Source organism: Triticum dicoccoides, chromosome 6A, assembly GCF_002162155.2.
Source record: "Triticum dicoccoides isolate Atlit2015 ecotype Zavitan chromosome 6A, WEW_v2.0, whole genome shotgun sequence".
NCBI classification, from domain to species: Eukaryota; Viridiplantae; Streptophyta; class Magnoliopsida; order Poales; family Poaceae; genus Triticum; species Triticum dicoccoides.
Window position 1 is genome coordinate 171,716,107 of NC_041390.1, and position 71,524 is coordinate 171,787,630.

The following is a 71,524-nucleotide window of genomic DNA, read 5'->3' on the forward strand; positions in this document are numbered from 1 at the left end:
TAGTATACCTCTACTTGACTAGCTCGTTAATCAAAGATGGTTATGTTTCCTAACCATGAACAATGAGTTGTTATTTGATTAACGAGGTCACATCATTAGTTGAATGATCTGATTGACATGACCCATTCCATTAGCTTAGCACCCGATCGTTTAGTATATTGCTATTGCTTTCTTCATGACTTATACATGTTCCTATGACTATAAGATTATGCAACTCCCGTTTGCCGGAGGAACACTTTGGGTGCTACCAAACGTCACAACGTAACTGGGTGATTATAAAGGAGCATTACAGGTGTCTCCAAAGGTAGATGTTGCGTTGGCGTATTTTGAGATTAGGATTTGTCACTCCGATTGTCGGAGAGGTATCTCTGGGCCCTCTCGGTAATACACATCACATAAGCCTTGCAAGCATTACGACTAATATGTTAGTTATGAGATGTTGTATTACGGAACGAGTAAAGAGACTTGCCGGTAACGAGATTGAACTAGGTATTGGATACCGACGATCGAATCTCGGGCAAGTAACATACCGATGACAAAGGGAACAACGTATGTTGTTATGCGGTCTGACCGATAAAGATCTTCGTAGAATATGTAGGAGCCAATATGGGCATCCAGGTCCGCTATTGGTTATTGACCGGAGACGTGTCTCGGTCATGTCTACATTGTTCTCGAACCCGTAGGGTCCGCACGCTTAAGGTTACGATGACAGATATATTATGAGTTTATGCATTTTGATGTACCGAAGGTTGTTCGGAGTCCCGGATGTGATCACGGACATGACGAGGAGTCTCGAAATGGTCGAGACGTAAAGATTGATATATTGGAAGCCTATGTTTGGATATCGAAAGTGTTCCGGGTGAAATCGGGATTTTACCGGGTTACCAGGAGGTTACCGGAACCCCCCGGGAGCCATATGGGCCTTCACGGGCCTTAGTGGAAAGGATAAAGGGGCAGCCCAAGGTGGCTGCGCACCTCCCCCCTCCCCTAGTCCTATTAGGACTAGGAGAGGTGGCCGGCCCCCCTCTCCCTCCTTTCCCCCTTGGGAATCCTAGTTGGAATAGGATTGGGGGGACCTGCGCCCTCCTCCTGGCCGGCGCCCCCCTCCCCCCTTGGCTCCTTTATATACTGAGGCAGAGGCACCCCAGAAACACACAAGTTGATCATTGAGATCTATTCCTTAGCCGTGTGCGGTGCCCCCTGCCACCATATTCCTCGATAATACTGTAGCGGAGTTTAGGCGAAGCCCTGCTGCTGTAGTTCATCAAGATCGTCACCATGCCGTCATGCTGACGGAACTCTTCCCCGACACTTTGCTGGATCGGAGTCCGGGGATCGTCATCGAGCTGAACGTGTGCTCGAACTCAGAGGTGCCGTAGTTTCGGTGCTTGATCGGTTGGATCGTGAAGAAGTACGACTACTTCCTCTACGTCGTGTCAGCGCTTCCGCAGTCGGTCTGCGTTGGGTACGTAGACAACACTCTCCCCTCTCGTTGCTATGCATCACATGATCTTGCGTGTGCGTAGGAAATTTTTTGAAATTACTATGAAACCCAACAGTGGCATCCGAGCCTAGGTTTTATGTGTTGAGTTATATGCACGAGTAGAACACAAGTGAGTTGTGGACGATACAAGTCATACTGCCTACCAGCATGTCATACTTTGGTTCGGCGGTATTGTTGGACGAGACGACCCGGACCAACCTTATGCGTACGCTTACGCGAGACCGGTTCCCTCGACGTGCTTTGCACATAGATGGCTTGCGGGCGACTGTCTCTCCAACTTTAGTTGAACCAAGTATGGCTACGCCCGGTCCTTGCGAAGGTTAAAACGGAGTCTATTTGACAAACTATCGTTGTGGTTTTGATGCGTAGGTGAGATTGGTTCTTACTTAAGCCCGTAGCAGCCACGTAAAACTTGCAACAACAAAGTAGAGGACGTCTAACTTGTTTTTGCAGGGCATGTTGTGATGTGCTATGGTCAAGGCATGATGCTGAATTTTATTGTATGAGATGATCATGTTTTGTAACCGAGTTATCGGCAACTGGCAGGAGCCATATGGTTGTCGCTTTATTGTATGCAATGCAATCGCGATGTAATGCTTTACTTTATTACTAAACGGTAGTGATAGTCGTGGAAGCATAAGATTGGCGAGACGACAACGATGCTACGATGGAGATCAAGGTGTCGCGCCGGTGATGATGGTGATCATGACGGTGCTTCGGAGATGGAGATCACAAGCACAAGATGATGATGGACATATCATATCACTTAAATTGATTGCATGTGATGTTTATCTTTTTATGCATCTTATCTTGCTTTGATTGACGGTAGCATTATAAGATGATCTCTCACTAAATTATCAAGAAGTGTTCTCCCTGAGTATGCACCGTTGCCAAAGTTCGTCGTGCCCAGACACCACGTGATGATCGGGTGTGATAAGCTCTACGTCCATCTACAACGGGTGCAAGCCAGTTTTTGCACAAGCTGAATACTCAGGTTAAACTTGATGAGCCAAGCATATGCAGATATGGCCTCGGAACACGGAGACCGAAAGGTCGAGCGTGAATCATATAATAGATATGATCAACATAAATGATGTTCACCATTGAAAACTACTCCATCTCACGTGATGATCGGTTATGGTTTAGTTGATTTGGATCACGTAATCACTTAGAAGATTAGAGGGATATCTATCTAAGTGGGAGTTCTTTAGTAATATGATTAATTGAACTTAAATTTATCATGAACTTAGTCCCTGATAGTATCTTGCTTGTTTATGTTGATTGTAGATAGATGGCTCGTGCTGTTGTTCCGTTGAATTTTAATGCGTTCCTTGAGAAAGCAAAGTTGAAAGATGATGGTAGCAATTACACAGACTGGGTCCGTAACTTGAGGATTATCCTCATTGCTGCACAGAAGAATTACGTCCTGGAAGCACCGCTGGGTGCCAGGCCTGCTGCTGGAGCAACACCAGATGTTATGAACGTTTGGCAGAGCAAAGCTGATGACTACTCGATAGTTCAGTGTGCCATGCTTTACGGCTTAGAATCGGGACTTCAACGACGTTTTGAACGTCATGGAGCATATGAGATGTTCCGGGAGTTGAAGTTAATATTTCAAGCAAATGCCCGAATTGAGAGATATGAAGTCTCCAATAAGTTCTATAGCTGCAAGATGGAGGAGAACAGTTCTGTCAGTGAGCATATACTCAAAATGTCTGGGTATAATAATCACTTGATTCAATTGGGAGTTAATCTTCCATATGATTGCGTCATTGACAGAATTCTCCAATCACTGCCACCAAGCTACAAGAGCTTCGTGATGAACTATAATATGCAAGGGATGAACAAGACTATTCCCAAGCTCTTTGCAATGCTGAAAGCTGCGGAGGTAGAAATCAAGAAGGAGCATCAAGTGTTGATGGTTAACAAGACCACTAGTTTCAAGAAAAAGGGCAAAGGGAAGAAGAAGGGGAACTTCAAGAAGAACGGCAAGCAAGTTGCTACTCAGGAGAAGAAACCCAAGTATGGACCTAAGCCTGAAACTGAGTGCTTCTATTGCAAGCAGACTGGTCACTGGAAGCGGAACTGCCCCAAGTATTTGGCGGATAAGAAGGATGGCAAGGTGAACAAAGGTATATGTGATATACATGTTATTGATGTGTACCTTACTAGAGCTCGCAGTAGCACCTACGTATTTGATACTGGTTCTGTTGCTAATATTTGCAACTCGAAACAGGGACTACGGAATAAGCGGGCACTAGCGAAGGACGAGGTGATGATGCGCGTGGGAAACGGTTCCAAAGTCGATGTGATCGCGGTCGGCACGCTACCTCTACATCTACCTTCGGGATTAATATTAGACCTAAATAATTGTTATTTGGTGCCAGCGTTGAGCATGAACATTATATCTGGATCTTGTTTAATGCGAGACGGTTATTCATTTAAATCAGAGAATAATGGTTGTTCTATTTATATGAGTAATATCTTTTATGGTCATGCACCCTTGAAGAGTGGTCTATTTTTATTGAATCTCAATAGTAGTAATACACATATTCATAATGTTGAAGCCAAAAGATGCAGAGTTGATAATGAAAGTGCAACTTATTTGTGGCACTGTCGTTTAGGTCATATCGGTGTAAAGCGCATGAAGAAACTCCATACTGATGGACTTTTGGAACCACTTGATTATGAATCACTTGGTACTTGCGAACCGTGCCTCATGGTCAAGATGACTAAAACACCATTCTCCGGTACTATGGAGAGAGCAACAGATTTGTTGGAAATCATACATACCGATGTATGTGGTCCGATGAATATTGAGGCTCGTGGCGGATATCGTTATTTTCTCACCTTCACAGATGATTTAAGCAGATATGGATATATCTACTTAATGAAACATAAGTCTGAAACATTTGAAAAGTTCAAAGAATTTCAGAGTGAAGTTGAAAATCATCGTAACAAGAAAATAAAGTTTCTACGATCTGATCGTGGAGGAGAATATTTGAGTTACGAGTTTGGTGTACATTTGAAAAGCTGTGGAATAGTTTCGCAACTCACGCCACCCGGAACACCACAGCGTAATGGTGTGTCCGAACGTCGTAATCGTACTTTACTAGATATGGTGCGATCTATGATGTCTCTTACTGATTTACCGCTATCGTTTTGGGGTTATGCTCTAGAGACGGCTGCATTCACGTTAAATAGGGCACCATCAAAATCCGTTGAGACGACGCCTTATGAACTGTGGTTTGGCAAGAAACCAAAGTTGTCGTTTCTTAAAGTTTGGAGCTGCGATGCTTATGTGAAAAAGCTTCAACCTGATAAGCTCGAACCCAAATCGGAGAAATGTGTCTTCATAGGATACCCAAAGGAAACTGTTGGGTACACCTTCTATCACAGATCCGAAGGCAAGACATTCGTTGCTAAGAATGGATCCTTTCTAGAGAAGGAGTTTCTCTCAAAAGAAGTGAATGGGAGGAAAGTAGAACTTGACGAGGTAACTGTACCTGCTCCCTTACTGGAAAGTAGTTCATCACAGAAAACTGTTTCAGTGACACCTACACCAGTTAGTGAGGAAGCCAATGATAATGATCATGAAACTTCTGATCAAGATACTACTGAACCTTGTAGATCAACCAGAGTAAGATCTGCACCAGAGTGGTACGGTAATCCTGTTCTGGAAGTCATGCTACTAGATCATGATGAACCTACAAACTATGAAGAAGCGATGGTGAGCCCAGATTCCGCAAAGTGGCTTGAAGCCATGAAATCTGAGATGGGATCCATGTATGAGAACAAAGTATGGACTTTGGTTGACTTGCCCGACGATCGGCAAGCAATTGAGAATAAATGGATCTTTAAGAAGAAGACTGACGTTGATGGTAATGTTACTGTCTACAAAGCTCGACTTGTCGCAAAAGGTTTTCGGCAAGTTCAAGGGATTGACTACGATGAGACCTTCTCACCCGTAGTGATGCTTAAGTCCGTCCGAATCATGTTAGCAATTTCCGCATTTTATGATTATGAAATTTGGCAGATGGATGTCTGCATTCCTGAATGGATTTCTGGAAGAAGAGTTGTATATGATGCAACCGGAAGGTTTTGTCGATCCAAAGGGAGCTAACAAAGTGTGCAAGCTCCAGCGATCCATTTATGGACTGGTGCAAGCCTCTCGGAGTTGGAATAAACGTTTTAATAGTGTGATCAAAGCATTTGGTTTTATACAGACTTTTGGAGAAGCCTGTATTTACAAGAAAGTGAGTGGGAGCTCTGTAGCATTTCTAATATTATATGTGGATGACATATTGTTGATTGGAAATGATATAGAATTTCTGGATAGCATAAAGGGATACTTGAATAAGAGTTTTTCTATGAAAGACCTCGGTGAAGCTGCTTACATATTAGGCATTAAGATCTATAGAGATAGATCAAGACGCTTAATTGGACTTTCACAAAGCACATACCTTGACAAAATTTTGAAGAAGTTCAAAATGGATCAAGCAAAGAAAGGGTTCTTGCCTGTGTTACAAGGTGTGAAGTTGAGTAAGACTCAATGCCCGACCACTGCAGAAGATAGAGAGAATATGAAAGATGTTCCCTATGCATCAGCCATAGGATCTATCATGTATGCAATGCTGTGTACCAGACCTGATGTGTGCCTTGCTATAAGTTTAGCAGGGAGGTACCAAAGTAATCCAGGAGTGGATCACTGGACAGCGGTCAAGAACATCCTGAAATACCTGAAAAGGACTAAGGATATGTTTCTCGTATATGGAGGTGACAAAGAGCTCACCGTAAAAGGTTACGTTGATGCAAACTTTGACACTGATCCGGACGATTCTAAATCGCAAACCGGATACGTGTTTACATTAAACGGTGGAGCTGTCAGTTGGTGCAGTTCTAAACAAAGCGTCGTAGCGGGATCTACATGTGAAGCGGAGTACATAGCTGCTTCGGAAGCAGCGAACGAAGGAGTCTGGATGAAGGAGTTCATATTCGATCTAGGTGTCATACCTAATGCATCGGGTCCAATGAAAATCTTTTGTGACAATACTGGTGCAATTGCCTTGGCAAAGGAATCCAGATTTCACAAAAGGACCAAACACATCAAGAGACGCTTCAACTCCATCCGGGATCTAGTCCAGGTGGGAGACATAGAGATTTGCAAGATACATACGGATCTGAATGTTGCAGACCCGTTGACTAAGCCTCTTCCACGAGCAAAACATGATCAGCACCAAGGCTCCATGGGTGTTAGAATCATTACAGTGTGATCTAGATTATTGACTCTAGTGCAAGTGGGAGACTGAAGGAAATATGCCCTAGAGGCAATAATAAAGTTATTATTTATTTTCTTATAATCATGATAAATGTTTATTATTCATGCTAGAATTGTATTAACCGGAAACATAATACATGTGTGAATACATAGACAAACAAAGTGTCACTAGTATACCTCTACTTGACTAGCTCGTTAATCAAAGATGGTTATGTTTCCTAACCATGAACAATGAGTTGTTATTTGATTAACGAGGTCACATCATTAGTTGAATGATCTGATTGACATGACCCATTCCATTAGCTTAGCACCCGATCGTTTAGTATGTTGCTATTGCTTTCTTCATGACTTATACATGTTCCTATGACTATAAGATTATGCAACTCCCGTTTGCCGGAGGAACACTTTGGGTGCTACCAAACGTCACAACGTAACTGGGTGATTATAAAGGAGCATTACAGGTGTCTCCAAAGGTAGATGTTGGGTTGGCGTATTTCGAGATTAGGATTTGTCACTCCGATTGTCGGAGAGGTATCTCTGGGCCCTCTCGGTAATACACATCACATAGGCCTTGCAAGCATTACGACTAATATGTTAGTTGTGAGATGATGTATTACGGAACGAGTAAAGAGACTTGCCGGTAACGAGATTGAACTAGGTATTGGATACCGAGGATCGAATCTCGGGCAAGTAACATACCGATGACAAAGGGAACAACGTATGTTGTTATGCGGTCTGACCAATAAAGATCTTCGTAGAATATGTAGGAGCCAATATGGGCATCCAGGTCCGCTATTGGTTATTGACCGGAGACGTGTCTCGGTCATGTCTACATTGTTCTCGAACCCGTAGGGTCCGCACGCTTAAGGTTACGATGACAGATATATTATGAGTTTATGCATTTTGATGTACCGAAGGTTGTTCGGAGTCCCGGATGTGATCATGGACATGACGAGGAGTCTCGAAATGGTCGAGACGTAAAGATTGATATTTTGGAAGCCTATGTTTGGATATCGGAAGTGTTCCGGGTGAAATCCGGATTTTACCGGGTTACCGGGAGGTTACCGGAACCCCCCGGGAGCCATATGGGCCTTCATGGGCCTTAGTGGAAAGGAGAAAGGGGCAGCCCAAGGTGGCTGTGCACCTCCCCCCTCCCCTAGTCCTATTAGGACTAGGAGAGGTGGCCGGCCCCCCTCTCCCTCCTTTCCCCCTTGGGAATCCTAGTTGGAATAGGATTGGGGGGGAGTCCTACTCCCAGAAGGAGTAGGACTCCTCCTGCGCCCTCCTCCTGGACGGCGCCCCCTCCCCCTTGGCTCCTTTATATACTGAGGCAGAGGCACCCCAGAAACACACAAGTTGATCATTGAGATCTATTCCTTAGCCGTGTGCGGTGCCCCCTGCCACCATATTCCTCGATAATACTGTAGCGGAGTTTAGGCGAAGCCCTGCTGCTGTAGTTCATCAAGATCGTCACCACACCGTCGTGCTGACGGAACTCTTCCCCGACACTTTGCTGGATCGGAGTCCGGGGATCGTCATCGAGCTGAACGTGTGCTCTAACTCGGAGGTGCCGTAGTTTCGGTGCTTGATCGGTTGGATCGTGAAGACGTACGACTACTTCCTCTACGTCGTGTCAGCGCTTCCGCAGTCGGTCTGCGTTGGGTACGTAGACAACGCTCTCCCCTCTCGTTGCTATGCATCACATGATCTTGCGTGTGCGTAGGAAATTTTTTGAAATTACTACGAAACCCAACAGGGCCAACTCTATGGCCCATTTGGCCACTCGGCCTGAGGCGTCTCGGCTGCCTATGATCTCGGCAAGCGGAGCAGTGTAGACAACAGTGGTAGGGTGCTCTTGAAAATACGATTTCAATTTCTTGGCAGTAAAATGTACGCCATAGCACATCTTCTAGTAGTGGGGGTAGTTCTACTTGGAAGCCGACAGTACTTCACTTAAATAATACACCTATCTCTGGACCGGCAGAACCTTGCCGTCTTCCTTGCATTCAACAACCATGACCGTGCTGACCACCCGACTGGTGGCGGCAATGTAGAGGAGCATGGGCTCCTTATCAGTCGGCATGGCCAGGACAGGCGGCATGGTCAACATCTTCTTGAGCTGGAGGAAAGCATCATCCGCCTTGTTATTCCACTCGAAATGAGTGGTTTTCTTCAGGAGCTAGTACAGGGGAAGGGCCTTTTCATCCAGCCGACTGATGAAGCGGCTGATGGATGCCAGGCAGCCGGTGAATTTTTGGACATCTCGTAGTCGGGTGGGTACTTCCATCCTCTCGATGGCTTTGATCTTGGCCGGGTTGCACTCAATGCCGCGTTTTGAGACCAGCAAGCCGAGGAGCTGGCCGGCTGGTACTCCGAACACGCATTTTTCTGGGTTGAGCTCGATTTGAAACCGGCACAGATTTTCAAAGGTCTCCTTGAGATCTCCCAACAGGGTTCTGCGCTTCTCCATCTTCACCACAATATCGTCCACATAGACGTGGGCGTTTCTGCCAAGTTGCTTGAGGAGGCACTTTTGCATGCAACGCTGAAAGGTGGCGCCGGCATTTCTCAAGCCGAATGTCATCGTCAGGTAACATAAGGCTCCGAATGGTGTGATGAAGGCGGTCCTCAGGCGGTCTACCGGGTTCAGCTTAATTTGATGATAACCTGAGTAGGCATCCAAGAAACTCAACAGCTCGCATCCGGCTGTGGAGTCTATCACTTGATCAATCCGTGGTAAGGCAAACGGATCCTTGGGGCGGGCTTTGTTGAGACTGGTGTAATCGATACACATATGCCACTTGTTATTTTTCTTCAGCACAAGGACTGGATTGGCAAGCCATTCTAGGAAAAAACTTCCATGATGAAGTCGGCTGCCAACAGGCGGGCGATCTCTTCCCCAACAATTCTCCTCTTCTCCTCTGACAGTCAGTGGAGGGGCTGTCTGACTGGTTTGGCATCTGCTCTTACATGTAGCTTGTGCTCGGCGAAATCCGTCGGAGCACCCGGCATGTATTTAGGGGACCATGCAAAGATGTCCCAATTCTCACGGAGAAAATCGACGAGCTCGATTTCCTATTTGCTGTCAAGGTTTGCACCTATGACAGCGTACCTCTCTGGGTGCTCAGGGTCCAATGGGATCTTCTTGGTTTCTTTAGCCGGCTTGAAAGAGCCCTGGGTCTCCGACTCTTGGGCTTCTGGGGACATGTTCGGCTGCTTGCCGGCCATGGCCACCACCCGGTCCAGGAGCTTCTTCTCATCCACAATCACAAGGTACTCGGCCAGCCGTCTGCTGGCTACAGCGCAGGTGGCTGACTTCTCGTAGTCACCACTGATTGTGATAATGCCCTTAGTCCCTGGCATCTTCATTTTGAGGTAAGCATAATGCGGCACGGCCATGAATTTGGCTAAAGCCGGTCGGCCTAGGAGCACATGGTACGGGCTCTCTAGGTCAACCACCTTGAACCAAATGGCTTCGCGACGGAAATGATCCTTGTCTCCGAAGAGGACATCTATCTTGATCTTGCCGATTGGTGAGCAGGACAAGCCGGGCACAATGCCATGAAACACAGTCCGACTGGGCAGCAACTGCTTTTCTTTGATCTTCAGTTTCTCCATAGCATCCCGGTAAAGGATGTTGATGCTGCTGCCGCCATCTATTAGGATCCGGGAGAAACGAGCAGCTCACCTTTCTGTTGCAAGGGTGGCATCCAAAACCAGGGCATAGGAACCCGGGGAGGGCATTACTTCTAGATGGTCGGCCTGGCTCCAACTAATGGGCTTTTCAGACCAATGCATGAACTCCGGATTAGTGGAAACAACCGCATTTACTTCGCGGTGTTGCTGGCGCCGGCTGTGCTTATCGCCGGCCATATTGGTGAAGACGACATAAGCGCCATGCTCTTCAGGGTAATCATCTTGGACTTGGCCGACTGCTGGACGGGCGGCCAACTGCTGCGGAGGCGGAGCCGGCGGGCCAGCAGGCGGAGGAGGCAGTCCTTCTCCCTTGGCAATTTGGGCAAGCCAATGACACTTCAGGGTTGTGTGGTTGGATGGCTTCGCACCGCTGTTGAACTTGCAGGGGGGCATCGAGAGTCTGCTCGAAGGAGAAGATGGGCAACCAAGTCGACTTGCTGCCTTTCTGACGGTTGGGGGTGGCTGCCCTTCGGGTTGTTGATCTTCAACAGTTGCCACCTGCCGGCTGGTGGAAGCCGGCTGGGGGGCTTTGCGCTTGTTGTCGTTCGGCTGCTGGCGCCGACTATTGTCTCCAGCCGGTGTTTGAGGAGCCGGGGGCAGCACCTTTCCAGAAGTATCCACCCGGAGCTCCGACTTTTGGAGGAGTCGGCCGTGGCGTATTTATCTGCTATGATCAGCAGCTCGTCGAGGGTCGCCGGCTTGTCGCAGAGAAGTTGGTGCTTGAGTAAGGTGCCTTCTCGGCACCCAGCGGTGAAGTACTCGATAGCTTGGACCTCATGCACTCCCTCGCAGGAGTTGCGCAGTTCTGCCCACCGCATCAGGTAGTCGCGGGTGGACTCATTGGGGCCTTGGACACACGGGGAGAGTTGGCGAGGCTTGGGAGGCCGCTTGTAGGTGCTGGTGAAGTTCCGGATAAACACCTCGGTGAAGTCCACCCAACTGTTGACGTTGTAGGGCTTGAGGCTGTTCAGCCATGTCCGGGCCGTGCCCTGGAGCATGAGCTGGACGTACTTCACGGCAACACGCTTGTTGTCATTTGCTATGCTAACTGCCGTGGAATAATCCACCAGCCAATCCTCCGGCTTCACGAAGCCGTTGTACTTGGGCGTGTCCCTTGGGAGTGATAACCCCTTGGGAAAAGGCTCGTCACGGATGTGGGGGCCAAAACAAGACGGACCCATCACGTCTTCTTATTCTAGCGCTAAGGACTGAGCCAGCCGGTCGATTCGGTGGCGGGCATCGTTCTCACCGACTCCTTCTTGGCGGCCTAACCGGTCGCCAAGAGTCGGATGATCAATAGGCAGTGGGGAGGCACGCCTCTCCCTTCGAGGAGGAGGCGGTAACGGATCATCGTCCCATCGTTCGACCGCTCGAGGGCGGCCGTCTTGGTCGCGCTTGATGGTGATGCGAGTCCGGCTGCGACTGGCAGCCGGCTCCTTGTCTCATCTGTCGCGGGCGCCGCCAGTCGGCATCCGGGAGGTCGCGCCATGCTCTTGGCGAGGGGGTGGGTTTTCAACACGTTGGTGAAGCTCTTCAGCGCGACAGCCAGCTTCTTGTTGGGCAGCAGCCGCATCAATAAGTTGTTGAACGCGCTCTGTCATATAGCGATGCTCGTCGCCCTCCAGGTGGTCCAGCTCGTCTGTTGCCGCCTGGGCAGCACGTATGTTCTTCATGGGCGTGGCGTACACTGGGTGGTCCACTCCAAACATGCTGGCGATGGCTCCTCCTCACTGCTTGACCGTGCCAACTCGGCTAGGCCCAGCAGCAGTCGGAGTGCCATCGACAGCGCATTCCACTTCGCGCTGGAAGGCTTCGGAAAGGCGGTGCATGGTAGCCAATTTCTTCGCGTTCTCCATAAGCGAGACACGGCAGGCTTCCAGCGTCTCGGCGTCCGCGTCTGCGGCAATGGGTGTGGACAGATCCCCGCATTGCCGCCTGCAATGGGTCCTGACCGGCTCCTCCGGAGACCCCAGTGTGGCTGATGACAAGCACCTCCGTGACGGTGCTGCCACCGCTCTCCGCGCGCGGAAGCGGATCGTCGATGACCACCACATTGGTGGGAAAGGCGTCGAGGGAAGCCGTATCAGAATCGACAAGCATCGGATTGGTGGAGCCAATCGACTCCAGGTCGAAAGCCGGCTCGTTGGCGATGTGGAGCTAGTCGAGGAGGTTGACGAGGTGGCTCTCGAGGCCATCAGTGTCTGCGTCGGACACAGGCTCGTCGGAGAGGCGGACCTCGCCAATAAGGTCGGCGAGGCAGCTTGCAGCGCATGCAACCTCCATGCCGTGCAGTGCGTCGGGGCAAACGCCGTCTGGCGTGCCAGGCTGGCTACGCTCGCTGGAGAGGAAAAGGGTTCCCGTCCAGAATAGATCTTCGGACAACGGTGCACCTAGCCCTACGGTGGGCGCCAAATGTCGGGGGTGTCGTGCGACATATGCCAAAGGATGGCTTATCATGGAGGGGGCTAATAAGACGTTGCCGGTGCCAGGAAATGGGATGAGGCGAAGACATGCACGCCGGCGAATCTTACCCAGGTTCGGGGCTCTCCTAGGAGATAACACCCCTAGTCCTGCTCTGCGGGGTCTCCGCATGATCACTAGCTCAACAAGAGTGGCTTGAGCTGTTTCTCTAGAGGAGGAAGAAGAACAAGGCTAGCCCTAACTCCCTTTCTATGTGTGTGTTTCTCTAAGAATCTGAACCCTTTGCATGGGTGCCCTGGTGGGTTTATATAGGCCTGCCCCCAGGGGTACAATGGTGATCTGGCCGGGTGTGGGCCCAGGCCGTCAGTGTCTCTTATGGCCGGCTTCTCCGCTGGTAGCTGGGGCCCGCCGACTGTCTTGTACTTGGCCGACAGGCCGCGCCCGCCGCTTGCGGGCCTTGCTGATGGCTTATCACTATAGCTGTGCTTCTAATGACGCTTGCTTGGTCGGGGAGGGGGCGTGGCTACAGTCCCGCCGCCCGGCGGCCGTTCACTATAGCCACTCCCCATTTCTCCCGGCTGATGGTGCACAATCTCTTAGGAAGGGGAGGGCCGCCTGCTGGAAGCTGGCCTCTCCCTTGCCGGCTAGCTGAGCTTGCCGCCTTCTGGCTTTCCATGGGCTGGTAGGACCCGCTGCTTGTGGGTCGTACCGACAGCCTGTTATGGGAACTGGGTCCCTCTTGTCTTGGGTGATGTCATGGGCGGAGGGGCTACGGTGTCGCGCCGTGCGGGTGATCGCCAGCCGGTACGGCGCACTGTAGCCATGACTCGCCCTGGATTCGAGGGTGTCATGCTTCTCTGTAGCCACGCGTCGTCTAATCACATTCATGGTGGCTCAGACTTTGAGGGCGATTGGGGGCCGCCTGCTAGAAGTCGGCCCCTCTGGGAGACGCCTGCTAGGTGCCGGCCCCCCTCGCAGCCGGCCACAAGAAGGCGGCGGTCACTCTCTGATGCCTGAGGGGTGCAGTCGGCCCCGATGTCTTGAAATGCCATGGGGGGCAGATGAGGCTACCCATGGCCAATAACTCCGACAGTCTATGTATAGAGCGTTAATCCAGTCGGATATGCCAGTTGATAATAATAAGAAGATATGAAAGATGAAGATACCTCTTAAGAATAAAATGTTTGCATGGTATCTTCGTCGCTGAGTCATTCTTACTAAAGATAATAACCTTATTAAGAGGAATTGGCATGGAAGTCCGCAATGTGTCTTTTGTCACAATGATGAGACAATAAAACATTTATTCTTCCAATGCAAATTGACTCGTTCTATATGGCCAGCCATCCAAATAGATTCTGGCTTGTATTCTTCTTGTAGTGTTGCTAATGTATTTGGCAATTGGTTACATGTGATTGATCACATGTTTAGAACTTTCCTCAAGGTGGGAGGGCTTACCGTTATTTGGTCGCTTTGGCTATGTAGAAATGATAAGGTTTTTAACGATAAAAGTACTTCTCTGATGCAGGTTATCTACAGATGTACCGGGAATCTTCGTTTATGGTTCTCTCTACAACGTGTGGAGAATCGAGACCTGTTTACGAAGGTGTGTACACGATTGGAGGCTACGACGAGGGATACTTTTACCCAACATGGGTGGCAGCATGCTCTTAGGATTGGCCCCCTCCGCTTTAGGCGTTATATGGACTGTGAATGTTTTTGTATTTCACTTTTTTGTTTTTTATTTTGTGTGAGAAGACCTTATTTGGCTGTGTGCGTCTTATTTATGCAGAGGTCGGGTGTAATGCTTAAATCTTTTATGTAATAAAACGTTCTTTTTCGAAAAAATCCAACTGCGGTACTTTTGTTTATGTGCTGATGTAGGATGATGTCATGTTAAATGTGAGATATTATCTCACGTCTAGATGTGATATACTCCATCCTTTTCGGTTTATAGGGCTTATCTTAAAATTTTAGTTTTTTCATTTTATAAGACTTAATTTGGTTGTTCTCTATCACATTTTCAGATTTCAAGATGCATTAAATCATTGCATGCAAGTATTAAGAGGAAATTGACCTATTGCATGCAAGTATAAAGTGCATTGGTAAACATTTTTTTAAACAAGAGCATTAATTGAGTATTTTTCCAAATTATAAAAAGTATTCCACCACACATCATCTACCTTGGTTGATGAGATTTTTGAATTGAGCTCTATAAACCGAAAAGGAGGAAGTAGACAGACCCATTAAATTACGGAGATGGGCTAGAAATGTCCTCCATTCCGAACGGAAGTTTGGTTCATGCCTGGTCGGTTGGAAATTTGAGAAGAAAATCGCGGTGTGGATGCGGTCCTAGTTGCATCGTGTGCCGATCGATCTTAAGGGCATGTTTGATTTCAATAAGTCACCTGACTTATAAGTCAAGTGACTTAAAACTAGTGACTTATAAGTCACGCCTATTTGGTTGTCACCTGACCATACCTTCCCACCTTGTTTTTTAATGTAAAGGTGATGGGACCCACGTAAAAGGGGTGACTTATAAGTTTTAAGTTGGAGTGGAGCAACTTATGACTTATAAGTTGGGATGACTTATAAATTGAGTCTGTTTGGCAAAATAAGTCACTTTTTTATTTTTTGACTTATAAGTTGGTGATTTGTTTGGAACCAAAGCCTAACTGCAAGTGCAACCACCATACGAGCTAGTTCCGGCGAGCTGAGGTCATACACAAAGATGCTTAAATAGCTGTGTTCTACACGCTCTCCTGCATCTATAATGGTAAGCGAGCAGTGGAGTTAGCTCGGCAGGGTTCCTCCTTGCCTGCCTGCCACTCTGGTCTTGGCTCAGTCTGGAAATCCAAGAACAGAAATAGATGATGCTTCCTGGCGCGGCGCTGAGGTACATGGACGCGCCAACTGCCGCCGTCGCTGATCCAGACGGTGGTACTACTCCTAGATCACATCGTTTTCCAACGAACGCTCCGACGTGTAAGCAAGCGACGCTGCCGTCACCACTCACCCGGTCCATTCCCGTCCATGGTTGCGGCCCTTCGGGTGCAAGATTGCCTCCCCTCCACGCGCGTTTCTTGCGTCTCCTCCGCGCCGATCCGTCCCCGCGCACGCACCGCAGCAAACCAAAAAAGAGCCGCGATTTTTCTCAGAAAAGAATCCCCCTTCCTGTTCTTCGCCGGCCAAAATCACCACTCACCCACCTTCTGTCGTCTCCGAGCTCTCGGAGTGCGTTGTCGCTGTCGCGTCGCTTGTAAGCCTGTTGCTTAACCATCTCGCCTTGCTCCGGCTATGATTGGCGGTTCTTGGAGGCTTTCTTGTTCCTTCCCCTATATTTATTATGCGCCCGGGGTGCGGTGGCAGTCGGGCGTTGACGGCTAAGGAGTGACTGGTGAGTGAATTTTTAGGGGGAAGAGGAATGGCGCGAGGCGTGGCGGCGGCGGTGTCGGCGTTGGGGGTCGTGGCGGTGCTCTTGACCGCCGCCGCGGCGAAGGTCTGCACGAACGCGTTCCCGTCGTCGGATTCGGTGGCGACCCACGCGGAGCGCGCCGCGGGGCAGCTGCGGCTGCCTGCCGGGCTCGCCGGCCGTGGCCACGGTCACGGGCACGCCCACGAGCAGCACCTCACCCCGACCGACGAGTCCGCCTGGATGGAGCTCATGCCGCGGAGGCTCCTAGGCGGCGGCGGCGGCGGCACCCCGCCACGCGTGGCGTTCGACTGGCTGATGCTCTACCGCAAGCTCCGGGGCGGCGCTGCCGCCGTGGACGGCCCCGCGGGTCCGTTCCTCTGGGAGGCGTCGCTGCACGACGTGCGGCTCCAGCCGGGGACCCTGTACTGGCAGGCCCAGCAGACCAACCTGGAGTACCTGCTCCTCCTGGACACCGACAGCCTCGTCTGGAGCTTCCGCACGCAGGCCGGCCTGACGGCGACCGGGACGCCCTACGGCGGGTGGGAGGGGCCCAACGTCGAGCTCCGGGGACACTTCGTCGGTGCGCCGCCACAATCTTGCCCTGCTTATTCACACATACCAGTTACTCATCTGAACTGAACTTTTGTTGGCCTGACGCTCGTCTCTGCATTGCAGGGCACTACCTGAGCGCCACGGCCAAGATGTGGGCGAGCACTCACAATGACACCCTCCGTGCCAAGATGTCGTCCGTCGTCGACGTGCTAAACGATTGCCAGAAGAAGATGGGCACAGGGTACCTGTCAGCCTTCCCATCAGAGTTCTTCGACCGCACTGAAGCCCTCACTACTGTTTGGGCTCCTTACTACACAATCCACAAGGTATACAATCTTTTACTCCTCCTTCAACAACATGTGGATCATTATGTTGAGTTGTGATCTGGATTCCGTGATCCGTATCCCGTGTTCTATACTTCTATTTCGTGTGATTCTCTAACAAATTGTCTTGCTGCGTGTGCGATTTTTGGTTTGTAGATTATGCAAGGTCTTCTTGATCAGTATACAGTGGCTGGAAACTCCAAGGCCCTTGAGATGGTTGTGGGGATGGCTAACTACTTCAGTGACCGGGTGAAGAATGTCATTCAGAAATACAGCATCGAGAGGCACTGGGCATCGCTCAATGAGGAGACTGGTGGCATGAATGATGTGCTATACCAGCTCTACACAATAATGGTGCTTCACTGATTATGTGTAGTTTGTCATCTGCTTTGCTGTTTTAAAAGTATGTTTTGAATGGAGTTCAGAGTTGCTTATTTCTCTAACTTGGACAGGATGATCTGAAGCATTTGACACTGGCCCACCTCTTTGACAAACCGTGCTTTCTCGGTCTGCTTGCAGTTCAGGTGTACTCACTTGATTCCCTAGCCCTGGCTCCTATGATAATTCAGCATCATCACGTAATGCATGATAGTAGTTCATTATAATCCAGTGAATGAGACCTCTTGTCTGGTTAACACCTCATACTACTATGTCGTATATTTTATGAGTTTGTGTTCAGTTTAATTTATTCTTTTCTATATACCAAATACAATATAAATTATGTCACTACTACAATTGAATGTGCATTGTAATATGCACAATTATTAAACTCACAGCTTTACAATGCATACCTACAAGAACAGCATTCCTATCGCAGGAGTTCCTTGGGAGTAATTACTTTATGGTGTTTCCTTTTCAGGCTGATAGTATTTCAGGTTTCCATTCCAATACGCATATTCCAGTTGTCGTTGGTGCCCAAATGAGATATGAAGTCACCGGTGATGCTCTTTACAAGGTAAAGCAAATCATGCTTTCTGGAGAGTTGAACTACTCACTCATTGATGGAGAAAATTATATGAGGGGATATGAGTGCAAGCATAAAAGTTAGCAGGTCAGATTACCATATTGGCTACTCTTACAAACAGAAAACATTGGCATTAGTATTTCGCTTCTAGTGTAGGCTTTTCAGCAATATTGGTAAACATCCAAAGATATTTGGAAGTTGGTATAGCTTTGTCTGGGGCAAAGAAGACATTTAATGCAAAAACTGTGTTCTCTTGGTATCATTTTTTGGTGCGGAGAAAGGAATGCTAAACTAGGGTGCTCATTTTGTGGGAGTTATGCTGCTTTGTTTACTTCAGTTTTTCTTCTGACCTCCTCATGCCGAAGATTGTGATTGGTATTTTACTGAAGTTGTGTCGCTTCCTTCTTTTCTCATTTTGACTCCATGCAAGTGAAGCTGCATCAAAGCTGACCGTAATCCTAATTCCTGAAACAGCAAATTGCAACATCCTTTATGGACATGATAAATTCTTCTCATAGCTATGCAACTGGTGGGACATCTGCCGGCGAATTCTGGTAACATATATATATAACTCTGGATGCCTAATATCGATGATGAATGGCCATAGTTACCTTTCGGGTGGAAGCTTATACCCTCAATCTCTTTCCAGGGCCGATCCAAAGCGTTTAGCTGCGACTCTGAGTACTGAAAACGCGGAATCTTGCACTACCTACAATATGCTCAAGGTATACAATTATGAAACCATTTCTCTGAAACATTTATTTTCTCCTCCAGAATTGTGTCAAATGCAAGCGGTATGCAGGTTTCCCGCAACTTATTCAGATGGACAAAGGAAATAGCATATGCGGACTATTATGAAAGGGCACTGATAAATGGTGTGTTAAGCATCCAGAGAGGGACGGATCCCGGAGTGATGATTTACATGCTACCCCAGGCACCTGGACGGTCTAAAGCAGTAAGCTATCATGGTTGGGGAACCAAGTATGATTCGTTCTGGTGCTGTTATGGAACAGGTAATTTTTGAAGCCTGCTGAGTACTGTTTACTACTGTATATGGCATTGCCGCCTTCATATTAAAATCAAGCAACTGCAGCATTTTCCTTGAAATTCTTGCTTTCTGCTCTACGTTGTGAAGGTTGTAGTTCTAAATTAGAAAGTTATTGTGAATGTTCTGCTTTTGCATTTGCAGCCTTTTCGAAACTTGGCGATTCTATTTACTTTGAGGAGAAAGGAGACACACCAGCACTCAGCATCATTCAGTACATACCAAGCACTTTCAACTGGAAAACAGCTGGGGTTACTGTTACCCAACAACTGGAGCCCCTCAGCTCCTCGGATATGAACTTTCGAGTTTCACTCTCTGTTTCCGGGAAGGTAATTCTTCTTGAGTTTTTTTTTGGCATGAAATTCATATCAGAGCATGCAAAGTTAGCCTCCATATTTTTGCGCAGACAAATGGTCAGTCTGCTACATTGAATGTGAGAATACCAACATGGGCATCTGCCAGTGGCGCAAAAGCAACTTTAAATGACAAAGATTTGGGATCAGTAACTCCAGGTATAATCGTTTGAATGTATGGTACCATTTCAGCTATAGCCGTCAATTTTGTGGAAGCAAGTGTTTTATTTGATCTTATTGTGTGGCCAGGCTCTTTACTCTCAGTCACCAAACAGTGGAGCTCAAACGATCACCTATCACTGCAATTCCCAGTTGCCCTAAGGACCGAAGCAATCAAAGGTAAACAATTTTGGAAATTTCAACTGCTGCCGAAATATATGCATTGATATATCTAAGCTTGAAGTAGCACATAGCCAATTTGTTGAGTTCACAATTCAGACACAATAATTTGTGATGCCAGCCATGATTAGATTAAAAAATAAGCAAGTTAATAGTGGACATGATTTTTTGCTGCCTTACTAATCCTAAATACTGTTATTCTAGCTAGAATGTCAACTAAGCTATTAATTCATAACTATGCCTCAGATGACCGGCCGGAGTATGCATCTCTTCAAGCAATTCTATTCGGGCCATTCGTTCTTGCGGGTCTCTCCTCCGGTGATTGGGATGCAAAAACCGGCAGTGCAGTTTCGGACTGGATCACTGCAGTACCTTCATCACACAACTCACAGCTGATGACCTTCACACAAGAATCAAGTGGGAAGACATTCGTCCTGTCAAGCTCAAACGGCTCCCTGACAATGCAAGAACGGCCTGCAGTCGATGGTACAGACACCGCCGTCCACGCGACATTCAGGGTGCATCCTCAGGACGCAGCAAGGCTGCACGGCACCTACGGCGCAGCCCTGAAAGACACCTCTGTGCAGATCGAGCCATTCGACATGCCAGGAACGGTGATCACCAATGACCTCACCTTGTCCGCACAAAAGAGCGCCGGTTCCTTCTTCAACATAGTACCCGGGCTCGACGGGAAGCCAAACTCGGTTTCGCTCGAGCTCGGGACCAAACCAGGGTGCTTCTTGGTGTCTGGGGCAGATTACTCTGCCGGGACAAAGATCCAGGTCAGCTGCAAGAGTTCTGTCCAGAGCATCGGCGAGATACTCGAGCAGGCGGCAAGCTTTGCACAGGCCGCTCCGCTGAGGCAGTACCACCCAATAAGCTTCGTCGCCAGGGGGGTAAAGAGGAACTTCCTCCTGGAGCCGTTGTACAGCCTGAGGGACGAATTCTACACGGTTTACTTCAACCTTGGGGCCTGACGCCGCAAGATCACTTGCGCCTTGGCACAAACAAACCCAGAATAATACACGCCCCTTTTTTTCTCATGTATACTGTAGTTTACAACAGGCAATAGAAGAGGAAATGAGTTTGTTTCTTCTGGAATACTATGAAATTACAGCTAAATGCGATAGTATGGTTTCTTTGCTGAGTAAAGTTACTTCTGGTTGTGTTAATTTTATTGTTTTCAGATGAACAAACCATGATGTGCATATATATGTTGAAAATGCTTCTAAAAGGTTAACTGCATCCTTCAGCATATATGCTGCTGTTTATCCTGGTAATGGATAAGTAGTCAGGGCAAGTAACAGCACCTAATCTTCCGAATTAAGATACATCTCCAGCTACTGGGAGGAGGGCAAAGCCTGGGATCATATCCACTCTCATAAACAAATGAGGGAGGAATCAGTGCCTGCATTTGTTTAACACATCGCTGCTCAACACCCGGCAAAAGAGTTGATCAATGTGCACATCATATGTCTAGAGGGGCCTGACCACAAATTAAGCAAAAGAAAATCCTATCTCCTGGAAAGGATAGTTTGGCACAACCAATTGGCTTCTTTCCAAGAGACAATCATGCCAAAACAGCTCATACAGATTTCAACCCATGTGTTGTAATTGTTCCCCTTGGATCAGAATGCGCAAGCTAAATGAATACAGCAACAAGGCAGAGCCAGTCCGCATTCCCAATCATACGCTGAATCCTGATTTAAACTTCAGCTTTTCTAAGGCATAGTTTTTAACTGGTGATAAACCACAAGGCCTCCATTCTTTTCATCCTGGATTGCTTCATCATAATCCACATATCATCAGATTAGAGCAATGACATATAAGAAGAACTGTAACCATGTTTGCCATTGCTCTCGCATGTTCTAGAACTAAAACTTGAGAACCAGAACCATGTTTCTCATTGCTCTTCGATTTGGATGTATATTTGAGAGTGGACAACTAGCCAAGTACAATTTTCCAAACTAACAACAATGAGAACACCAACTATACAACCATAAACATAATTGAATTGAACATACTCAAACATGGAAAATGAAGCCACACGCAATATGATGAACCATTGCTGGCTACTATTACTGATCAGAATTTAACACACATGGGACAATAGTACATAACAGAGCTAGCTAAAATGAGAAGCCACAATACTGACCGAAAAAACCACCATGAATAAAGTTACACAACACGCAAACCATTCGGAATGACTGAGGATTGAGTTCTTGCAGCTGCCACGACGCAGTGTGCATCACGACGCCGTACAATTTAGGAAATGCGGCAGCCAACAAGAAAGGGAGGTGCAAGGATGGCACAGCAAAGACGGATGATGAACCTTGGCAGATTGCAACCATTTCTTCCCTGTGGGACACCTAAATCTTGTCGAGCTTCTCTGCCTTCACCACTGGGTTGGCCTTGGCGATGGCATCCCTAGCTGCAGTCCGGTAGTCGAACTGGCAGTCATGCTTGTCGGAATAGCGATGCAGCGAACAGTACATGTTACCGCAGCGGCAGTTGAATCCCGTCAGCCCAACCCTCTTCCTGCAAGTTGAGCACCGATTCGGCCCCTCCTTCCTCTTGGGGCTCACGGCAACAGCTTCGTTGGTGCCTGCAACATCAGCAGCAGGCTGCACAACGAGCGCCTTCACGTCAACTTGAGCAACCACCACCTCTGCGCTCGCGGCTACAGCCGCAACAACAGGTGCTTTCCCACCGTCGCCACCGTTGACGATGCTATCGAAGGAGGAGGCAGCCAGCTTGGCCTGTTCCTCCTTCATGACCATCTCCTTGTGGCACTTGGAGCACATGTTCATGGTCGCCGCACTGCCAAAGAAGCCACAGTTATTAACGCATAGGATTGGGCCCTCCGGCTGCTGGCAACCCGCCTCCTTGTGTTCCATCTTGAATAACCGTGAGCTGCACACAGAACAGACAACGGTAAACATCAGCATCGAAAGAGGAAGAATCAATTGCAATCTTCCAAGAGCAAGCGACCAAATCGAGCCACGCAACAAGAATCCGAATCGTACTATAATACGAATTGTAACTTCCAGGCACAAACAATCGTAGTTGCGGGGAGGAGCGCACCGCTTTCGGAAACAAGATCCTGATTTCTAGGAAATCAACATGTCAAAAGCGACTTCTCCCCAACCACCGCTACCAAGAGCCACTTATTACTTCCATTTCGCCGACGGTCCAGACGAGGAACAGGGCACCGAATTCAAATCTCGAAAACCGAAAATTTCTCCCGAGAGATGGTAAATCGAACACAACGTGCGCCAGCCGCACCGCGTGATTCATCTAATCCGGACGGCTTTAATTTGAAAAAAAAAGGTAAATCTAATCATTTCCACCCAGAAGGAACAGAAAAGGAGAAAACAACACGCAAAGACTTCTACCCAAAACGGACCAACCACCGAACGGCGCCGCGAGCATCACAGAACACGGCCCCCTTCCGTCGATCGCCGCACAGGGCGGAAGAGCCACACAGAACTCCTTCGTCGAGAACAAAACCCACGCGGATCGACAGAGGAGACGCCGAATCGAGCGCCGAACGGAACAGATCAAACCGGGGAGGGGGGAGGAGGGGGCGAGCGAACCCTAACCCTGTGGCGAGGCGGCGGTGGCGGCGGGGCCGGAGGAGGAGGGCGAGGAGGCGTGCGGGGATTGGGAATCGCGAGGAGCTCGGCTCGATTGGGGGCGTCACCAGGGACGAGGACCGGGAGGTGGGGGAGGGGGAGATAAAGGGGGGTGGGCGGAGCCACCGGTGGGGAAGTACCGGTTTGCCCCTCCCGGCCGCTGGGACTCCGTCCGCCCGGGCCGTCGGATCTGCGCGGGGTTGGCAGGTGGACGGCTGGGATTGGGTTTGGCGCGGTTTCGCGGATGGGTCCTCGGGAGATGGCCGGCTTCTAAAGTGGGGCTTTTCTTTCTTGCTGGGGAAGAAGAAGGATCGCGTCGCTTTCTCATCTTTATGGTGTGAATGGATGAATGGATACTCCCCTCTTTCTCTCGCCGATGGCGGTGCTGTCGTTCGTTGCCTTTCCTTTTTGAATTCAAGAATCCATTTTGTTGCTTACTATATATACTTGAATACGTGATTGATAGTGTACATGTGAGAGGAATGAAGGTCATGTTGTGAGTAGAGCAACTACCAGCTGAATTTGATTCTAACAGGAAGGTATTAATCTGCTCCTGGTATTTTGATAATAGGAACCGGCGCGTTTTGTTCCTACACGGAATCGCCTCGTGTGTCGGTTAATACTAGTCTTTTTTTAATGAAAACCATGCGTTTTATTGCTACACGAAATCGCCTCGTGTGTCTGTTACTAGTGTGGCCAGGGCCAGCCCTAGCATCTTAGAGGCCCTTGTGCGAGTTACATATAATGGGCCCTTATAATATACTCAATTTTTTTTCCAGTGAAGGACTTAGCACCTTTTCCAAATTCAACTAATTGATTTACAACTTAGATCCTTTATTTTTCTCACAACCGATGATAATTGCTTTTTTGGATCTTTATGACAAACAAAAAAGGAGAGAGCACCTGAATTCCAAAATCTTGGTTTTGGAGTAAATTAGAAGAAATTCTATGCTCCATCCATCCAATAATCAAAATTCATGCAAGGACACAACCTGCATAATTTACATGACTGCAATTTGAACAAAAATAGAGCAATCAAGTAGGTTAAACATCAGCAATGGCTTATCATGAATTTTGATTATTACGTCAACTCATCATAACAGAAATAAACAGGCAAAGATCAAAGAATTGAGATCTAAAAATTACCTGGAGGAGCAATGGCTTGATTGCTTCGCTTGAACAGTGCCTGGACTTCACGTCTGCATCGCCTGCCCTCAGACACTGACCACGGCTCTGTCGATGGACGGCCATGGTGTAGGTTGCTGCTCTCGCGTTCTTCCCAGGGGCCCAGGACAAGGATGTGTCACCGGCTGGCCAACGTCCGTCGGGGTCCTTTGGGGCAGCGAGGAACCAAAGAAATTCTGATTTTGGGGCAGTTTACAGGATGCGAGGAACCAAAGAAATTCATTGATTAACTTTGGGAATTGCGGCGCCTCTTAGGAATTTGGGGGCAATTAATTAGGAAAGAAGACGGAGAACGGAAACGAACGAGGGCGTGATTCAAGGAGCCAGCGAAGGAATCAGTTCGTGCGTGATTTTTTTCCTTGGTAATGGGCCAGACCTGTTTCTCTTGTGTAGTAGTCTATTTTTCTAGAGATATATGGGCCCCTGCTGAGGCTGGGCGCTAGGCCGTCGCACTCCTCGCCATGGCCCAGGGCCGGCCCTGCTAGTGGCATTCAGCTGGACCCTTGCTGGCATCCGGCGACGGAGCCGTTCTCTCTTGTGTCATCTTTTGTTTTCGTTAAGTCGAATCCACATGTTTTGAGCTGACAACGGACTATAATCACCTTTATGTCTTCTTATCTTCGACGAACCGATTTTGTCATCATATGCCACGTCTAAACTAAATGTGATCAAACTTTGTGCCATGTCTCGAACAACGTCAAGAATCTAACCTTATTGTTAGTATGCGAAAATTTTGACATGTACACACCCCTTAATGCATGAAAAACCATTATTCGTTTGTATATCCGCGTACCAAATTTTCTGGTATTGTCATGTTCCATTGGACTGTTTTATCTCTTTTGCATAATTATCAACATTTTCTGTTTCACATGATAGTATTATAATTACCGAAAAAGGATTTCGCCCCGCTATATATATATATATATATATAAATGAATGATCATCAACAACCCGATACAAACTCACGCCACCACAACATAGGCACACACCCCAAGGCAGGATACATAGGAGCTGAGCGTAGCAACACCACCCCATAGCACGACAAACTACTAGGGTCCTCGACCATGAAACGCCACAGCAAAGAGATGAAGCCGCATACGACGAAACGTGAGCTTCAAGCGGCGCCTTCAGGAAGGTTACGGCATCGTAGCGCCGCCACCGCCTGATCCGGGATCAGGGTTTCCCCAGCAGCTACACGAGGGGCAGTGAACATTGCGACGATGCCTTCAAGAAGAGGACGAAACATCGTCGCTGTCGGTCCGCCCGAAGACAAAACAAGTTTTCACCCCGGTCACTGCCACCGTACGTCACACCCTGGCTACCACGCCACTCACATGGCCATGGCCACCAGGCGGCACCTGAGCCATGGGCTCCGCCCACGAGCACCGCGCTTCCACCACCAGAGTCGCCGCCCAGGCATCGGAGATTACCCCACCACCCTCACCAAGGTCCACCGACGCTGACGCCAGGAAAAAAACAAAACCTTTGGGCAAGAATCGGGCCCAGCCGACTGAAGCAGGGCAGGGGAAGGCCACCGACGGCTGCCAGCCACACCGCAGCCACCACGCCATTTCCCAAACCGGGGTCGGTCGCCGTCACCACCCCCGGAGATGACAAGACCCGAAGGCACCCCTGTCAATCCCCCTGGAGCATCCTTGCCACCATGGCCAGCCAAAGACGAGCAGCATTGAGCCACCATACTCCACCCGCTGGTCGCGCCTCCCAGCGCAGAACCGAGTGTCTCCCATGCTATTTATAATTTGTGAGTGCATTCACTGTTTCTTTGTATTTTGAGGGTGGAATGAAACTCAAACCTAATTAGCATGATGACTATAGCCAAGTTGGGAATGACCTAGAAAAGTTACGATTATGGGAAACTTTGAGTATCATGTATTATAAGGTTCCACAATTGATACAAATATTCAAAACATAATTGCTCTGGTGCTCATCTAAATGCATTAACATATCTGACATCATCTCAATCGAAAGTTCTATGCAAATTTGACAGCCAAAATAAGAAACCTTTTTTTCTCGAATACACATAGCGTGTGTACCATTTAATATAAAAGAAAAGGCGGACATAGTCTACCTGTGGGTGTTGCATGAAACTGGACACCACACTCCACCCTACATAGTTAGTGAAAGTGATAGATATCAACCAGAGGGGGGGAATGGGAGATTTTTATGAAAGTCTTCAAAACACACCCCACCCTACATATCTAGTGAAAGTGATAGCTATTGACCAGAGGAGGTGAATGGGAGATTTTTATGGAAGTCTTCAAAACAGACAATGTCTTCGAAGATGTAGAAGCTAAATAGAAACTAAACAAGGCAAAACAGAAAGTAAAATAGTGAAGAGATAGAACCAGTTGCTCAGTGAAGACAAAGGATTTGTTCGACCGGTTCCAGTTGTTGTGACAAATGTACATCTGGTTAGGTTAGGGAGGTTGGGATTTAACTCAGAAGACCAAGTCTGCACCTTATTCCCCTTGACCTAAGGTCACCTAGGACTTGCCCAATCACTCAGCTAAGTCTTCAATACACTTCCGAAACCTTAACAAACTCATTCACTAGTGATCCACAATGACTCTTGGATGCTCAGAACATGACACCTAACCGTCTAGAAGATCGCAGCCTTAAAGTGTAACAAGTCTTCAGTTCACTCAGAACAGAATGTTTTTAGTGATGCTCAATCACTTTGGGCTCTGGGTATTTGGGTTTTTCCTTGAAGGAATTCTCTCTCAAAAGCTTTGGAGGTGGGTTGCTCTCAATCGACAAAATCCATGCAATAACTCATAGCAACCACCGACTTATGGTGGAGGGGGTGGCTATTTATAGCAAGGGGACAACCTGACATGGTATGATCGATCTGACCCTGGGTCAATGACCAATCGACATGTGTCCTAATGGTCGAATTTCAAACATATGTGGCAACTTTACTTGGGCTACAAGCAAACTGACTCAAACAACGATGGAATATTTTTTTCTCATTCTCTTCACTGGTAGGATTTTAGTTTGAGCATCACGTCAGTTTCTAACTTCGTTTCACCTCGAGCCCATTTAATAGTGCAATGATTCCTATGATTCAAGAAATAAGAAAATGAAACTACCAAAAGACTATGTCTTCGGCTCCATTGTCTTCAAGCGAAAGTCTTTGCGCACCACCATTATCTTCAATGTCTTCGGACATTTTCCGGGGGTCGTCTTCGGCAGTTAAACCAAATATCCAGGGACTTCTATTTGTGTTATCCTATGTATACTCACAAATGATGAGTGTTATTCTCCTCTAACTTGACTTGAAACCGATATATTTCATTAAAACCGAGATGTTCGCTCCAATACTTCCTGAAATGACTAGTGAATGCATAGGATTCAAAAAATACTTTATTTATTTTGTTTCCTAAGGAAATGGGCTATTATGGATGAAATCAAGCCAATTCTTCAGAAGGAGTAAGTGGAGATAGAGGGGATCAAGTGGGAGGTGCACCAGAGGAAACAAAGCAAAAGATGATGTTTCATTCGACCAGGCCCACTCATATGAGCAACCATATGGCGTGGAAACTGATGCTCCTCGTCCACATGAACAACCTTTATAAAGGGGTCGATGCTAAATGGATAACAGAACATTGTGGGGGGAGCGCAGAACAACCAGTCATGATCATCCTCATCTCCATCAACCCTAGCCGCTGCCATTTCCATCTCCATAGCCACCACCTTCATCTCCACCATAGTTCTCAACAATTTAGTCATAGTTGCAATCGTGTATTACACACGACATCCATTGTAAGACATATTATCAATCAATCTATCTTCATGATCTGTTCTTTGATGTGTTCTTCGTGTGATATGATCGCCATGTGTGAGTGGTCCGGTAAGGTATGGCCGAGGCAAGGACCTTGCAACCCGATGTATTTGTTGGAGGGGTCAATGGAAGGACTTTGAATTAATGTCTCGTATCTGTAACATAAAATTATTTCGGAAGTTGTCTCTTGTCTCGTTTGAGTTCTTCATCCCTACAGGTACCTATTAATTTGTTTACCCATCGTTGCTATGGTCATGGGAGAGATGCCTCTAGTGAACCTATGGCCCCCATATCCATTCTAGCCAATTAATAAGAAATCCTAAAATTACCTTGTTGTTTAGTTTTATTTTATTTTATTTGTTTGCCTATGATACGTCTCCAATGTATCTATAATTTTTTATTGTTCCATGCTATTATATTATCTGTTTTGGATGTTTAATGGGCTTTAATATGCTCTTTTATATTATTTTTGGGACTACCTATTAACCGGAGGCCCAGTGCCAGTTTCTGTTTTTTTCCTATTTCAGAGTTTTGTAGAAAAGGAATACCAAACGGAGTCCAAACGGAATGAAACCTTCGCGATGATCTTTCTTGGACCGAAAGCAATCCAGAAGACTTGGATTCGAAGTCTGGAACTCCACGAGGCGGACACGAGGCAGGAGGGCACGCCCAGGGGGGTAGGCGCGCCCCCACCCTCATGGGCCCTTTGTAGCTCCACCGACGTACTTCTTTCGCCTATATATACTCTTATACCCTAGATTGATCGCAAAGAGCCACGGAACCACTTTTCCACCGCCGCAACCTTCTGTACCCGTGAGATCCCATCTTGGGGCCTCTTCCGGCGATCTGCCGAAGGGGGAATCGATCACGGAGGGCTTCTACATCAACACCATTGCCTCTCCGATGAAGCGTCAATAGTTTATCACAGACCTTCGGGTCAATAGTTATTAGCTAGATGGCTTCTTCTCTCTCTTTGATTCTCAATACAAAGTTCTCCTCGATGTTCTTGGAGATCTATTCGATGTAATATTCTTTTGCGGTGTGTTTGCCGAGATCAGATGAATTGTGGGTTTATGAACAAGATTATCTATGCATATTATTTGGTTGTTCTCTGAATTCTTATATGCATGATTTCATATCTTTGCAAGTCTCTTTGAATTATTGGTTTAGTTTGGCCTACTAGATTGATCTTTCTTACAATGGGAGAAGTGCTTAGCTTTGGGTTCAATCTTGCGGTGTCCTTTCCCAGTGACAGTAGGGGCAGAAAGGCACGTATTGTATTGTTGCCATCGAGGATAAAAAGATGGGGTTTATATCATATTGTTTGAGTTTATCCCTCTACATCATGTCATCTTGCTTAATGCGTTACTATATTCTTATGAACTTAATACTCTAGATGCATGCTGGATAGCAGTCGATGTGATTAATAGTAGTAGATGCAGAATCGTTTCGATCTACTTGACACGGGCGTGATGCCTATATTCATGATCATTGCCTTAGATATCTTCATAACTATGCGCTTTTCTATCAATTGCTCGACAGTAATTTGTTCACCCACCGTAATACTTGCTATCTTGAGACAAGCCACTAGTGAAACCTATGGCCCCCGGGTCTCTTTCTTATTATATTGCATCTCTTTTATTTACATCGCATCTCGTTTACTATTTTGCAATCTTTACTTTCCAATCTATACAACAAAAATACCAAAAAATTTACTTTACTATCTTTATCCGATCTCACTTTTGTGAGTGACCGTGAAGGGATTGACAACCCCTTTATCGCGTTGGTTGCAAGGTTCTTGATTGTTTGCGCAGGTACTAGGTGACTTGTGTGTTGTCTCCTACTGGATTGATACCTTGGTTCTCAAAACTGAAGGAAATACTTACGCTACTTTGCTGCATCACCCTTTCCTCTTCAAGGGAAAACCAACGCATGCTCAAGAGGTAGCAACCTATCACCACCAGATTTGATACTTGCAACCGGCAAGAACAAGGGGAGTAACGACCCCCTTGCCATTGTTGGGTGCAAGAATTTGCTTTGTGTGTGTGCAGGTACCATTCATGTTGTTTGTGTGTCGTCTCCTTCTGGTTTGATAACATTGGTTCTTTACTGAGGGAAATACTATTTTCTACTATACCAGTTCACCCTTCCTCTTCGGGAAATCCAAAAACTCCATCATGAGTAGTAGAAGAATTTTTGGCGCTGTTGTCGGGGAGGCTTCACCAAACAAACCAAGTGCCTTCACACAAACTTATCAATTTACTTGTTTTTCTCTTCTTTCCCTTTTGCCTCTTTATTTGCCTTCTTATTTTTGTTTCCAATTCAAAAATACCAAAAATATTTGTGTCATTGTCTTTGCTTGCTATCAGGGATAGTTCTTCACTTGTTGTCTCTAAGCCCGAGTTAGAAGTGCTTAATTTTTAAAAAAGGTGGATAGAGTTTAAAAGATGCTTGGTATAGGATTTGTGTAACGCCCAAGATGCAGCTATATCTCCCATGTGTCGAGGCACAACTTAGAGGCATAACCGCATTTTGGTATGATCGCAAGAAGGGTCATCTTCACACATTCCCATGTAAATGAACAAGGAAGTAAATAGTTGGCTTACAATCGCCACGTCACACAATGATCAAATTATTCACACATCATTAAGAGTACACACAAGGTCCGACTACAGACGGGTCCAAATGAAAAGAAGACAACCCCCATGCTAAGTCCCGATCGTCCCTACTGGGCACTACTACTGATCATCCGGAAAGGAAACATAGTAATGGCCAAGGTCTTCGTCGAACTCCCACTTGAGCTCGGTGGCAGCACCTGCATTGGTATCATTGGCACTTGCAAGTGTGTTTTGTAGTATCTATGAGTCACGAGGACTCGACAATCTCAAAACCCACGAGATCAAGACTATTTAAGCTTAAAGGTAGGATGTGTTTATAAGGTGGAATTGCAGCAAGCACTAAGCAAATATGGTGGCTAACATACGAGTACAAGAGTAAGATGGGAAGCTACACAATGGACGCAGAGCTAGAAGTGATCAAGAAGTTATCCTGAACAACTTATGTTCATACATAACCCAACCGTGTTCACTTCCAAAACTCCATCGAAAAGAGACCATCACGGTTACACACATGGTTGGCGCATTTTAATTAAGTCAAGTGTAACACCCCGGATGTAACTTACCATATTTGTACTCCGACTCTTGCCATTTTCGGCTATAAGTTATGAGATTCGTGCTTGGGTTCTTGTCTTTGTTTTGCATTTTGTTCATGTCATGCATTTCATATCATGCCATCATGTGCATCTCATTTGCATACGTGTTCGTCTCTTGCATCCGAGCATTTTCCCCGTTGTCCGGTTTGCAATCTGATACTCCTATGTCATTCGGCGTCCCCCTCTTGTCTCTTTTCATGAGCGAGTGTTAAACTTTCTCGGACTGGATCGAGATTTGCCAAGCGGCCTTGGTATACCACCGGTAGACCGCCTATCAAGTTTCGTGTCATTTGGAGTCCGTTTGATACTCCAACGGTTAACCGGGGAACCGTAAAGGCCTTGTGTGTGTTGTAGCCCAACACCCCTCCAAAGTGGCCCAATAACCCATCCAAACCCCCTCCATCCTATCGGCCGTTCGATCACGATCGCGTGGGCGAAAACTACACCTCATTTGGACACTCCTACCTCCTTCTAGGTATAAATATGTGCACCCCCTCCAAAATTTGGGCGAAACCCTAGCCTTCTTCCACCCCGCGCCGCCGGACACGTCCGGTCCGGCCGGACAAAATGCGCCGCCGCCCCGAGCTACTCAGAGCGCGCCACGTGGCCCCAAGCCGCCCCAGCACCGCGGGCCCACCGCGGGCCCCCGAGGCCCGGTCGTCCCCGCCGCCGCCTCTCCTCCCGCCGCGCGCCGCCCCACGCCTTTCGCCGGCCGCGCCGCCACCGCACTTCCTCGCCGACAGCCGCTCCACGCCGTCGCCGGTCGCCGCTCCACTCCGCCGCCCGCTCCTTCCACGCGTCGCCGGTCGCCACTCCGGTCGCCCGCTGCCGCGCCGTGCCGGATCCGGACGGATCTCGCCGCCCCGACCCGGCGACGTCCTCCCCCTCCTACTCCAGCCACCGCGACCTCCTACTCTGGTGAGCTCCCCGGTCATCCTCGAAGGACGTGCAAACCCTAGATCCAATTTTCGGAGGTCTAATGTTCCCTAAGTCTTTTCCCCCTCATATTTTATTTCTCTGTTCAGCGCATCATAACTTCATCACCGTAGCTCTGTTTCATGCGCATGATATATCAAAGTGTTCATCATGATGTGTTCTTCATTTTGTTCCATTGTGACATGTTTGTTTGAGTCCATCTTGATGCCCAAATAGTTGATGCAAGAGTGCTATAAAATGTTAGGTGCTGATTCTTATCTGAGTATGAGGATTTGTCATTTTTGCTACATTTATTGTGTGTTGCATATGGTCATGAGATCTACATGTGTTTTGGTCTATGCCATGCCATCTTTACAGGGGTATATGCCATGCATTTTTGTGATATTTGCGGTGACTAGAACAAGCATGCAAAGTAGCTCTCGTGATATTGCTGATTTCAGGGACTTAGAATTTCACTAAGTCATTGCTCTGCTGTTATTTTTATGCCGTGTTCATGTTGCTATAGAGTGATTCATGCTTGTTTTGAGTATCTTTAGTAAGGATAATTTTGATATATGGTTATGCTCTATCTATCCATGCCCCTGTTTACAATTATGGAGTGCCCTAGCATGTCTCAATCTTGCTCTACTTTTGCTATAAAATGTTCTTGGCAGATTGGTTACATGTTAATCAATTTTGCCATGGTTGTTGTAGTTCATCCAAGCATGCTATAAACTTGTTCTTGCCTTGGTTAGCTTCTTGAACATGCCATCTTGCTGATGCTATGCTTATCTTGTCATGAAATGCCTTGTGTTGAGTGAATCGAGCTCGCAAAGATGCCTTCATAACTCTGTTTTTGCCATGCTCAATTTTCTGCTAAGTTTGAATCTGTTAACGGAACTTGCTATGTTTACATGGGTGCCATAATATCTTCTGATCCTTTTTGGCGTATGGTCAGTAAGGGACTTTTGTGCTATGCTTTGAGTAGATTCATGCCATGCCTTGTATTGACATGATATGTTCCTGTAGCTTGTTGTTTGCTTGCTCTAAACATTGCTTCCTGATGTAAATTCCTGGCATGTTAGTATTTTCACTAAGTCTGTGAAGCTGATATCTTTTGCACTTTTGCCATGCTTGTTTGAACCTGCTCTTATGTGATTTAGCCGTAGCTCAGTGTTCATATTTTATCAAGCATCTTGAGTAGATCACTACCATGTGCTTTGTGTTATGTTGGAGTGCAATGGCTTAGTTTCTTGTTGCACTCTAGATGGCATCGTGCTGTTAATCGCAGAATTGTGCCCTTATTGTTTTGCTTGCCATTTGCAAACCGTGCATCCGATTCCGGTGATCTTTATATCAATTTCGACCGAAATCAACTCATCTTTCCAGCGGCACACTTTGTTTGCCAAGTTGATGCCTGGTTCAATCTTTCCTTTCCGAAGCACGCATATGCATTGCATATCACATCCCGCATATCATGCCATGTTTTGCATCATGTTGCTTGCGCATTGCACCGTGATTGATTGTTGGTCTTTTGCTTGTGTGCTTGTCTTGGGTAGAGCCGGGAGACGAGTTCGTGATCGACGAACACGTTGAGTACGCTTACGAGGATCAAGCTTTCGTCAACTCGGTGAACTTTGCAGGCAAGAGGACCATACCCTCGAAGTCACTTCTATCTTTGCTTGCTAGATGCTCGCTCTTTTGCTATGCCGCGATACCTACCACTTGCTATATCATGCCTCCCATATTGCCATGTCAAGCCTCTAACCCACCTTTCCTAGCAAACCATTGTTTGGCTATGTTACCGCTTTGCTCAACCCCTCTTATAGCATTGCTAGTTGTAGGTGAAGATGGAGTTTGTTCCTTGTTGGAACATGTTTATTATTGGGATATCATTATTATATCTTGTTTACTTTAATGCATCTATACACTTGGTAAAGGGTGGAAGGCTCGGCCTTATGCCTGGTGTTTTGTTCCACTCTTGCCGCCCTAGTTTCCGTCATACTAGTGTTATGTTCCTTGATTTTGCGTTCCTTACGCGGTTGGGTTATAATGGGAACCCCTTGACAGTTCGCCTTGAATAAAACTCCTCCAGCAAGGCCCAACCTTGGTTTTACCATTTGCCACCTAAGCCTTTTTCCCTTGGGTTCCGTGATCTCAAGGGTCATCTTTATTTTAAACCCCCGGGCCAGTGCTCCTCTGAGTGTTGGTCCAACTTGTCAGCCGCCGGTGGCCACCAGGGGCAACTCTGGGCTGGCCTACCGGAAGTTTGGACGATCCGGTGTGCCCTGAGAACGAGATATGTGCAGCTCCTATCGGGATTTGTCGGCACATTCCGGTGGCTTTGCTGGTCTTGTTTTACCATTGTCGAAATGTCTTGTAACCGGGATTCTGAGTCTGATCGGGTCTTCCTGGGAGAAGGAATATCCTTCGTTGACCGTGAGAGCTTGTGATGGGCTAAGTTGGGACACCCCTGCAGGGTTTTGAACTTTCGAAAGCCGTACCCGCGGTTATGGGAAGATGGGAATTTGTTAATATCCGGTTGTAGAAAACCTGACACTTAACTTAATTTAAAATGAATCAACCGCATGTGTAGCCGTGATGGTCTCTTTTCGGCGGAGACCGGGAAGAGAACACGGTCTCGTGTTATGCTTGAACGTAAGTAGTTTCAGGATCACTTCTTGATCTTTATAGCTTCTCGACCGTGCTTTGCTTCTCTTCTCACTCTCATTTGCGTAAGTTAGCCACATATATGCTAGTACTTGCTGTAGCTCCACCTCACTACCTTTTCCTACCCATAAGCTTACATAGTCTTGATCGCGAGGGTGTGAGATTGCTGAGTCCCGTGACTCACAGATTACTTCCCAAACAGATGCAGGTGCCGATGGTGCTAGTACAGGGGACATGACCGAACTCAAGTGGGAGTTCGACAAGGATTCGGGACGTTACTATGTTTCCTTTCCTGACGATCAGTAGAGGAGCCCAGTTGGGGCGATCGAGGATCTAGCATTTGGGGTTGTCTTTCTTTATTTGGTTCTGTAGTCGGACCTTGATTGTATTCTGGATGATGTAATGCTATATTTATGTATTGTGTGAAGTGGCGATTGTAAGCCAACTCTTTATCCCCTTCTTATTCAGTACATGGGATGTGTAAAGATTATCCCTCTTGTGACATGCCTACTATGCGGTTATGCCTCTAAGTCATGCTTCGACACGTGGGAGATATAGCCGCATCGTGGGTGTTACAAGTTGGTAATCAGAGCCTTCCCCGACTTAGGAGCCCCCTGCTTGATCGAACCGCTGACATTGTTGAGTCTAGAAAAATGTTTTGAGTCTTATAGGATTATATATATCGGAGAGTAGGATTCTTTTTACTCCTCAGTCCCTTCGTCGCTCTGGTGAGGCATCCTGACGTAGAGTTTTGACTCTTCTCTTCTCAAATTTCATGAATTTTTTTTAGGATCACGCGGGTATCTTGAAATCGTTCTGATGGTTTTGTGACGAGAACATTGTTCTTGGTGCCTCCTGACATTTAGGGGTTATGGCAGTGTCCCGGGGAGTTGAGCTCCGAGGTGTTGTCGTCACAATTTTATCGTTGCAGTTCTGGAATACCTGAGTTCGCCGACATCAAAAATCTCCTTTATGTAGTTATTGGTGAGATAACCTCGACGCCACCCAGTACTGGGGCGGGAGTTCGGGAGTATTGCCATAACTCGTATAACGGATGCTTTTCGAAGGTTGAGGTAAATGATTTCCGAAGGTTTCTTGGTTATATGTTAAAGGATGGATATAGCTGGATGTAGGATTTGCTAGTTTTGGGTGAGATATTATGCTTCCCCTGTATCCCCAACACCTGATTGCATAACCAGAAAGTTTCGGGAGTTTCATAGGTGGGAATTCATGTAGCTCTAGTATTAATTCCCGCAGATATTTGGTTTGTGATTGGGTAATCCTTACCAATTATTTGTTCATATCCGTACCTTGTTACTTTATTCATCTATCTCTATCTAAGTGGCTTCTCAACCTTATGGAAGTGTGATGATTTACTTTGGAATGCATTCGTCCATTCTTGTTCGAATGTTAAGGCTATATGTTGCAATTTCGATCCATTGATTCAGCTTGAATATATGTCTTCCAAGATGCTAACGGATGTCAACCTCTTCAGGATGGCTCCTCCAACGCGTCAGAATCCGGAACCTCCACCTCCGGAGGCATGGCAAGCTATCATGGCCGCCACCAACGCCAACACGCAGATGCTTTTGCATCTCTTACAAGAGCGCAACCAAGGAAATCAAGGCCAAGGCAACAATCAAGCTCAGTTTGCTACCCTCAATCAGTTCCTCGCAAACCAGCTGAAGTCCTTCAGTAACTGTGTCGAGGCCACAGGCGCCGACGACTGGCTCGTGGATATCTGCAAACATTTTGAGTGTAGCAATGTCAGGCCTGAGGACTTTGTCAAGTTTGCTTCGTTCCAACTCAAAGACCAAGCTGCTGAGTGGTATCAACAATACAAAGATTCCATAGGAGGTCGTGTGATTACCTGAGATGATTTCCACCAAGACTTCAAAGCTCACCACATTCCTCAAAGTGTTGCTGAGAGTAAGCGTGAGGAGTTACACAACCTCAAGCAAGGCAACATGTCTGTTTACAAATACAACATCCTGTTTCAGAGGCTCGCTCGCTTCGCTAAACAAGACGTCCCTGACGAGAAGAGCATGATTTATCAATTCAGAGGTGGCCTCAGAGAAGATCTACAATTAGCTCTCGTGCTTTTTGAACCGACCAAGTATGATGAATTCTACAACATGGCACTAAAGCAAAGCAAGAGGCATCTCAGCTCAAGTGCGATGCTTCTAAGAAGAGAGTCAGGGATGCAACTCAATCGTCTTCTTCAACTCAAGTGGCAGCTAAGCAACAGAAGTTCTGGTTGCCTCCTCCTCCTCCGTTCTGTCAGCCTTACCAGAAGAAGAGTAAAGGTGGCAATGGATCTTCCCACCCACCCAACCGAGGCTATCAGAACAAAGCTCCGTCTCATGCTCCAAGGTCAAGTGCTCCTTATCACCGGCCGCTCTCATAGGTTACCTGCAACAAGTGTCAGCAGAAAGGGCACTATGCAAACAAATGCTTCAACCAAAGGTGCCTTCCGCCTCCTCCTCCTGTGAGATCTGCCAGCAATGCAGTGGTCAAGCATAATTCCAAGTTTGCAAAGGTCAACATGATGAATGCAGCTCAGGCAGAGGACTCTTCAGAAGTGATCATGGGTAATCTTCCTGTTAATGATATTCCTGCAAAAGTTCTTTTTGACACTGGTGCATCGCTTAGTTTCATCTCAAGACCATTTGCATCTAAGCATGAGTGGGTTTTCCAATATTTTCCTAGTCCGTTAGCAGTTGTCTCACCGGGTAAATGCTTGTACGCAAGCTACATGGTTCCGGATGTTTCTATCAAGATGGGTGACTATAAGTTGCTGTCATCTCCGATTGTTCTGGGTAACTCGGATATTGATCTAATTCTTGGCATGGACTAGATTTCTAAGCACAAGGCTCAGCTTGATTGTGCTGCTAGGCAGATTCAATTGACACACTCGTTTGAGGATGTGATCATCTATGCCACTCGTGATGATACCATTCGACTATTTTCTCTTAATGAGAAGGGTGAGTTGAATGCCATCTCTGAGATTCCTGTCGTTTGTGAATATCAAGACGTCTTTCCAGAAGAGCTTCCAGGAATGCCTCCTCACCGGCCAGTTGAATTCATCATCGATCTTGAGCCTGGCACGGAACCTTTTTGCAAACGTCCTTACAAGCTTGGACCAGAAGAGTTGAAGGAGCTGAAGAAACAACTCGATGAACAAGAGCGTATGGTTCTGATCTGACCGAGTTCATCTCCATGGGGTTGTGGTGTTCTTTTTGTGAAGAAGAAGGATGGCACGGACCGACTTTGTGTCGACTACCGCCCATTGAACAAGAAGACAATAAAGAACAAGTACCCACTTCCCAACATCAATGAACTTTTCGAGCAACTTAAAGGTGCTCAAGTATTCTCCAAGCTTGACCTCCATATGGGCTATCATCAGATTCACATTCATGAACAAGATATCCCCAAGACAGCATTCAGAACAAGCTATGGTTCTTATGAATATACTGTCATGTCTTTCGGCCTTGTCAATGCTCCTCCAATGTTCTCTCGCATGATGAACTTCATCTTCAACCCTTACAAAAATGATTTCGTCCTGGTGTATCTCGATGATATTTTGGTCTTTTCCGAAAACAAGGAGGATCATGCCAAGCACTTGAGATTGGTGCTGGACAAACTCAGAGAACATCAGTTCTATGCGAAGTTTTCAAAGTGTGAGTTTTGGCTCGATGAGGTTCTCTACCTTGGCCATATCATCTCCGCCAAGGGCATAGCTGTTAATCCTGAGAAGGTGTCTGCAATTGTGAATTGGGAACCTGTCGTGGAATTGTCATGGAAGATGTCCTAGAACAAGGACTTAGTCGTAGGGCCATCGCACTAGGAAGCTTAAAGGGGTTAATCGGGACAAAGGACATGAGAGAGTTTTATACTAGTTTGGCCCCTTATGATGAAGGTAAAAGCCTACGTCTAGTTGGGATTGGTATTGCTGAGGTTTCGATCGCCAAGAGGCTCAACTCGCCGGCTTGGTTATCGACTTGTTGTTTCTTGCCCCAAGCCGCCACCGGGTCGTCCCCTTATATACATGGGTTGACGCCTGGTGGCCTACAGAGTCCCGGCCGGCTTATAATTGTGTCCGACTCGGTGACTTCCTTTACATGCCTTTCTTTACAAGTCTTTCCTTACATATGGTGGTTCATAATATCAGGCCTTAAACCGCCTTCAGGCCTTTGGGCCTTCTATAAGTCTTAATAAACTACAATCTTGAATATTTACTGGGCTTCTTGCATAACCCGCTATTGGGGCTGACCCGGCCCCTCCTGGGCGGGTCTCAACTGATAGTAATATCCCCAACATTAGGCCCCAGGTTGACTTTGAACTTTGTTCTTTGTCAATCTTCCATACTTAGCAAAAAATCCATCTTCTTATCTTTACTGAAATTTCCTTGTAACCCGCCGTGACATCATCTCTTGGAAACGTAAAAAACTTTCATGACGTCATCCTCCAACGGATCTTTTATCTTTAATGTTTCCCGAGAATCGAGGCGCCTGTATAGCTGGATAACCATTTATTCGTCTCTTCCTTGATCTTCGCGCCTGTCTGTTCACCTTTTCCCTTATAAATAGGCTTGCCCCGGCCTTCCTCATTCTTCTCTCTCTCTCCGTCTTCTTCCTCTCGCGACCCTGCTACTGCTCGAGCTTCACCGCCGCCGCGCTCCACCTCCGTCTCCGTCAACCTTGGCCGCTGCATCAACCCGAGTTGGTTCATAGAAACGGCGGCGACCTCCGCAGAAGATCTGTAGCTGTAAGTTCTCACTTTCCTGCTCCTCAGATCCATGTTTAGGGTTTCTACGTGTTCTTCGTAGTTCGTCATGGCTTCTTCGTAGTTCGTCCACTGCCTCCTCTTTTTGATCCAAAGAGATGTATGTTCAGGCAGTAGTTGTTTGGTGCCTCCTTTTGATACTAGCAGACTCCTTTTTCTGGTACAAGAGCTATATTTAGATCTGATGAACTCATCTGGGCTGTATTTTTAGGTCTAGAATTTTTTTCATTTTGAACATCCATTTGATCTGAAATAATATCAAGCATTTTGGGAAACTTGTTTTGTCCCAACACTTAGCTGAATCCGCTTTCTGAAAGAATCTATAGTCATGGCGGCTTACCGCACCGGCTTTCTTTTCCTTATATGTCATTAGCCCTTAGTTAAGCCGCCATTACTTGTTTTGCAATTTCATCCCTTAACTGTTAATCTCACCATTAAACTGAACCGGCATGTTGCTTTTCTTTTCAGTTCCTTGCACATCATGCCGTCCAAAGCACCAACCATCTGTAACTGGGTTCCCTCAACCATAACTGAGGAACATTTAAAAGAGTTCTTCATCATATGATTTCTGCCAGCAAAAACCATCATGTCTTACCGTTCCCCTGATCCGGAAGAAGAACGGCCCAATCTGAGAGATGGTGAGGTGATCGTTTTTACTAACCACATAAACCGTGGCTTCTCACCGCCCGGCTCAAAGTTCTTTAGAGAGGTTCTCCATTTTTTCAAGCTCCATCCTCAAGATATCGGGCCTAATTCCATATCTAACATTTGTAACTTCCAAGTACTCTGTGAAGTATATCTTCAACAAGAGCCGACCGTGGAGTTATTTAGAGAATACTTTTATCTGAACCGGCAGAATGAGTGCACCAACGGCCTTAGTTTAGATCTTGGAAGCATATCAATTTAGCACCGGCAGGGTGCCGTCTTCCCCCTTATTGTCTTACCAAGTCACCCAAAGGACTGGAACCAGGCTTGGTTCTACTGTCAGGACACTTCACCAACAAACGAGAAGCCCCTGCCGGGTTACCGCCCCGATCGTCTTGACTCCAAGTTCGCGCTTCCTGATAAGCTGACTGTCGCTGAACGCAAAAGGCTGATACCATCCATCAAAAGGATTAATGCTTTGTTGGGAAACAGGTTAACTGGAGTTGATCTGACCCGCTGCTGGATCTCATGGCGGGTCATCCCTTTGAGCCGCCGATCAAAGCTGATGTATGAGTATGGTGGAGGCCCGGATGACTCTCTTTGTCACAGCCCCGTTCAATTGAAAGAAGAAGATATTTTCTCAATGTCAACTCTTCTGGTGAACGGGAAATATGAAGATTGCAGTGTCGTCGGGTTAAATCCCTTCTGCCAACTTAACCCGGTTCCAGAAGTAAGGATGTCATTATTTCTCTCTTTTGTATTTTTCCAGCCGTATTATTTTAATACTCGCCTGACTCTTTACCTTGTTTTTACCTGTCTGCAGGCCAATTCTGACTTCTAGAAAGTTAAGTATGACCACGAGGCGGCCAAGAAAGCGAAAGCCGCCGCCATAAACGCCAAGAAAACGACCTGGAGGTCGAAAAAGAAGAAAAAGAGTACTGCTGAAGACTTGATGAAGCTTGATGATACATCTGACTCAGAGGTAGCCCTTGATTCCCTTGGCAAAAATTTTAACAATCTTATTGACATTGATCATTACCAGGATGACACTGGGGCTAGTTAGGCTGGGGAAGCAGAGGTAACTATCATTTCCTCCGACTCAAAGCCCTTGCTAAGACAAAAAGTTCGACGAGTGATCCGTAAAGTAAGGTTTTCTAACCCTTTAGCTCACTTGGATCCCAACTTTCGTTTTGAAAAAACAGCAACATGAAAGCCGCCGTCAAGCTTGGACTGAAGATGAGCCGACTGTCGTTCTTCGACAAACTCCTCAGAAACATCCGCATGAGGTTTACCTCTTTCTATCTTTAACTCTATTTAACGGATCCTTCCCTTTGTATTTCTTTTAACTCTATTTTATCCTTTCAAGAGGTGTCTCGCTCTTGTGGCGACTCATTGCAGACGCAATTTCCAGCTTTCAAGACTGCCCCTGGGTAATGAAAAATCCTCATATTTCCTGGGTTGTTCAAATTGTATCTTTATACTGACAATCCTACAACATTTTTTCATAGTGGCCAAGCTAAATCCAAGAAAGCGAAGGCAGCTAAGGCAGCGGAAGACCCGTCGGTGCTGGCATCTGACCCGGCTAGGCCATCTTCTCCATTAACTGACGCCCCAGAAGACCTGCCTGTTGACACCGAAGCAAATCCTCCTGAGCCGTCATTTGACGAGACCACTGTGAACCCTTCCAGAACCGGACCATCAAGCTCAGCCAACCCGCCATCTCCATCTGCACAAGATGTTCAGATTACCGGGAGCCGCTTTATTGAACCGGGGAACCCAACCATGCTGGCTCGGTGTACAGCAAAACAAGAGGCTTTGGAGAGGCAGAAAGTTCGCTTTGACGTTGCCAACTATGACCATCTAAATGCCAATGATATTTTATCCGGCTATCTTAGCCATGTACACTCCAGTCGCGATTTTGAGATTGAAATGGTCAAGCAGCTGCAGTTAAAATACGAGGTACGCTCTTTCGGCTTATCTATATTCCTTCAGCCCCCAAGTCTTCGGATTATGAAATAAATGGAATGATCTGTAGACTTTAAAATATAGGCCAAAACCTTTACCTTTAAAATTTTCCTTGAATCCAATAGAACAAAGCTTCACCTGTAGTCCCCAAGGGCCGGTTCTCTTTTATCATAAATGAGTCGGTACTTTAAATCGATTTGTTCCGTTTTGAAAGAACTTAATACTTCGGCTTAACCTAGAGAACCTTGCTGAATTGCATACATTAGTCCCCAAGTACCAAGTGTTGTTACTTTATAAAGTACTTGGGACTTCAAGTATGTCTTTAGATTCATAAAAAATTGTTTTGGCATACATTAGCCCCCAAGTGTCAAGTTGTTTGTTTGTAAAGTACTTGAGACTTGAATCTTGATTGTTTGAACTTTGAAACAAAATCTTGACTCATCTGAATGTTTTGCAGAATGCCTTATCTGAATTGAACTCGCAATTGACTGATGCGAAGACCCGGCTAGCGAGTCAAGAGGCATAAATTAAATCTGCTAACTCCAAACTGCAAATAAGTCTCTCTGAGACGGAAAATTTAAAGACCAGCTTTGCTGTCAAAAAGAAAACTCGGGGAGAGGAACAAATGCTTCTGACCCAACGTGCTGAGAAGGCCGAAATAGCCCTTGAAGAGATTTCAACAGAGATGAACGGGTTAAAGGGCTGGGTGTCTCAAATGGTAGCTGCCATATTTGGTAAGTCGTCCGATTTTAACTTTGTGTGCTTTTTGCTGATCCGGAGTATAAGCCCCCAACTAACTTTGTGTAAAATTTATGCAGGCCCTCGAAGCAAAAATCTGAGCCAAGACCCATTGATTAAGCTGAAGGCAGTGTATACTTTGGTAGAACAACTGTACATTGGCGCACAGCGGGCTCTTGCCGCCATCTCTCCTGGTAATCAAGGACCCAACCGGCTCAGCGACGTCCTGAAGAAACTGTCAATCCTGCCTGCCAGGTTTCAAGAAGTGAAACGCTCCTGCGTGCGAGACGGAGCTTTGACTGCCCTGAGCCGCTCCAAAGCTTGGGTGCCAGACCTAGACCCGGCGGATGTGGCCAGAGGTTATCCCATCGTGAAGGAATACAGATCTCCTTTTGATCAGGATGACTTCATGGCTTGCGTGCGCGGAGTCCGGCCTTAGGCAACTACCCTTAGAGATGATACCAATGTTGATAAATACCTGTTGGGTTTTGATAGTGAGAATAAGAAGATGGCCACTCCCTCGTACAAGGTAACAGATTTGATCCCACCAGTAAGAGAAGACACATTTGCCCCAAAAGTTGACCCGGTCGGCCTGATCGACGACGAAGCCGAATTTGTAGCCGTGAACGGTTTTGATTGGTCAAAACCCAATTTCCAGCCAACAGAAGGTGGTGAACCGGCAAGGGAGGAACAATGATCATCTTCGTGGGCTTATAAAGCCTTGTAATAGTTTAGCTATGAAAACACTGTATGCTTTGCTTATGCCATTGCGCATAAAACACTTTTATGTGAGTTTGTGTTTCCTGATGCCAATGTATGCATCATGTTTAACGTTTGTTTCTGCAACGTTTGAACTCTGTTCCTATAGATACAAAGAAAAGAATGGCTTGGCGGCTTAGAACCAAACGGGTTAAAACACCCAATTTATAGCCAATACCTTTACCACAATAGGAACCAAAGACAGATATAAATAAAGGACAAGGGCTGAAACTAACTCTTTTAGTTAATGCAGCAGGTAATTGTGTATAAGTAATAACCATACCTTGTACCTTTTGATCCTTAGACCGTCGGTTTAAATAACCCGGGTGATGAATTTGATAATTCAATCTTTATGAGAAGCCAATGCTTTTTCGAATACTCAATGATCATTATACCTTGGTAGGTTGCACCTTTTGATCCTTAAACCACTGGTTTGAATGACCCGGGCGGCTATGTTGTCAAATAGTCGAGCCGGTGAAGAAGACCAGCCTAATCATTTGTAATATTGAAACAACAAAAAACTAAAAGGCAAGCAACAAATAATAAGCATAATTTAACCCTGTATTAAAAAGGTTGGGGGTTTCTGATTCGAATACGATCAGTAAACCGGACCAAAGGGGTTAAGCTAAGGTTCGAATATGACCATATAGCCCCCAGTGGCTTTGGCGTTGCGCCGATCAAGAGGGTACCGACAACTATGTTCTCTTTGGTTCGAATATGACCTATGTTTGAACAGGAAGCCCCCTAATGACCTTGAGAGGTTTTTAACGACCCTGATTCGAATATGATCCAAGTCGGACCCAAAAGGGGTTAAGCTATGATTCGGATACGATCAAGAAGCCCCCAAGTGAGTTTGGCCTTGAGCCGATCAAGAGGGTTATGACAGCTATGTTCTCTTTGGTTCGAATACGACCTATGTTTGAACAGGAAGCCCCCAAGTGACCATGAGTTTTGTAGCTAGATTCGGATACGATCATAAGCTGGACCAAAAAGGTTAAACTTGATTCAAATATGATCAGTTCCTTAATAGTCATTTGAAAATAACAAATAACAAAGATGCATAATCTTTGAAAAGAAAAGAGACCGATGGTCTTACTTTATTTCTTGTCATGGTATACACAATGTTAAAGTATGTACATGATGAGAGCCGGTGGCTCAGGTGTAGTATGGCCGAAGTTGAGCAATGTTCCACGGCCGGCGGGTCTCCTTCTCTGACTTACGTGAGTCTTTGTGCTCTCGAACGTCAATGAGGTAATATGACCCATTGTTTAAGTTCTTACTGACCATAAGGGGTCCTTCCCAAGGTGGGGATAACTTGTGTGCATCTGATAGATCCTGGATGAGCCGGAGCACCAAGTCGCCTTCTTGAAAAGTCCTAGACTTAACCTGGCGGCTGTGATAACGACGCATGTCCTGTTGATAAATTGCTGACTGGGCCACTGCTAAGTCTCTTTCTTCATCCAACAACATAAGTGCATCCTGTCTGGCTTGTTCATTATTAGCTTCAACATAAGCCGCCACACGGGGCGAGTCATGACGGATGTCACTAGGCAACACTGCTTCTGCTCCATAAACCATGAAGAAAGGTGTGTAACCTGTAGACCTGTTAGGTGTGGTGTTGATACTCCACAACACCGAGGGTAATTCTTCTACCCAACAACCCGGCATTCGCTGTAAAGGAATCATAAGCCGGGGTTTGATCCCTTTCAAAATTTCCTGATTGGCTCTCTCAGCTTGACCATTGGATTGAGGATGAGCTACAGAAGAAACATCAAGTCGGATGTGCTCTCGTTGACAAAACTCCTCCATAGCCCCTTGGGACAGATTAGTGCCATTGTTAGTGATAATGCTGTGTGGAAAACCAAAACGGAAGATCACCTTTTTCATGAACTGAACCGCCATGGCCGCGTCACACTTACTCACAGGCTCCGCCTCAACCCACTTGGTGAATTTATCAAATGCCACCAAGAGATGTGTCTTTTTATCCTTAGACCTTTTGAAAGGTCCCACCATGTCAAGCCCCCAGACCGCAAACGGCCAAGTGATTGGAATCATCCGGAGCTCTTGAGCCGGCACATGCGCTTGTTGTGCAAACTTTTGACATCCATCACATCTACTGACCAGATCTTCTGCATCGGCGTGAGCCATCAACCAGTAAAACCGTGACGAAACGCCTTGGCCACCAAAGATTTTGACCCGGCGTGATGACCAAAATCGCCTTCATGGATCTCACGAAGGATTTCTTGACCTTCTTCGGGGGAAACACACCGCTGAAACGCTCCGGAAACACTGCGATGATATAACTCTCCATCCGAAATCGTCATTGACTTAGACCGCCGGGTTATCTGTTGAGCCAGGGTCTCATCCGCTGGCAACTCTCCCCGGGTCATGTAAGCCAAGAATGGTACTGTCCAATCTGGGATGACATGAAGAGCCGCCACCAACTGCGCCTCTGTGTCAGGAACAGCTAAATCTTCTTCTATGGGAAACTTGACAGAGGGGTTATGCAAAACATCCAAAAAGGTGTTAGGTGGTACCAGCTTACGCTGAGACCCCAACCAGCTTAAGGCATCAGTCCTTCGTTCTTTCGACGGTCAATGTGCTCCACCTGATAACCTTTAAAATGCCCTGCAACGGCATCAACCTCCCGGCGATAAGCCTCCATGAGAGGGTCCTTGGAATCCCACTTGCCAGATACCTGTTGAGCCACTAGATCTGAGTCGCCAAGACATCTGACCCGGCTCAAACTCATCTCTTTTGCCACTCGAAGACCATGGAGCAAGGCTTCATACTCTGCTGCGTTGTTAGTGCAAGGAAACACCAACCATAACACATAACAAAATTTGTCACCTCGCGGAGAAGTTAACACAACTCCAGCCCCGAGCCTTCCAACTGTCTGGACCCATCAAAAGGAATATTCCAATACGTGTTGTCTGGTTTCTCTTCTGGCATCTGCATCTCTGTCCAGTCATTAATGAAGTCAACCAGTGCTTGAGATTTGATCGCAGTACGTGGCACATACTTCAACCCATGAGACCCAAGCTCAATTGCCCACTTGGCGACTCTCCCAGTGGCTTCTCTATTTTGAATGACGTCTCCCAAAGGAGCAGAGCTAACCACGGTGATTGGATGTCCCTGAAAATAATGCTTAAGCTTCCGGCTTGCCATGAACACCCCATATATGAGCTTCTGCCAATGTGGATATCATTGCTTGGATTCAATTAGCACTTCACTGACGTAATAAACCGGCCGTTGAGCCGTATGCTCCTTGCCAGTCTCCTTGCGCTCCACCACAATATCCACACTAACAGCTCGTGAGTTGGTGGCCACATATAACAGCAACGGCTCTTTCTCAATTGGAGCAGCCAGGACCGGTGGCTCAGCAAGCTGTGTCTTCAGATCCTCAAAAGCAGAGTTCGCAGCATTGATCCAAACAAAATCATCTATTTTCTTCATCATCTGATACAGAGGCATTGCCTTCTCCCCTAACCGGCTTATGAACCGGCTCAAAGCAGCAACATGGCCCGCCAGTCATTGAACGTCATTAATGCATGTTGGTTTGGTCAGGGATGTAATTGCCTTGATTTTCTTCGGGTTAGCCTCAATACCTCGGCCAGATACCAAAAAACCCAAGAGCTTGCCGGCTGGGACTCCCAAGACACACTTGGCCGGATTTAGCATCATTTTGTGGACCCGGAGATTATCAAAAGTCTCTTTCAGATCTGTGACCAAGGTTTCCTCTTTCCTGGATTTTACCACTATATCATCCACATAAGCATGAACATTACGCCCAATTTGATCATGAAGACAATTCTGCACACACCGTTGGTAAGTCGCCTGGGCACTCTTAAGCCCAAAAGGCATAGACACATAGCAGAAAGCTCCAAAAGGAGTAATAAAAGTTGTCTTCTCCTGATCCTTGACCGCCATCTTAATCTGATGATAACCTGAATAAGCATCCAAGAAACTCAAACGTGCGCAACCCGCCGTAGCATCAATGATCTGATCAATACGGGGGAGAGCAAAAGGATCAGCCAGACAAGCCTTGTTCAGATCAGTGTAATCTACACACATACGCCAGGTGCCATTCTTTTTGAGTACAAGCACCGGGTTAGCTAACCACTCTGGGTGAAAGACCTCTATAATGAACCCGGCCGCCAAGAGCCGGGCCACCTCTTCTCCAATGGCCTTGCGCCTTTCTTCATTGAACCATCGGAGGAACTGTCTGATGGGTTTGAATTTTGGATCAATATTAAGAGTGTGCTCAGCGAGTTCCCTCGGGACACCCGGCATGTCTGAAGGTTTCCATGCAAAGATGTCCCGGTTCTCAGGGATGAACTTGATGAGCGCGCTTTCCTATTTCGGATCCAAGTTTGCACTGATGATGAACTTCTTGGATGAGTCGCCAGGCACAAAGTCAACCATCTTGGTGTCATCTGTTGTTGGTTTCTTTAATGACGTCATGTCTGCCGGGTCAACATGATCCTTATAAAACTTTAACTCCTCTGTTGCACAAACAGATTCAGCATAGGCGACATCACCTTCTTCACACTCCAAGGCTATCTTCCGGCTCCCATGTACTGTAATGGTGCCCTTATGACCCGGCATCTTGAGCTGTAAATACACATAACACGGCCGAGCCATGAACTTAGCATAAGCCGGCCGCCCAAACAGAGCATGATATGGGCTTTTGATTTTAACCACCTCAAAGGTTAATTTTTCTGCTATGGAGTCATACTCATCCCCAGAGGCTACTTCTAGTTCAATCTTACCAACTGGGTATGCCGATTTACCAGGTACCACACCGTGAAAAACAGTGTTGGATTGTTTAATATTTTTATCAGTCAAACCCATCCAGCGGAACGTCTCATAGTAGAGGATGTTGATGTTGCTGCCTCCATCCATGAGCACCTTAGTGAATTTGTATCCACCAACCTGAGGTGCCACTACCAAGGCCAAGTGACCCGGATTATCAACCCGAGACGGGTGATCCTCTCTGCTCCATACAATAGGCTGCTCTGACCAATGTAGATAACGTGGAATCGCCGGCTCAATGGCATTGACGACCCTCTTGTGAAGCTTCTGGTCCCTCTTACATAAACTAGTGGTAAATACATGGTATTGCCCACTACTCAGCTATTTTGGGTTGCTCTGATAACCGGATTCTTGCTGCTGATTACCTTGGCCGGGTTGTTGATTATATCCTCCTTGGTTACCAGGATGGCCCTGACCGTGAAATCCTCCTCCACCTGAACCAGCGCCCGGGCCGTAAAACCCGCCTCCTCTTGAACCACCACTTGGGCCGTGACCTCCATCAAATGCGTTTGATTTTTTAAACGCCTTCATGATCGTACAATCTTTCCACAGGTGGGTGGCTGGCTTCTCCCGGGTGTCGTGCTTTGGACAAGGTTCATTTAATAACTGCTCAAGGGTGGGACCTGACCCGCCCGGCCGAGGGGGTTGTCTGCCCTTGCGCCGTTGATTACCGTCATGTGCATTGGTGTTAGCAACAAACTCATCACCCTTACATTTATTACCTCCCTGATTTGCCGGGTGATGCTGGTGACCCTTGCCATTGCCGTTCTTATTTCCCTTCATTGCCTTTTCTTCGTCAGACACCGGGTCCTTGGTAGTATCAGAATCAGGATACTTGACGAGAGCCGCCATCAACGTTCCCATGTCATTACAGTCACGCTTGAGCCGCCCCAGCTTCTGCTTCAGAGGTTCAAAATGGCAATTTTTCTCCAACATCAAGACTGCTGAGCCGGCATCCATCTTATCAGATGAATGTATTATCTCCTTGACCCGGCGCACCCAATGGGTTGTGGATTCACCATCGTCTTGCTTGCAATTGGTTAGGTCCACAATCGACATAGGCTGCTTACACGTGTCCTTAAAGTTCTGGATGAACCGGGTCTTCAACTCCGCCCATGAGCCGATAGAATTGGGTGGCAATCCCTTCAACCAAGTACGAGCTGTTCCATCTAACATCATGGTGAAATACTTGGCCATTGCAGCACTGCTAACCTCCAATAACTCCATGGCCATATCATAACTCTCAATCCAAGCCCCATGCTGTAGGTCAGCTATGTAATTAGGCACTTTACGAGGCCCCTTGAAGTCCTTTGGCAACCGCTCATTACGTATGGCCGGCACCAAGAAAGGCACGCCTCCTGTTCTTGTGGCCACTCCTACCTCGACCGAGGTTGCTGGATAAGCCGGAAAAGTTTGATGAGCTGCCTGATCTGCCACCATTTGAGCTGCTCGTTCCGCCTCTTGACGAATCCTCTCCTGATCCGCCAAGTTAAGGGCTCCAGCCCGCACCGGCTCATGCCTGTATGGCCGGTTGTGGCGTTGAGCATAGCTTGACATATCTGCGGACTCCATATTCCTACTATAACTTGGGCTCCAACTTGGGCGAGGAGTCGAATGGATCCTGTCTCGACTGTAGGAGTATGCATCCTGCTGTGCCAAAGCAGTTTGAAGAAGTTCTCTTACCCTCCATGTCGGTGTCAAAACCGGCGGATCTCGGGTAGGGGGTCCCGAACTGTGCGTCTAAGGCGGATGGTAACAGGAGGCAAGGGACACGATGTTTTACCCAGGTTCGGGACCTCTTGATGGAGGTAAAACCCTACGTCCTGCTTGATTTATTCTTGATGATATGAGTATTACAAGAGTTGATCTACCACGAGATCGGAGAGGCTAAACCCTAGAAGCTAGCCTATGGTATGATTGTATGTTGTCCTACGGACTAAAACCCTTCGGTTTATATAGACACCGAAGGGGGCTAGGGTTACACAAGGTCGGTTACAAGGGAGGAGATATCGATATCCGTACTGCCTAGCTTGCCTTCCACGCCAAGTAGAGTCCTATCCGGACACGGGACGAAGCCTTCAATCTTGTATCTTCATAGTCCAACAGTCCGGCCAAAGGATATAGTTCGGCTGTCCGGAGACCCCCTAATCCAGGACTCCCTCAGTAGCCCCTGAACCAGGCTTCAATGATGATGAGTCCGGTGCGCAGTGTTGTCTTCGACATTGCAAGGCGGGTTCCCCCCTCGGATACACCACAGAAGAGTTCGAATAAAAGGATAGTGTCCGACCCTGCAAAATAAGTTCCACATACCACTGTAGAGAGAATAATATTTTCACAAATCTAATCTGCTGACGCATTTTGGCAACATGACATCACGCCATGGCTCGGTGATTATTCGAACCGTTTTTCTTTAACTAGTCCCGCACATAACGCGAGGCAATTTCTTGACACGTCTTGTCAAAGCAGAGATCGTGTCCCCCTTATTACAGGATTCTCATCAATACGGGTGTGGGTAACCCAACCGCGCCATCAATTACGGTGCTTGGGGGATAAGCGAGTTTTACCAGGCTAGTGGGGGCGCATAGTTTTGGCCGCCCTTATAAGGGGATAAGGCTTAAACTTTCTCTACCCACGCCTTCTTCCTCCTTGCTCATTCATTCTTGCGCACTCGAGCTCCAACGCCCAAGTCCACATCCTTCCCCTCAACCTTCTCCAAACATGTCCGGAGCGGGAGGCAAATGGATGGCTTCCTTCTTCACGGAGGGACACATCAAGAAGCTGCGTGGAGCCGGATACTTAGCCGCGAATATCGCGCACCGGCTGCCCGCTGCGGGGCAGATAGTTCCTACCCCGGAACCTCACGAGAGGGTGGTTTTCCTCCACCACTTCCTCCGCGGACTGGGGTTTCCCCTCCATCCATTCGTCCGTGGTCTCATGTTCTACTACGGGCTGGACTTCCATGATCTGGCCCCGAACTTCATCCTCAACATTTCGGCGTTCATCGTCGTGTGTGAGGCTTTCCTCCGCATCCGGCCCCACTTCGGCCTGTGGTTAAAGACCTTCAATATCAAGCCGAAGGTGGTGGGAGGCCAACAAGCAGAATGCGGCGGAGCCATGGTGGGCAAGATGCCCAATGTTATATGGCTTGAAGGCTCCTTCGTGGAGACCATAAAGGGGTGGCAATCGGCATGGTTCTACATCACCGAGCCACGCGACACCAACTGGGTGGCGGCCCCCGAGTTTCAATCCGGAATCCCCACGCGGCTCACCTCCTGGAAAGAGAAGGGCTTATCTTGGGGTTCATCGGTGGAGCTGGACGGACTCCAGAAATGTATCCGGAATATGGCAAGCAAGAAGCTCAAGCTTGTCAACATAGTCCAGGTCATGCTCATCCTCCGGATCCTCCCATGTCAACAACGGGATTTCAACTTGTGGGAGTTCGACCCGGCCCAGCACTAGACTCTGAGCGAGCTCTTCGATACGATGCACAAGGACGTCTGGAGGGTGCTGTTCAAGGGCACCGAGGTCCCTCCCTCTCTCACCGAGGACCGTGGGCTAAGCGCGAAGCGCCTAGCACATTCGGTGAGTTCTATACATCCGGTAGGATATTTATTTCCCCTAGCTTAACCATGTGCGGGGTCTGAGCTCCATGCCTTTGACAGGACTGGGTGGAGACGTCGAGGCAGATTAACTGTCTGGCCCCTCTGTCCGAAGACACTGCGGATGCTCTCCTGACGGAGATGCTGACTCCGGCTCCTTACAAGGTGCCGGAGAAGACCAAGAAGGCCAAGGGAACCCGAAAGAGTTCCCGACGCCAGGTGTTATCAGACTCATCGTCCGATAACTCCGCGATGCACTCCTCCCCCGAAGATGAGGAGGAAGATGAAGATGCTCCCCCTTCAGTCGGGGGAGACAAGAAAAGGAAGGCCGCCCCGACCGGGGGGCCGAAGGGTCCAAGAAGGGGAGGACCCTCCTTCCGGACTACTCCACCACCGTCGCCGAAGGCGAAGACGAGTGGCTGCTCAGGGCCAAGCCCCTGGCGAAGTGGTAAGTATTCGGATACCAGAGTAACTCATAGCATACCTTTGTCGCACTGCTTCCCCTAACGCCGAATATGATTATGCAGACCGCCCCAAGCCCGTATCGACGTATCTTCGTCTGGCGGCTCCTTGGACTCATCAGATATGGATAGAGATCCACTTCCGACCGCCACCTCCCCTTGCCCTACGGACAATGCCGAGGTATTGTCTCAAGAGGCACCGAGTCGAGGGGAGACAATCCCGGAGGCGCCTCAAGGCGACCTTCTGGACTCCAGGAGCAGAGGGAGTAAGGCTCCCGAGGGCTCCGAGTTCGGCCCTCAGTCGAACACCGCGCCGGAACCCCCAGTGGTTCTGGACTCGGGCAGGCGGCCTCCTTCCAAAAGGGGCAAGATGCCTATGCCGGTGACCTCTGCCCTTCCAGGGGCACCGGACAATCTGCTGGGAGCGCTTCGCAACGCTTCCATCGACGAAGAGCACCGCACTATTATGAGTGCGGTGATCCAGAAGGTTTAGTCCGCCAAGAGCGGACTGACTGAAGCCTGTGCCAGCCTTCTAACAGGCTTTGGGGTAAGTATTTGAAATATAGGAAAAATATTACCGCATAGACAATAGCCCATGATGCTCTGTTCGGTGTTCACAAAGAAAAGCCGAATAGAGGATCAAACAATATCACAGGAGTCGAATAGAAGTATCTCTATATGCGTATGCAGGCTTCGCTGCTGGCCTCTGCCGCACTGACTGCGGAGGTCGCCGCACTGAAGCAGGACTCAAAGGGTCCAAGGAAGATCTCGGCCTTGCCAAGAGGCAGCTCGAGGAGAACAAAGGTAAGTAGTACCTAGTCTATGGATATATATAAAAAGAATGAGATTGCAAAATGACAGGATCATCGTAAATTTGCCAGGGTCCACAAACGAGGTGGCGACCCTGAAGCAAGCGCTATCCGAGGCCGAAAACAAAGCGGCCAAGGAGCGCACCAAGCGGGAAATGCAGGAGGCCCGGGTTGGTGAGGTGCAGCAAGAGCTCCACGTTCTCGTGACGAAGCACGTGGCCTTGGAGCTTGACTTGAAGACGTGAGAGTCCGAGCTTGCTGCGGCCCTCGAGAGCGCAAAGAATGCCAAGGCTGAGGCCCAAAAGGCCCTCCAGGAGATTGATGCGATGAAGAAGATAGCGGCGGGTAAGGCATTCAATATGCAAAGCAAGCATGTGAAAGTAAATTACTTGTTACTTACCCGAATCCGGAGTTCTCCAGGAGCATTCGAAGATTTGTCCCGCAGCGTGTCGGATGTCGCACAGTTTTACCAGGCCGAGGAGGGAAGCTCAACGGAGAAGCTGTTCCGGTCTCAGTATACTGAGACTGAACACCCAATGCCTCTGGGCGACCAGCCGGAGCAACTGGTCGAGCTGCACAAGGCGGCCGAACAGGCCATGAAGGGCTTTATAGTTCGGATGTGGCCTGGTGACGCCCTTCCCAACAACTACTTCGGCCTGGTGAGGTGGCTTGTGGATGCCTGCCCACGGTTGGAAGTCATCAAATGGTCCGTCTGCATCGAGGGTGCATGTCGGGCTTTCGCCCGTGCGAAGGTGCACTGGGCCAAGATGGACGTCGTGAAGCTGGTGAAGGAAGGGCCGCCGCAGGGCAAGGAGCATCGCCACCCCGAGATGTACTATGAGGGTGTCCTAAAGGGTGCCCGTCTTGTAGCAGACGAGTGTGCGAAAGATGTAATATTTGAGTAAACTTGCTTGTGTAATCCTGTATTATGAAAACTTGTTCATATGCGATATGCAACACTTGTTTGAATTTAAAATATTGCCTTCTGTTCGGCTGTTTATCAAATCTGAGAGATGGCTAGTCGTCGGCTTCTGCCCCCACGCCATGAGTGATGGGGTGTTCAGGATAAACCTGAGCACTCTTGTTCCCATTGTTGGGTCCTTCGAGGGAGGTGCTCAGCACAACGAACAAGGCAATCAGACTATAATGCGTTATCACTCTCACTTAGCCATAGAATTCTATAATTTTAAATTTCAGCGAAGCCCCTAGTATTCGGAAGGCCGAATTCAGTGCGCGATACACGCCTTAAGACGGACAGGGCCGACTCCTCGCTCTAAGCGGCATAAGTCTTTAGGGACTTGAAACCTCTCGAACAGCGACCAGTCTCTCGCCTTATCATGACAGTCAGTTTTAGCTTTCTCTACTGAGGTGCTTAGCCCAGCAGAACCGGGGCACAATCGCAGTAGTTCTCCCAATGCTACCTTAGCCGATATAGCGGAACGTAAGGTACCAAAACATGGGAGCCGGGCAAACCCAACTATTGACCCAAGACATGATTCGGAGCTGATGCATATAATGCTATAAGTTCGGGGTGCCGCACTGTCGAAAGTGTTCAGACTTCTCACGCCGCATTATGGGGTATGCTTAAGCCCCTGGCATATTGGCCGTACCAGAGTGTACGGGTGCTAGATGTCATGAATGAACATATGTATGTAAAGGAAGAATGCAATAATAGTCTTAATGTTATGCATTGTTTATTCAAAAAGGTTAGAGCAGAATGATACAAGTAGTGCGATAAGAAAAAAGTAGGACTATTTGACATGTCCCTTCCAAGGGCGAGCCGAGGAATAGTATTAAAGCAAGTATTTCACTTGTTACCATAATCCACCTGGGAGTTCCGTGGTGTGACGTAGCTCTCTGCCTCCTTGGTTGCTGCATCATGTGTTCAACAATCATGCTGCCGGACGGGGTTTCCAGGATTGAAGTCCTGAAAGAGAAAAATAACAAAGCGGGAAGCCCCTAGTGCGATTTAAGCCGCGTCTTGGGGCGTGCCGTAGTCGTGCCCCTCCCCACCTGTGCCCATGGTATTTTTAAAGCGTAATTATGTACGCGTGGCACAGATTTCGCCGTTTGGCTGGGACCGGGGTGGGGGCCGCATTACTATGTGAGCTCGGAACGTGCCAGGCGGTCCTGTTGCTGATTACTCCGGGCGCGCTTGAAGGTGTCCGGGTCCTTAATCGCCGAACTAGTGGATTGCCTTAAGAGGCAGCTTTGCGCTTCTGCTGCGAGGGCCGCAGTGTGCTCCTCCGTGCGGAGAGAACGCTCTGTGTTTCCATTGACTGTGATGACCCCCTGAGATCCTGGCATCTTGAGCTTGAGATATGCATAATGCGGTACCACATTGAATCTCGCAAATGCGGTTCGCCCGAGCAGTGCATGGTAGCCACTGTGGAACAGGACTATGTCGAAGATTAACTCTTCGCTTCGGAAGTTATCCGGAGATCTGAAGACCACTTCCAGTGTTACTGAGCCTGTGCAATGGGCCTCTACACCTGGTATGACGCCTTTAAAGGTCGTTTTAGTGGGTTTGATCCTTGAGGGGTCTATACCCATTTTGTGCACTGTGTCCTGATAAAGCAGGTTCAGGCTGCTGCCGCCATCCATAAGGACTCGAGTGAGGTGAAATTCGTCAATGATTGGGTCTAAGACCAATGCGGCGAATCCGCCATGACGGATACTAGTGGAGTGGTCCCTGCGGTCGAAGGTGATCTGGCAGGAAGACCATGGGTTGAACTTTGGGGCGACTGGCTCCAACGCATATACGTCCCTGAGTGCACGCTTCCACTCCCTCTTGGGGATGTGGGTTGCATATATCATGTTCACCGTCCGCACTTGTGGGGGGAACCTCTTCTGTCCTCCGGTGTTCGGCTGCCGGGGCTCCTCCTCGTCATCGCTATGTGACCCCTTATCTTTGTTTTCGGCATTTATATTGTCGGCCTGCTTGAACACCCAACAATCCCTGTTGGTGTGGTTGGCTGGCTTGTCGGGGGTGCCGTGTATTTGGCACGAGCGATCGAGTATACGATCCAAACTGGACGGGCCCGGAGTCCTTCTTTTGAATGGCTTTTTCCACTGACCGAGTTTAGAGCCTTTGAATCTGGCATTAACTGTCGTATCCTTGGTATTGTCGCTATTAATGCAGCACTTATGTTTGTTGCGACGTGACCTGCCATTGCCATCCTTGGTATCCGAAGTACCATGGTTCTTTGATATGTTATTTCTGCGAGCCAGCCAACTATCTTCTCCTGCACAAAAGCCGGTCATGAGTGTCGTGAGGGCTGCCATAGATTTTGGCTTTTCCTGGCCAAGGTGCCGGGCGAGCCATTCGTCGCGGATGTTGTGCTTGAAAGCTGCTAGGGCCTCTGCATCCGGACAGTCAACGATTTGATTTTTCTTTGTTAGGAACCGCGTCCAGAATTGCCTGGCTGATTCCTCTGGCTGCTGAATTATGTGGCTCAAGTCATCGGCATCTGGTGGTCGCACATAAGTGCCCTGAAAGTTGTCGAGGAATGCGGCTTCCAGATCTTCCCAACAACCAATGGACTCTGCTGGCAAGCTGTTGAGCCAATGTCGAGCTGGCCCTTTGAGTTTGAGTGGGAGGTATTTGATGGCGTGTAGGTCATCACCGCGGGCCATGTGGATGTGCAGGAGGAAATCCTCGATCCATACCACAGGATTTGTTGTGCCGTCCTATGATTCTATATTTACGGGTTTGAAACCCTCTGGGATTTGATGATCCATTACTTCGTCCGTGAAGCATAAGGGGTGTGCGACACCTTTGTACTGGGCTATATCGCGACGCAGCTCAAATGAGTCCTGCCCGCTGTGTTTGGCCCGGCCGGACTTACTTTTACTATATCCGGCATGACGATTATCGTCTCGCATAGTGGCGCGCCCTCGTGATCCATATATCAATCTTGCGTGTTTTGCTTTGTCCTCCAATACATCCCGCAGGTCTGGCGTATTTCCCCATGCCTTTTTATTTGAATGGCGTTGGGGTGCGGGCTGAGCTTTTGGCTGGAATGCCTCTCTGTTGCGGCCACGAGGTGGCCGATCAGCCGCGTCATACACCGGGGATGGTGCTTCCTCCTCCAGTCGGGGTAGCAACCTGCACTTTGGGTAACTCTTGGAGGGGCGTTCAAGTTTATATTCCTTGGCCGCCAGGACTTCGGTCCATCTGTCGGCTAGCAAATCTTGATCAGCTTGAATCTGTTGTAGCTTTTTCTTAAGGCTATTTGCCGTGGCTATAAGCCGATGCTTGAAGCGCTCTTATTCGACGGGATCCTCAGGCACGACGAATTCGTCATCGTCGAGGCTTGCCTCATCTTCGGAGGGAGGCATGTAATTATCATCCTCCGCCTCTCCATCTGCCGCTCTCTCTGGAGGGCTGGCTTCTCCATCCTCCTGCCCTAAATCTTGCTGGAGGGGATTGTTGCCGTCTTTGGCACTGTCCGTAGTGCTATTCTTCTATGCCGGTATCACCGCTTTTGCCTTGGCGGGACTTAGAGCGGCGCCGCTGACGCCGGCGCTTGGGTTGCTTCTTGGAGGGGTCATCCTCCGTTGTCTTGTCGCCATTGCCTTCTTTGGGTGTGTCCACCATGTATATATTGTATGATGAGGTGGCTGTCCAGTGCCCTGTGGGCAGTGGTTCCTCTTCGTCTCCCGCATCATCGTTGTCGGATTTTGGGTTCCGGGAGACCCTTGAGGTTCGAACACTGGGGTGCGCGCGGAGATCCCTCCCCTACCCATCTACGTCCAATCTCCTCGCATGATCTAAGATGGAAACAACGAACGACACAAGGGACACGAGGTTTATACTGGTTCGGGCCACCGTTGTGGTGTAATACCCTACTCCAGTGTGTGGTGTGGTGGATTGCCTCAGGGGCTGGTAATGAATAGTACAAGGGAAGAACAGCCTCACGAGAGGTGTTCTTGAGCTGGTGCGATGAACTGCTTGGGTGAGTTCAGTCGCCTCTCTCTCTCTGCTAGGGCTCTATCAGATCTCTAGATGTCCTCCCCCTCTCTCTGTCCATTCATCTCTCTCTATCCATCCATCTCTCTCTATCCATCCATCTCTCTCTATTCTGTGGTGGCTAGCTCTCTTTATAGAGGCCCTGGGCCTCTTCCCAAATAATGAGCGGGAAGGGCGCCAACAATTGGCCATTTTGAAGGGGAACATCTAGTACAAGTTATCCTGACCAAAGGTGGTTTTCGGCTGCCAAAAGCACTGGTGATGATGCTGTCTTGGGATCCACGGCGACCTCCGTCCTGCCGCTCTGTTGGTCTTGGTCTCGTTGCACCAGAATGGTAACCTTTGCCCAATGCCTTGGCCTGTGCTTGCCCCCTTTGCACCAAAGGGGAAACAAGGACACTGCGCAGGCCGGCGCCCGCCTGGCGCCCGCCTGGTCTCGATCGTCATGGCTTGCGTCACGGGCTCCTCGCGAGGTGCCCCTGCCTTGATCTCTCCGCCTGCTCGCGAGCCTGCCTGATGAGGCTGCCTCTGAGGAAGCTTTCTGTTGTCCGCCCCATGAGGCTCGACCCCTCGCGAGGGTCTTGAGCTTTAGCTGATGAAGATGGGCCGCGCTGGGCCCCCACTTGAGCCACACCATAGGCCGCAGGCAGGGAACTCTGGGGACCCCCGTTCCCAGAACGCCGACAGTCGTCCATACCGTCGATGTCTTCGGAGTCGAAGTCGAGCATGTTGGTTAAGTCGTCGAAAGTGGTTACTAAGTGGGTGGTGGGTGGGTGGCGAATTTCTTCATCATGCAGGCAAGTTTGGGGACCCCCGTTCCCAGAACGCCGACAGTAGCCCCTCGGCCCAAGGCGCGCCCGGGCTTGGCCTAGCAGGGAAGCGAAGGGGCGAGCGCGAAGCGCCGCGGGCCCCAACAGCCTGCGGCCTTGGGCGCCACGTGGCGATTGATTGGACATGGGCGTCTGTGCTTCCCCACAATACCTCGGCAACTGTCCATCTGACAAAAGGGGTGCCCGGGCCAGACTTACTTGCCTTGTTCTCGTTCGCCTCACCCTAGATCCCCTTTCTCGCTCTCCTCCTTCTTGCTCCCGAAATCCTCCAGATCTGTCTCAATCCTCCTCATCCGGCACACCATGGCACCTCGCAAGTCCCCGATCGAGGCCTGGTACTCGCCGGCTCTGGATTCCCCGAACCTGCCGGAGAAGAACCTCGCCCTCACACGCCTGATGACGGTGGTGTAGGGCAGCAAGGGGGCGACTATGCTCAAGGCCGTCTCCGACCAGCCTGAAGGCAAGGGGAGCACCTTCTATCCACTCTTCATGAGCTCCATCGTCGCCGGTCTGGTGCCTCCTTTCTCTAAGTTCTTCTTTGCTGTTCTCCGCCAGTACAACCTGCAGGCTCTGCATCTCCACCCCAACTCTGTTCTTCTCCTGGCGATTTTTGCTTACTAATGTGAGGCTCACGTCGGGGTAAAGCCCTCGGTGGCCTTGTTGCGTCACTATTTTTCCCTCCGGGTTTCTGGTGGCCATATCTCTACATGTGCGAGCTTCATCGCATACTCCAATTCCAATGCTATCTCGAAGCCTGGGAAGAGGATCGAAGGCTTCTGGAGCAAGTGGGTCATGGTGGACATCGGGCGCATCCACCCCCGTATGGTGTTGCCTACGGGGCAGCCCAAGGCTATTGACGCGTGGTCCCGCGTGGAGCTCGTCGACCCCCGTGCGAGGGCGGTGCTGAAGAGGATGAACTCGGACCTGAGGCCAAGCAACTTGGGGGCGACGAAGCTGACCGGGGCCACGCTCTTGAGGGAGTTCTTGGAGCACCGGGTGGCTCCACTCTGGGAGCACTCGCTCCCGTTGTGGAGGTTTGGGGAAGCGGACACCGCCTTGTGCCTAAGCTCTGAGGCCCTGACCGACGAGAATCTGGTCGCGGCCCTCCATTCCTTGGTTGGGGGAGACGTGGCGAGCCCGGTGGGCGTCCCTGTCCCCCTGTTCCTTCGTGACGACTGGGAGCAGGTGGTGAACGCCATGCCCACCTTCAATGGTGAGGGGCTGGTGCCCGCGAAAGCTCCTGAGGGTCTTGCGGCGCTGGCGATGGTGAATGTGTCCTCCGGCAGCTCCAGCAGGAGCGAGGGGGAAGAAGAGGCGGAGGAGGAAGAGTCTGACTCTGAGGCGACTGGCGAGGAGTCGGGGGAGTCCTTCCCTCGGTGCAGGTCTCGGGCCCTCCGCTCCATGCCGGACGACGACGATGCCGGCGCCAGGCGAGGAGGGGAGGACTCTCCCTTGGTCACAAGGAAGGGCAGGTCGAGGATGGTTCCCCCAGGGTCCGCTCTGGTCCCTGGGCAGTCTGAGGCCAGCCCCAGCCCTCCCGACGTGCCTTCTGCTTCCGGGCCTTCCGAGGCTGACCCTGCTGCAGGCTCTCGGGCTTCAAGTTTGGTCGGAGGTTGCTTGAGTCCGCGAGCGACAACCAGTAAGTGCTCAATTCGTGCTTTGCTTGGTTTCTGCCACCGAGGCTTGACGTCCATATTCTTTTGTCAGGCCGGCGCCTGCGGCGAAGAGGTTGAGAGGGGCTTCTGCGGCCCTGCTTCGGGCGAGTCCATCTGCCGGGACGGCGCCTTCGTCCACTGGGGAGGATGACGGCGAGGCTCGTGCCTCCCCCGTCCGATCGTCTTCGCGAGGCTGACTGGGACGCCTTGGCGAGGAGTCAGCCCCCGTGGCCCCATTGACCCTGGAGTCGACTGCGCTCGATGCCGCAGCCGGGGCAACCAAGGCCCAGCGGGTTCCTTCCTACCAAACCGTGATCACGCTGCCGTCCTCTTCGCCCGCTCCACCAGTTCCTGCTTCTTCTGCTCCTTCTGCCGCCGTCCTGGACCAGGTCGCCAGCGAGCTGAGCCAACTGCGGGATGATCTTCTGAGCGTGGACCCTCGCCTAGTGGCCGGGCTCTTGGAGCTAGCTTCTGGCTGGGCCCGTTCCGCTGCCTCCGTCTGAGCAGCGCTGAGCCAGGCCGCATCGGCCTCCGATGGGGAGAAGCAGGCCACCAACCAAGCCAAGGACGCTCGTGACGCTGCCCTGGGCGACGCTACGGCCTCCCAGGCTCGCTGGAAGGTGCTGGAGGATGAGCTGCAAGGCCTGCGCGGCGAGCTTGCCAAGGAGGTCCACGGCCGCCAGGAGAAAGAGAAGGAGATGAAGGCTCGGGAGGCTGCCGTCAAGGACCGGGACGCCAAGCTTGATGACCGCCACGACCGATTGGAGACGCTGGAGCAGTCGCTGCAGGCGGGGAGGACCGAGCTAGACGCCAAGGCGAAGGTCCTGGTGGAGGATCGGGTGGCCTTCGCGAAGATGGAGAAGAAGGCTCGTGCCGCGCTGAAGACGCTTTACGAGAGCGGCTTGGAGGAGCCGTTGGCCGATGCGGAGGACGGCCCCGCCAAGCTGCTTCCCTTCCTGTTCCATGCGCTTGAAGATGTCATAGACGGCCTTGGCCCCACGGCCGAGGCCGAGGCGCGTGCCCTGTCTTCTGCGGCGCTGACGCATGTCCTCAGCCACGTCTACCTGCGCGACTCCGACGTCGACTTCGACAGCCTGCTGGAACCCGTGAGCGGCGACCTTGCCGCTACTGCCGCTGAGGCCGTGAAAGGCCGAGCCGAAGCTTTGCTGGGGAGGTTCTGTGCCTTCAACATCTTGCCCGGGCGCGGTGCTGCCAGCTCCGTGGCCCCAGGAGGCGGGGTCGCCCAGCGCGACTCCACCACAGGCGGCAGCGCCACTGGAGAGTGATCCCTTTGCGGCTTCTGTCCTGTTTTTATGCCCGCAACATGCACCATGCCTCGCGGAGGTGTTTAAACTTGTGTTTGGCATCGTACAACAATCTATGGCTTGTAATATTTGCTTTGGATTTCCTAGATTTTGCATTTTTATTTCCTACTTGCTCGCGCTCTACGTCGGCAGGGCCCGGTCCCGCGCGTACCTCACCCAGCGTTAGCCCCGACCGGAAACCAGGACGGGACTAAGGAGTGAGGGGCTACGTGGCAAGTTAGGCTCCTGAGTCGCGATGCTCAGGAGTCCCCCATGACGCGCAAGCAACAAGTAGGAAAGGGGGAATAAGGAGTGGATTGGTCATTCTGTGTCGGCAGGGCCCAGCCCCGCGCATACCTCACCCAGCGTTAGCCCCAACCGGAAACCAGGATGGGACTAAGGAGTGAGGGGCTACGGGGCAAGTTAGACTCCCGAGTCGCGATGCTCAGGAGTCCCCCTTGACGTTCAAATGGGTTTCCATACCTTGGCTCCGCTCAGGGAGGGGCGCATGACGACCAGGTCCGAGGACCTGGCTGGGTGGCGTGCGCTCGGGCAAGGCCCGGGCATAGCCCCCGTGTCCAGCCCCCTCGCGCGGCGATCCCGAGGGGAGGCGTTGTGATGGTGCCGGACACTGAGCTATGGGCCCCCTGAGGTTGGTACGGCCGTAGGCCGCCCTCAGTTGTTTATCACCAGCGCGGAGCATAGCGCTTCCGTATGTGTACGGGCATAGCCGCTCCTCGGCAGTGTCGTCAGCCAGCACGGAGCATGGTGCTTCCACTGGTACGTGGGAGGGGGCTCCCCTCTGGGAGGAGCCCCCGGGGCGTGTACAGCCCCGCCCTGACACGTGGACGGCATGGTAGGGCTAGGAGAGGTGTATCTGGGCACTCGTGAGCCAGCGCGGGACTCATGAGGCCCTACCTCGAGGCGGGTTGTGCCTGGCTCTGGGCCTTTGTCAATGGTGTGTTCCTGCAGGGTGGTTAGAATGCAAATGCTCTACATCCTTAGGTCCCGGCCCTCGAGCGAGCTTAGCCTCCGCTGGTATGAGAGGTCGCAATGCCGTGGGTCAAGGCCAGGGGGTGAGGGCTGAAGAGCCAGTAGGAGCCCATGAGTCACGATGCTCAGGTACCCCCCTTTTAATGTGCAAGCGCTTTGCATGAAAGCGGAGAAGACCGCGATAAGCAGCAGGTGACAATTAAGCGCGAAAGAGCAAATTCATTTTAAGTAGACACGGGAAAAGCAAACGCCGCTGGGCCTGGTCCGAGCAGCGAGGGGGCAGGTCAGGCTTGAACTTGCCTGGTCATGCGACGCTGCGTAGCTCGGAGGTGAGAGCGCGGCAGCCTGCTGTGGCCACCGGTGCCTTTTGCTAGTACTGGGCTTGCTCCTGGGGATTACCGCACGCCGCCGCTTGGAGCAGCACGGGGTCTTGGCGTGGAGGTGCAGGGACGCGATCTTGGCGCGCCGGTGCTGGGAGCGTGCAAGCACCTTCTTGGGGACGAGGGATCTCTTGGCAGCTCCTTTCTTGCTGCGCAGGCGCCGGACGTGGAGGGTCTCGCCCTAGGGCTACACGCCTTGGAGTTAGGGCGCCTTCTTGGGGAGGAGGTGGTGGAGGCACCTCCTGATTCTCGCCTCCTGCGCGGAATGGAGGGCGAGGCAGCGAGAAGGACGGCAAGGGGAGCCCCCTACGGCGCTGACGAGCTCGGTGATGCGGGGGAGCCAGTCCTCGTAGAGGTCGTCGACGGGGTGGTAGTGCAAGAGCTCTCTTACCAGGATCAGCGTGGCGTGCGCGTCCGTGGGGGCACGACATGCGTGGGACGACGAAGCGGCTGGAGTCAACGATGGTGTAGCGGTGCGGCCCTCCCGCCGTATCGAAGGATGCTGGGACGAGGCCTGCTGCTCGTTCCCCGCTGGGCCGGTGGCGGCGTTGGCGGCAGGCGACGGGGAACAACGAGGGCGTCCACCGACGGGCGCCGTATGGGCGACGCAGGTGGCGAGAGCAGCCCGACGCTCGGCGCGAGCCCGACGAGCGTCAGCCATGGACACGACGGAAGATCACACGTGAACAGCGGAAGAAAGATTCCGGCGCACCCCTACCTGGCGCGCCAAATGTCGGATTTCAGGTTTCGGCAGACCCTTGAGGTTCGAACACTGGGGTGCGCGTGGAGATCTCTCCCCTACCGATCTACATCCAATCTCCTCGCGTGATCTAAGCTAGAAACAACGAACAACACAAGGGACACAAGGTTTATACTGGTTTGGGCCACCATTGTGGTGTAATACCCTACTCCAATGTGTGGTGTGGTGAATTGCCTCAGGGGCTGATGATGAACAGTACAAGGGAAGACCAGCCTTGCGAGAGGTGTTCTTGAGCTGGTGCGATGAATTGCTTGGGTGAGTTCAGTCGCCTCTCTCTCTCTGCTAGGGCTCTGTCAGATCTCTAGATGTCCTCCCCCTCTCTCTGTCCATCCATCTCTCTCTATCCATCCATCTCTCTCTATTCTGTGGTGGCTAGCTCTCTTTATAGAGGCCCTGGGCGTCTCCCCAAATAATGAGTGGGAAGGGCGCCAACAATTGGCCATTTTGAAGGGGAACATCTAGTACAAGTTATCCTGACCAAAGGTGGTCTTCGGCTGCCAAAAGCACTGGTGATGACGCCATCTTGGGCTCCACGGTGACCTCCGTCCTGCCGCTCTGTTGGTCTTGGTCTCATTGCACCGGAATGGTAACCTTTGCCCGATAACTTGGCCTGTGCTTGCCCCCTTTGCACCAAAGGGGAAACAAGGACACTGCGCAGGCCGGCGCCCGCCTGGCGCCTGCCTGGTCTCGATCGTCATGGCTTGCGTCATGGGCTCCTCGCGAGGTGCCCCTGCCTTGGTCTCTCCACCTCCTCGCGAGCCTGCCTGATGAGGATGCCTCTAAGGAAGCTTTCTATCGTCCGGCCCGCGAGGCTGGGCCCCTCGCGAGGGTCTTGAGCTTGAGCTGATGAAGATGGGCCGCGCTGGGCCCCCACTTGAGCCACACCGCAGGCCGCAGGCAGGGAAGTCTGGGGACCCTCGTTCCCAGAACACCGATAGTCGTCCATACCGTTGATGTCTTCGGAGTCAAAGTCGAGCATGTCGGTTAAGTCGTCGAGAGTGGCTACTAAGTGGGTGGTGGGTGGGCGGCGAATTTCTTCATCATCCGCATCCCATTCCTGCCGGACGTAGTTCGGCCAGGACTCTCCTGACAAGGAGAGGGACCTTAATGAGTTCAGTATGTCGCCAAAGGGCGAGTGCTGAAAAATATCCGCGGAGGTAAACTCCATGATCAGCGCCCAATCAGATTCGACAGGAACGGGCGCAGGCGGTTCAGAGTCCGTGGCTCGAGAAGGATCCGGCAGTTTAGCAACACGGCTCTCGTGAAGGGTAAGATCGATATTCGGCTTGATCGCCACAGAGGATATGGCCTCCGTGGCGGGGTCTATCCACCCATCCATGGATGGCGCAACTGGCTCCGAATTTAGGGTCGGAGCAGCTGCCGGTGCGATTTCTTGAACACTGTCCGATGGTAGGGCTAGATCGTACTCATCGTGACCGCATGGCGCACAAGGCAGGGGCTCGAATCCGTCGAAGATCAAGTCTCCGCGGATATTAGCCGTGTAGTTTAAGCTTCCAAACCTGACCTGTGGCAAGGGGCGTAACTTTCGATCTGCTCCAGATGGCCAAGCAAGTTGGCACGCAGTGCGAAGCCGCCGAACACAAAGATCTATCCGGGGAGAAAAGTATCACCCTGGACTGCATCGCTATCGATGATCGTAGGATCCATCAAGCCCAACGGCGATGACACATAGGAACTCTCAATGAAAGCACCAATGTGAGTGTCAAAACCGCCGGATCTCGGGTAGGGGGTCCCGAGCTGTGCGTCTAAGGCGGATGGTAACAGGAGGCAGGGGACACGATGTTTTACCCAGGTTCGGGCCCTCTTGATGGAGGTAAAACCCTACGTCCTGCTTGATTTATTCTTGATGATATGAGTATTACAAGAGTTGATCTACCACAAGATCGGAGAGGCTAAACCCTAGAAGCTAGCCTATGGTATGATTGTATGTTGTCCTACGGACTAAAACCCTCCGGTTTATATAGACACCGGAGGGGGCTAGGGTTACACAAGGTCGGTTACAAAGGAGGAGATATCCATATCTGTACTGCCTAGCTTGCCTTCCACGCCAAGTAGAGTCCTATTCGGACACGTGACGAAGTCTTCAATCTTGTATCTTCAGAGTCCAACAGTCCGGCCAAAGGATATAGTCCGGCTGTCCGGAGACCCCCTAATCCAGGACTCCCTCACTCCGCGTTTCAACCGCCGCTGGTGAGTCGCCTTCCATCGGGAGAGCCGCCAAACGAGCTGATGCTGCGATAAGGTTTTCCAAAGGGCTGGAGAAGTGACCCGGCGGTGTTGGTACATAATCAGGTGGAGCGGTAATTACACGAGGTGGTACATAATGAGGTGCCGTGATCCGGTTTGCCTCTGGAGGGTTGCTTCCCCCAGCCCCGGGTGTATGGAATAGGTTCCTAGGATCAAGCGTCAGAGGTGGACGTGACTGAGTTTTCTGATGCCTCCTCCTCAAGACCTCGTTTGACGCGTTAAGATCCACCGAGAGCCGAAAGGTCTCCTCTTGGAGCTGTTGAGCACGAACATCCAAAGCCGCCCGCTCTGCTGTCATCCTGACTTCCTCTGTGGCTAGATTTTCCTTAGCTTGCACCATCTCTTCACGTTCGCGTGCCACCTCTGCGTCATGCTGGGCTTTATCCACCGGCTCTACCATGGCGGTCAACTGGGTCGTCAGTTTATCCATGAGTTCCATTAGAATCTGAGCCGAGGGGCACGCGGGGTCTCCTGACCCGGCTGCAGCCGACCCGGTAGTTGTTGCTGCCGCTGCTGTAGAGTTCTGCCTAGGCTGTGTCCCTGCCATGAAGACTCCGGCCCAATTCGGCGGCTCAAGAGGGTCCGAAATACTGCTGCCATCGGAACATCCCCCGAGCATGCCGTCTTGCAGCTGGTACAAAGAGTCCGTCTCGCCCGTTGATGATGCAGTGTCAGAATAGACGGCCATCTCACCGCCCTCCACCGATCCTTTAGAGTATTCACTGCCGTGGACGCAACCTACGAAGGCATGCTTCACGACAGATTGAACACGGGTGGTCCTTGCGCGCTGAGCCGTTTCGATGAGATTGGTGTGGACGTCCGGCTCAAGGCCTGACTCGCCGATCCGGCCGATGAAGACGTAAATTCCGCCGAAGGGGACCCGGTACCTGTACTCAATTGAGCCGGCCTCGGGGCCCCAGCCTTCGTCATCGATGTAGAGCTTGCCGCGACGACTCTTGGTCATCCAGCCCACAGCGTATCCCTTGAGCCCTTCGAAGTTGCCCTTCAAGAACTCAAATCCACCGTGCGCTGGCCCCACGGTGGGCGCCAACTGTCATGGAATTGTCACGGCAGATGTCCTAGAACAAGGACTTAGTCGTAGGGCCATCGCACTAGGAAGCTTAAAGGGGTTAATCGGGACAAAGGACACGAGAGAGTTTTATACTAGTTCGGCCCCTTACGATGAAGGTAAAAGCCTACGTCTAGTTGGGATTGGTATTGCTGAGGTTACGATCTCCAAGAGGCTCAACTCGCCGGCTTGGTTATCGACTTGTTGTTTCTTGCCCCAAGCCGCCACCGGGTCGTCCCCTTATATACATGGGTTGACGCCTAGTGGCCTACAGAGTCCCGGCCGGCTTATAATCATGTCCGGCTCGGTGACTTCCTTTACATGCCTTTCTTTACAAGTCTTTCCTTACATATGACGGTTCATAATATCAGGCCTTAAACCGCCTTTGGTCCTTCTATAAGTCTTAATAAACTACAATCTTGAATGTTTACTGGGCTTCTTGCGTAACCCACCATTGGGGCTGACCTGGCCCCTCCTGGGCGGGTCTCAACTGAACGTCCTTACAAGCTTGGACCAGAAGAGTTGAGGGAGCTGAAGAAACAACTCGATGAACAAGAGCGTATGGGTCTGATCCGACCGAGTTCATCTCCATGGGGTTGTGGTGTTCTTTTTGTCAAGAAGAAGGATGGCACGGACCGACTTTGTGTCGACTACCGCCCATTGAACAAGAAGACAATAAAGAACAAGTACCCACTTCCCAATATCAATGAACTTTTCGAGCAACTTAAAGGTGCTCAAGCATTATCCAAGCTTGACCTCCATATGGGCTATCATCAGATTCACATTCGTGAACAAGATATCCCCAAGACAACATTCAGAACAAGCTATGGTTCTTATGAATATACTGTCATGTCTTTCGGCCTTGTCAATGCTCCTCCAATGTTCTCTCGCATGATGAACTTCATCTTCAACCCTTACACAAATGATATCGTCCTGGTGTATCTCGATGATATTCTGGTCTTTTCCAACAACAAGGAGGATCATGCCAAGCACTTGAGATTGGTGCCGGACAAACTCAGAGAACATCAGTTCTATGCGAAGTTTTCAAAGTGTGAGTTTTGGCTCGATGAGGTTCTCTACCTTGGCCATATCATCTCCGCCAAGAGCATAACTATTAATCTTGAGAAGGTGTCTGCAATTGTGAATTGGGAACCGCCTTAGAATGTCAAGCAGCTCCGCAGTTTCCTTGGGCTTGCAAGCTATTGTCGAAGATTCGTTGAGAATTTCTCTAAGATTGCAAAGCCTATTTCCAACCTCCTCCAGAAGCATGTGAAGTATGTCTGGACGTCTAATGTGATGTGGCTTTCAACACTCTAAAAGAGAAGTTAATCACAGCTCCTGTTTTGACTCCTCCTGATGAATCCAAACCATTCGAAGTTTTCTGTGATGCCTCCCTGCAAGGTCTTGGTGCTGTGTTAATGCAAGAGAAGAAAGTTGTGGCCTATTCCTCTCACCAGTTGAAGCCCAACGAAAAGAACTACCCCACTCACGACCTTGAGTTGGCGGCAGTTGTCCATGCTTTTTAACATGGAGACATCTCTTGTTGGGAAGGAAAGTGGACATCTTAACTGATCATAAGAGCCTCAAGTACATCTTCACTCAACCCAACATCAACCTCAAACAGACTCATTGGGTCGAAATGATTCAAGAGTATAATCCGAGTATTGAATATACTCCAGGCAAGGCCAATGTCATTACAGACGCGTTGAGCAGGAAGGCTTACTGCAACAGCTTAATTCTCAAGCCCTTCCAACCGGATCTTTGTGAAGCTTTCCGCAAATTGAACCTCCAAGTTGTTCCTCAAGGTTTCCTTGCCAATCTCCAAGTCTCTCCTACTTTGGAAGATCAAATTCGTGAGGCACAACTTCTTGATGCAATGGTGAAGAAGGTGAAAAATGGGATTGCCAAGAGCCAACCCAAGTACAAGTGCTATCGTCTTGATGACAAAGATACTCTATTCTTCGAGGATCTAATTGTTGTTCCTAAAGGTGACCTTCATAAAGTCATTATGAATGAGGCTCACAATTCCCTTCTATCCATTCATCCTGGAAGTACGAAGATGTACCATGACCTCAAGCAGTCGTATTGGTGGACTCGAATGAAGCGAGAAATTGCTCAGTTCGTTAACGAATGTGATGTGTGCAGAAGAGTCAAAGCAGAACACCAACGGCCAGCTGGTCTCCTACAACCTCTTGCCATTCTGGAATGGAAGTTTGACCATATTGAGATGGACTTCGTGACGGGTTTTCCCAAGTCCAAACGTGGAAATGATGCTATCTTTGTTGTCATCGACAAGCTTACAAAAGTGGCTCATTTTCTTCCTATCAAAGAATCTATCACAGTAGCTCAGTTGGCAGAGCTATATACCTCCAGGATTGTCTCCTTGCACGTCATTCCGCAGTTGATATCTTTAGATCGTGGAAGCATCTTTACTTCTAAGTTCTGGGATTCCTTCCAGAAGGCCATGGGCACCAACATTCGCTTCAGGACAACCTTTCATCCTCAAACTAGTGGACAAGTCGAGCAAGTCAATCAAATTCTTGAAGATATGCTCAGGGCTTGTGTCATTTCTTTTGGTATGAAGTGGGAAGATTGTCTTCCATATGCCGAGTTCTCCTACAACAACAGCTTCCAAGTGAGTTCGGGCAAGGCCCCATTCGAGATTCTCTATGGCAGAAAGTTCCGTACCCATCTTAATTGGTCAAAGACTGGTGAACGCCAACTTCTTGGCAATGACTTAATCACAGAAGCTGAAGAAATGTGCAAAGTCATCCGAGAAAATCTCAAAGCCGAGCAATCGCGCCAGAAAAGTTACTATGATAGCAAGCATCGTGACTTGGCTTTCGAGATAGGAGACCATGTCTACCTCCGCGTCTCTCCAATGAAAGGTACTCGTCGCTTCGGTATCAAAGGGAAGCTTGCCCCTAGATACGTGGGTCCTTTCCAGATCATTGGCAAAAGAGGCGACCTCGCCTATCAACTTGGGCTTCCATCCAACTTCGCAAACGTGCACGACATGTTTCACGTGTCACAGCTTCGCAAGTGTTTCAAGACTCCTGACCGCACCATCAACTTCGAAGAGATTGATCTCCAAGAAGACCTGTCTTATCATGAGCAGCCAGTTGCTATTCTTGAAGAAACCGAGCACAGGACTGGCAACAAGTCTATCAAATTCCTAAAAGTGAAGTTGTCACACCATTCCGACCGAGAAGCCACCTGGGAACGCGAGGACCACCTCTGTTCCGAATATCTGGAGTTCTTTCAGTCCTAGATCTCAGGACGAGATCCTTTCGTAGTGGTGGAGTGTTGTAATGCCCCGGATGTAACTTACCATATTTGTACTCCGACTCTTGCCATTTTTGGCTATAAGTTATGAGATTCGTGGTTGGGTTCTTGTCTTTGTTTTGCATTT

The 71,524-nt window shown here is 49.2% G+C and overlaps 2 protein-coding genes across 4 annotated transcripts; one reads left to right on the plus strand and one right to left on the minus strand.

Annotated features, from left to right (window-relative positions):
- Window positions 1–15,719: 15,719 nt before the first annotated feature.
- Window positions 15,720–20,983, plus strand: LOC119316464. Of its 3 annotated transcripts, XM_037590782.1 has the most exons (14): window positions 15,720–16,155; window positions 16,310–16,891; window positions 16,987–17,189; window positions 17,343–17,540; window positions 17,639–17,710; window positions 18,046–18,141; window positions 18,625–18,704; window positions 18,800–18,875; window positions 18,953–19,163; window positions 19,340–19,524; window positions 19,602–19,707; window positions 19,798–19,887; window positions 20,134–20,673; window positions 20,744–20,852. In XM_037590782.1, exons 1-14 carry the CDS (start codon window positions 15,930–15,932, stop codon window positions 20,746–20,748), a joined length of 2,670 nt encoding a protein of 889 aa, XP_037446679.1. In that variant the 5' UTR covers window positions 15,720–15,929; the 3' UTR covers window positions 20,749–20,852. The 3 variants fall into 3 exon arrangements, with proteins under 3 accessions (XP_037446679.1, XP_037446678.1, XP_037446680.1); XM_037590781.1 differs by having other exon boundaries at window positions 15,725–16,155; window positions 20,134–20,983; XM_037590783.1 differs by having other exon boundaries at window positions 15,725–16,891; window positions 20,134–20,983.
- An 896-nt stretch (window positions 20,984–21,879) lies between these two features.
- On the minus strand, window positions 21,880–23,618 carry LOC119316465 (zinc finger A20 and AN1 domain-containing stress-associated protein 4-like). Its single transcript, XM_037590784.1, has 2 exons — window positions 23,490–23,618; window positions 21,880–22,800 (listed from the first exon to the last, which is right to left on the minus strand). The coding sequence occupies exon 2, from the start codon at window positions 22,782–22,784 to the stop codon at window positions 22,257–22,259; it is 528 nt and encodes a 175-aa protein (XP_037446681.1). The 5' UTR covers window positions 22,785–22,800; window positions 23,490–23,618; the 3' UTR covers window positions 21,880–22,256.
- Between the last annotated feature and the right edge of the window lie 47,906 nt (window positions 23,619–71,524).

What these genes read in the sequence shown, in the direction of transcription:
- LOC119316464 (XM_037590781.1), top strand. Translation starts at nt 15,930, where the DNA reads ATGGTTGCGGCCCTTCGGGTGCAAGATTGCCTCCCCTCCACGCGCGTT. An exon ending in GCTCCGGGGACACTTCGTCG is followed by an intron (nt 16,892 to 16,986) that starts GTGCGCCGCCAC and finishes TCTGCATTGCAG; the next exon opens with GGCACTACCTGAGCGCCACG. An exon ending in CCGGTGATGCTCTTTACAAG is followed by an intron (nt 18,142 to 18,624) that starts GTAAAGCAAATC and finishes TTCCTGAAACAG; the next exon opens with CAAATTGCAACATCCTTTAT.
- LOC119316465 (XM_037590784.1), bottom strand. Translation starts at nt 22,784, where the DNA reads ATGGAACACAAGGAGGCGGGTTGCCAGCAGCCGGAGGGCCCAATCCTA.